At 37.3% G+C, this 69,685-nt stretch overlaps 3 protein-coding genes across 4 annotated transcripts; all 3 read right to left on the reverse strand.

The window, feature by feature from the left end:
• Positions 1-1,262: 1,262 nt before the first annotated feature.
• farsa (phenylalanyl-tRNA synthetase subunit alpha) lies at positions 1,263-9,648 on the reverse strand. The gene is made up of 13 exons (XM_051106708.1): positions 9,460-9,648; positions 8,896-9,033; positions 7,851-7,949; positions 7,657-7,775; positions 7,293-7,385; positions 6,917-7,045; positions 4,704-4,819; positions 4,505-4,589; positions 3,883-3,982; positions 3,632-3,800; positions 3,358-3,435; positions 2,047-2,161; positions 1,263-1,953 (listed from the first exon to the last, which is right to left on the reverse strand). Exons 1-13 carry the CDS (start codon positions 9,604-9,606, stop codon positions 1,848-1,850), a joined length of 1,494 nt encoding a protein of 497 aa, XP_050962665.1. The 5' UTR covers positions 9,607-9,648; the 3' UTR covers positions 1,263-1,847.
• A 1,102-nt stretch (positions 9,649-10,750) lies between these two features.
• Positions 10,751-27,365, reverse strand: ilf3b (interleukin enhancer binding factor 3b). 2 transcript variants are annotated; one of them, XM_051103234.1, is made up of 19 exons: positions 27,262-27,365; positions 25,403-25,478; positions 24,422-24,651; positions 24,148-24,328; positions 23,925-24,072; positions 21,437-21,528; positions 19,567-19,662; positions 18,663-18,774; positions 18,371-18,468; positions 18,160-18,271; positions 17,954-18,067; positions 17,659-17,864; positions 17,412-17,564; positions 16,384-16,521; positions 16,072-16,215; positions 15,863-15,986; positions 14,540-14,587; positions 12,028-12,411; positions 10,751-10,996 (listed from the first exon to the last, which is right to left on the reverse strand). In XM_051103234.1, the coding sequence occupies exons 2-19, from the start codon at positions 25,403-25,405 to the stop codon at positions 10,863-10,865; spliced, it is 2,517 nt and encodes an 838-aa protein (XP_050959191.1). In that variant the 5' UTR covers positions 25,406-25,478; positions 27,262-27,365; the 3' UTR covers positions 10,751-10,862. The 2 variants fall into 2 exon arrangements, with proteins under 2 accessions (XP_050959191.1, XP_050959198.1); XM_051103241.1 differs by lacking the exons at positions 10,751-10,996; positions 12,028-12,411 and adding an exon at positions 13,279-13,972.
• Positions 27,366-30,337: 2,972 nt separating this feature from the next.
• On the reverse strand, positions 30,338-35,089 carry ptger1b (prostaglandin E receptor 1b (subtype EP1)). The gene is made up of 3 exons (XM_051098927.1): positions 34,736-35,089; positions 32,781-33,670; positions 30,338-31,494 (listed from the first exon to the last, which is right to left on the reverse strand). The coding sequence occupies exons 2-3, from the start codon at positions 33,624-33,626 to the stop codon at positions 31,225-31,227; spliced, it is 1,116 nt and encodes a 371-aa protein (XP_050954884.1). The 5' UTR covers positions 33,627-33,670; positions 34,736-35,089; the 3' UTR covers positions 30,338-31,224.
• Between the last annotated feature and the right edge of the window lie 34,596 nt (positions 35,090-69,685).

Genomic DNA, 69,685 nt, shown 5'->3' on the forward strand with positions numbered 1-69,685 from the left:
CATTTTTCTGAGGCTCATATGCTGTAGATGCCTAGACATGAAAAGATGAGGGAAGCAGCTTTAACTCATTTCCAGCCATGAGTTTTGCTGAAAGAAATGGAATTAGTGCCACTAATCTTATTTAGTTTGTTCATGGAACTCGGCTGCAATGTACAAGTTTCCCCTTGAGACACAAACATACTGCTTAACATTTACGTCAGTTTCAGTGAAAACAGAATCAATGCCGGCAGGAAATAATATTACTTTGAAAGGACAGAGAACATCCAAAGAACAGAAAAAGGACGTCGACTGATGGCAGAAACATTAGTCCAATTTGACTGGAGTAGTACAGCTCTCAACTAGGGGACCGGGGCCCACTAGGGGGCCTCAGCAAACTTTAAATTATTTAAATTAATTAAAATAAATATATTTAAATATATACTTTAAAAAAAAAAAAAAAAACTTAAAAGCTTAATTTAAATGCCAAAACCACATGAAATAATTTTTGTTATATTTGTTTTCCCTTAATTATAAATAATATATATATATATATATATATATATATATATATAATTTTATGATTTTTTTTAAATATTGGGGGGAAAAAGAACCTACTGTTCTGGAACGTTCCGGAATCAAAAAAAAAAATTCTGGATACCAACACAGTTACTAAAAAACAAATTGAAAATTAGCATTTATGTCCGGAAGAAACACCTTCAGCGTCTCCGAATATTTTGTTATACAGGACAATGGGTGGCTTTTGAGTCAAAAAGGTTGACAATCACATGTTGCTTTGCATTGTGAAGCCCCGCCCCAAAGACACAGTGAAATCTAATTGGTCCCTACTTAAGCCTTTTTGTTTTTAGCATGGACAAAAAAAAATTACGTGTTCCAATAAAAAATGCAACAACTCCTGGTAAAAATGCTGTGGTCAAACATAGAAACAATAAGATCAAACGGATTTTCCCATTTAACAAGACAGAGATTTACTCTGCCTGAAGAAAGCTTAGCCCCCTTCACTGGATTTATACAAATGACTCAAGACCCTTATCCTAACCTTCTGAGTGCTACATTTACAACAGTACACATGCACAATGAAGATAAGTGTACGCAGTACAACAATTTTTGTAAATTAAAAAAAAAAAAGATTACTGGAGATATGTTTTACAATAAAGTCTATTTCAATCCAATTAAAATTTCAATATTTAATTAAATAATATATATTTAATCATTTCTTGGTATCTTTTTGTGAAATTTAGCTATTTGGAAAATGACAAGTGTAACTCTAACACCGAATGTTTCTAAGTGTACTGGAATATGATAATGCAGCCATGGAAAACGTCCAGCAAAAAGACACTGCTTTAACTGCATACCCTAAATTAACACCGGTTTCATAATAAACAACCATAAGTAGGTCATTCTGGAGATTTGAAATATTTTTAATTTACCATTTCTACATTATGAGGACTTCAATTATTTCCATTGCATTCTGGGTTGTGAGAACAGAGTGGGTGGCTGTTTTTACAGAGCTGTCATGAAAAAAAAGGCAGTGCAAAAACTATCTATATATATGGAGCAGAAATTAAAGAATTAACCTATTGAAAAACGTAAGTAATGTCTTGATTGAAGTTGGAGGCCAATAGGGATTTCTATATTGGGTGTTGACTTGCAGGGTCAATGTCACACTTCTCATGCAAAAGACGTGACTTGTTTCCACTTTGACGTCATCCTGTTCAACACGGCCTTTGTAACTAATGCCCGAGCAGCAAAGTGTAGTTCAGGGTGTGTATTATGGCTTAAATAAACAAAAATGCAGACGAGTCATTAGAGCACAAATGAATTCATATGCTGGGCCTTCTGATGGTCATTTAAGAGTCCAGTCGACATATTGGGCTGTCGTACACCATCTGTAGGTTCACTTTGTGGCCCACGAGTTCTCGGATGTTGTTGATTCCGTATTTGATCATGGTGGGTCTGAAGATGGACGAAAAGAAAAAGAGAAACAATCAAACAACTCTGAAATTTTATATGCTACTGATGCTATTTTATACGTGTGTGTTGGCGTACCTTTCCAAGGACAGACCCCAGGCTATGACCGACACCCCTTCGGGTAAACCCATGGGAAGCAGCATTTCAGGCCTGAAGGCCCCAGAATTACCCACCTCCACCCACTTCTTCAGACCTGAGAGAGATTCAGAAAGATGGGAGATTTATGATGCTACACTGGTTGAAAGAGTTAATTTTCCGTCTATAGAGTGTACAAGAAAGCTTTTTCAGCGGCCTTTGTTATGAAAGTGTTGTTTTCGAGTGGAAACAGAAATTTCGTGTTTACGAGTTGAATGCACATAAAAGCCAGCACAAAGTGGAAAACATTGAATTGTCTTGTCAGTGCCAGTGAGAAAATGTTGCACTTAAACCAGTCAAGCTGCATACACAAAATATAATTATATCAAACAATTACGTTAAAATATATAGCGATTCAATTTACAGTACTTTCACATATTGAACAAAAATGTAAAAATATGTATTGATTATTTTGTAAAGGTTGTGTTTTCTATTATTTGTAGAAAAGTTAAATTGCCATCTTAAGTAAAATTTGACTTGATTTGAACACAGCTGAGATGGTAATTATGACTTTCCAATACAAAATACAAACTTCAATGAGGACATAAATGCACCAATATTTTTCCCCTTCTTTTTTTTTTTTTTTTTTTTTTTCCGCATAGTGATTTTTGAAGTCCTTTTTAAGGCGAATCAAAACATTACCAACTTTGATTTGAATCACAAAAGTATTTTGTGTATTTAATGTTGGCTGAGCGTCTATAACTGCAAGGCTATGAAGAATTTATTTCTTGACCACGTTAAAGTTTTATCTCACTTCTGCAAAGTGTTTTTGTTATTTCAAAGAGCTTTACAGACCACCAGAGCAAGATAAAAAGACAAAGGCAAACTAATCAGATAAATATGACAACTTTTATATTTTTCATACAGTTCTTTTAAGTCACTATGAAACCAAAACTGACAAATCTTATTATTTGTAAATGGAATATTGCAGTGTTTCTAACTAATGATTTATCTGGGCACATCATTTTTTTAAAATTCAGGTCCCATCCTATAATTTTTCTTGCGTGAAAAGCTGTTTTACTCAGATGCGCACCACAGTGTGAAAGAAAAGACTATTGCACTTTTCCTTTCATGTTGATTTCAATATCAATGCCATTTCGCTACTTAAACATTTTGCTTCAAAACTTTTTTTAGATTCACTTTTTAATCATTTCACAATCCATTTGAACTTATTCTATACTTACAGAATAGCAGGCTATAAAAGACATAGCACATTACATACATGCATGCATGACTTTATATGGAGAGTTTTACCTTCGTGATAGCTGAAGACCTCCATGCTTGGCTCGGTGTAGGGGTTGTACGCAGGCTTGAAGCGCAATTTAGTGATTCCTGAAATAAAACATCATCAAAATCATGATCAAAGTCGTCTGGGATGTCTTTAAATCCAACACTGAGCTATTTACCATGTTTATTAAAAACTTAACTGAACATTCCTCTTTCACTGTAAATACATTATGCTGATTAAAAAGTAGAGTCTTTTTACACACACTCATATCTTATTCTTAAAAAGCGAGGAGTGTAGTACCTAGTTTGGTGAAGAACTGGTGTAGGATGCCCATGAGGTTTCCCAGCGTAAGGCCGTAGTCGGCCACCACACCCTCGATCTGGTGAAACTCCGCCAGGTGAGTAGCATCCAGAGTTTCATTACGGAAAACTCTATCGATGGAAAAGTACTTCACGGGTGTGAACTTCTCCTGAAAGACACCACACAGACAAGTCAGATCTGAACTAAACTGCGGTGACACTGTGAGAGAATGTGTATGTATGTTTTTTCACCTGCTGAGCAACTTTATACAGCATGCGAGCGCTGACCGCTGTGGTGTGTGTTCGCAGGAGGTTCTTCTGAGCTTCTTCAATCTTCCAGTCATATTTGTATCTTAAAATTGATTTGAGATGTTAAAATGACATTGATCTACATATATAAATTATTGTTCAAAACTTTGGGGTTGAAAAGATTTTTAGGCTGCATTTATTTGATAAAAATATAGTAAATTCAGTAATATTGTGAAATATTATTGCAGTTGTTTATAATTTGGATATTATAATTATAATTATAATTGGATATTTTAAATGTAATTTATTCCTGTGATCAAAGCTGAATTTTCAGCATCATGACTCCAGTCTTCAGTGTCACACGATCCTTTAGAAATCATTTTAATATGCTGATTTGCATATTATTATTTATGGAATATTATTTTTGTGGAAACTGTTATGGATTTAATTTTTTCCAGGATTGTTTGATGAATAGAACATTCAAAAGATCAGCATTCATTTGAAATAGAAATCTTTTATAACATTATAAATGTCTTTACTGTCACTTTTGATCATTTTAATGCAACCTTTCTAAATAAAATAAAAGTGTGTTTATGTATAGAATATAATACACGTCTTGACTTACCCCTGTGATCCGTAACCTCCTTCAGAATGGACCTTCTTCACTCTCTCCAAATAGTCCTGAGGAAACTCATGAGCCAGTGCTGGGTCTGCAAAACACACAAAATATAATTTGAAAAATATGCTTTGAAAATAAATGGTACAAACGGTACAAACAGGAGGATTAACAGGTCAGTGAAAGCACAGAGGTGGATATTCCTCACCTGAGATGAAGAAGGTGTCGTGTTGGTCTCTAGCTGGGTGCTGCTGGGGCTGAAACAGAGAATCGAAGTTCCAGAAGGAGCTCTCGACGAAATTATTGGTGGGCATTTCTGTGAATCTGTGAATGAGAGACATAACACTTAGGAATATGCTTGTAAAGTAATGATCTAAGAGTAAAACACTTATGGAGTTAAATGGTTTGTATGAAGGCATAACTGATTCAACTATGGTACTCCAACTCACTTCAAATCAGTATCATTGCAACTGTCGTATTGATTTTATGAAATATTAAGTATTAGATTTCAGACACAATACTGTCACACTGTTCTGTTTCAGGTTTATTTTATCAGTGAAAAGTTCCAAATGAAACAACAGGAGAACAGTTTTGTATCTTTGAACAACACAACACAGTTCTTCATTACTGAATGAATCTGTGTTTTGAACGAATTACTGTAATGAATGATTCAACAGCCGAATGAATCATCCAGCTGAACAAATCGTTTGAACGAGTAACTCAATCACTGACAGTGACTTTCTGCCACATACTGGATGTTTTATATTCACTTTTAAAGTGTCTTTCCATTAAAAAAAAATCTAATATTTATTAAAAATAATAACTGATTAAAAAGTATTTTTAAAAAAATTGACGTGACCCACCTATATCTCTCTCTCTCTCTCTCTCTCTCTCTCTATATATATATATATATATATATATTTTTTTAAGGATGCAACGATACACTTAGTCCACGGTTCGATACGTACCTCAGTTTTTAACCATGGTTTTCGGTTTGGTTCTGATAGCTTGCCACATCATTTTTTGTTTTTTTTTTTGCATCTAATTAACAACAAAATACTCCTGTACACCTCTGTACACTGAAAAAAGCGTGGATTATTATAGGTCTGCTTAACATTTCTTTTGAGAGAGGTATTATTTTTCTGATTTTTACGCAAAATAGGATGGGTTTCATTTATACTGGCCCGGGTATTTTCATAATGATTAAGTATATTTGTTAGCCATTGCTAATCGACATACAGTATAGAATATATTGTCTGCCTCATTCTATGATTAGAAGCCACATCAGATCACAAAAGCAAGTTATTTCAAACACTCGACTGATGCTGTGAAGTAAAAAGAAGTTACAATGTTCTCTTTTGTTGGACGACAGGTTTAGAAAGGCTTATCATTGCATTTCATTAGAAGGGAAGATGCTCTGCAAGTGTTGCTTTTTCAGATATAAACGGGGAGGTGCTTCCTAAATCACAGGCACACACACAGCAAATTTCAAGAGAAATAAAACAAGGAAATTATTTAAATGCAAAACCCGAAAAAAACGCAATTCACAAGCACGTCTTGAACCGTGGATGTTGTACCGAACGGTTCGTCCCTGATATATATATATATATATATATATACACACACTGCCCTCCAAAAGTTTGTAAACACCCCTGGCAAAGTGTGGTTTTGGACGATATCAGGATATATGCAGATGTCACTCCTAAAACTTGCAGCATGTACGCCACTTTGCCCCTCTCAGCAGCATCAAAAACAACTTTTATTCAAATTATATAGACAAGAAAGTGCGCAAAGAGCGCTTTATAACGAAAGGATTCACGAGATTCCAGAACGCAGGACTGAACTTGGCGAGTGGACACGAAACGTCTCTGATTGGCCACTGCATTCCAGAAATGAACACATATGTCTGTGATTGGCTACAAGGTTCAACACTTCAAAAACAGAGCGCAAACAGGTGGCTGCTGCTTACTTTCGTTTTGCTTATTTAGTTATTCAAGTTTGCTGGTTCCCACTTCCTTCCTCCCTGAATCTTGAAATTTGTAACATAAATATATACAATTTCCTCAAATAATCCTGGCGACCCATTTTTTAAGTCTCGCAACCCACCTACTGTGAACTAACCAACACATACAGAACATGAATACAAAAGCTTCGGGAATCATCTGTCCATGATAGGCCGCAACCAGAAAAAAGGTACCAGCACCAAAACACACTTAGCACAATTTTGCCTAAGTATCATTTTGGACAAAATGTATAGGTTAAGGGCATGCTTTATTTTTAGTCTTTATTTAAAATTATTTACTGCTCCAAAAAAAACACCAACTAAGCATGTGTGAAATTCTTTTGTCCAAACAATAAATCTGATAACTGATCTTTTACCAGCTGAGGCAGAAGAGTATTCTGTAAAGATAAAGGACTGACCCCATCTCCAGGAAGATCTGCCTGAATTGCGTCCGGACCTTCATGAGCGGGTGCAGGTGACCACTGTCTGGAGCGACACCCATTGCCTCGAAATTATACGGCTTGAACTTCTTCTCCTTCCAGCTTCCACTGAGAGAAACAAGATTTAAAAAATAAATAAATAAAAACCAAACACTTACAAAGCATTTCATGAAACCCAGTTGAAAACAAAGAACAAAAAATGCTATCAAAATGTGGTGCTTTTTAGTTTTAATAAGAACAGAAGTGGGACAGTCTTGTATTTTAAAATTGCATCACTGCAACATGACGTTGTATAAAATTTTTAGGACCCCTTTGCAAAATTTTTAGCCCTTTTCCTGACACTGATTGGTCTCACCTGGCGATCATCTCTGGAGTGAGTTCTGTCTCTTGTTTAGTGATGGTGGTACTAAAGCTGCTGCCTTTAGTGATCCAGTATGACTTCACCGTCCTGAAATCATTCATTCATTCATTCAAATTATATACAGACAGATAGATAGATAGATAGATAGATAGATAGACAGATAGATAGAATACATTATATAATTTGTTAGATGAGACCGTTATTGAGCTGTAGCACCACCTAGTGCTCATGTGTCAACATAATAAATATTAACCTGAGTAACACCAAAATATATTATTTTCAGACCAAACAAACACTGAATAAATCAAATTGAACAACTTCAGAAAGTTAAAGCCAAACACACAACACTCTCTCTTACACTTCAGATAGCAGTTTGCGTTTCTTCAGTTCATTCTTTTCTTTGTCTTCCAGTTTTGCGGACTGTCCCTTTTGCACCAGCTGTAGTTTTCCCCTTACTGCATCCTCAATAGTTTCCACCTGAAACACACACACACTACATTAATACCACATTAATTTGGGCTTAATTCATAATCAGTGCAGCACGTAACTTACAGTTTTGAACACTCTTGGTCCACCCTCATGAGCTTTATCCAGACGGATCCATTTGTTAGACATGGCTTTGCTGAAACCAACCTTTCCGCTTGGCATTTTCTAAAAGAATCATAAGATACATGGGATATCAGCTGCAAAACATATACAGTTGAAGTAAAAAATGTACATACACCTTGCAGAATCTGCAAAATGTTAATTTTACCAAAATAAAAGGGATCAAACAAAATGCATGTTATTTTGTTATTTAGTACTGATCTGAATAAGATATTTCACATAAAAGACGTTTACATGTAGTCCACAAGAGAAAATAATAGTTGAATGTATAAAAATGACCCTGTTCAAAAGTTTACATATGTTTGATTCTTAATACTGTGTTATTACCTGAATGATCCACAGCTGTGTTTTTTTGTTTAGTGATAGTTGTTCATGAGTCCCTTGTTTGTCCTCAACAGTTAAACTACTGCTGTTCTTCAAAAAGATCCTTCAGGTCCCACAAATAATTTGGGGTTTCCAGAATTTTTGTGTATTTGAACCCTTTCCAACAATGACTGTATGATTTTGAGATCCATCTTTTCACACTGAGGACATCTGAGGGACTCATATGCAACTATTACAGAAGGTTCAAACGCTCAGGCTCAAACAAGGGACTCAAGAACAGCTATCACTAAACAAAAAAACACAGCTGTGGATCATTCAGGTAACAACACAGTATTAAGAATCAAGCATATGTAAACTTTTGAACAGGGTCATTATACATTCAACTATTATTTTCTCTCGTGGACTACATGTAAATGTCTTACGTGAAATATCTCATTCAGGTCAGTGCTAAATAAAAAAAATAGCATGCATTTTGTATGATCCCTCTTATTTTGGTAATATTTTCACATAATAAAAACAGGTTTTCGCATTGTAAGCTACTGAGAATGTTTAAATATGAGAAAGCTAAAATAAACTTCATGAGATTTGTCCAAATGACACTCATTATAGTCAAAATACATCATGTTTACTCCAGTACGAGACTACAGAAGACTCTTTCATCTCTCACCATGAGCTCATTCTGTGGCAGGCCCTCATCAGGGATGGCTTTAAACACTCGGGCTTCATGACTGCCCTGCTCTGCGATCTCACAGCCCTCTCCTGTGAGCTCCCAGCGTTTGGAGGACTTCTGCTCTGCCGAGATCACCTGAGAACAGGATTCAAACAGGTTAAGACAGAAAAACAGTTGAATATTTACATATACTCATAGCCTCAGAGAACTAAACAGGGGTCCAAAAAAAAAATAAAGGAAAGCTATTGCCATGTAAAATAATACGCTACAAAACAGGTGGAGATTAATAGAAAGATATGACAAAACACAGACAGACAGATAGATAGACAGATAGATAGACAGATAGATAGATAGATAGACAGGCAGACAGATAGATATCATAATTGTGAATCGCAGTATTAAGAGACATTTCGGCAGTATGATAGTCTGTACGATGATTTCTTTATAACGCGCTGGTCCGCACGATTTCAGCAATGTACACACATCATCCGGATTGAATGGGTCTGGTTTACGCCGCTGTTGCATCAGTCGGAGCGTGTCGGTGCTGCGATATTTCCTCACCTCTCCAAGCGCCTGCAGGCTCTTCACCGCCCCGACGATCACCTGATGATCCACCCCGAGATCCGCGGCCACATCCTGGCTGTCAATGCCGTCGTCTACCTTCTCCAACAGCCGTAGGAGTGATTCCAAAAGCCCGGTGTCAGCCATGCTGGAGTCGCCTTGCGTTCTGATGGGGAAACGGACATGACGTCACATCAGCCGTAAGCTCACTAACAGAAACGCACGGCGATTATTTTACCGTAAACCTTGAAGAGCGGTTCTGTATTTATTATTTAGAAACATTACGATTTTCATTAAGGGGTCCCCAATCCTTTATTAAAAATATGTAGTACATTTACAGCGGCTCTGTGTTTATTACTACACTGAGAAACAAAGATTTGCATTTACATTATTATTAATTTGTTGTTATCGGAGCTTTCAATCATGGGGTCTACAAACCTTCATTAAAAATTACTATTATAACTACTATTATTGTTACCAGAGCTTTCAGTCGCAACATCCATAAACCTTTTTTGTTTTTGAATATTTATTACACCTTCAATCATGTATTTGCATTATTTTTACCAGCATTTTCAATCATAGCATTTGTTAAAATAAAGATTATATCCATTATAAAATTATATTCTAAAACTTTATTTTCAGGTTTCAAATGACATCATTACAATTTAAGACCAGATTCCAATGTGACGTTTGGACCAAACTGTAGTAAAGACAAGTATAAGCAAAATACCTGGAGAAGTGCATTCAAAAACACAGCAGATATCAGATATCCTCCAAAATAAAATCCTTTATTACAAACACCACACATTCTTTAAACATTGTTCGGAAAAAAATAAAGGTCCCCCACCCAAAACGGCCAATGCTACAACGACCTGACACATCACAACTTTCACAATCACATAACCATTTAAAACAATGTCACATGTGCATTCATAATTTAAAAGAAAAGCCTACAATTACAGTGAAAATCATGAAATGTTGCTGGTCAAATAGAGGAAAAAAAAAAAAGAGAAAGAAAAATCATTAATGATTTACAGCTGGAGATGCATCTTATATTTATACAAGTCAGAATGGTTAAAATCACTCAAGGACTGAACGTCCTGTCACTGCATATTAACAAATTATCAGGTCCTCACATGCGACGCTTTGGGTATATTTCACTTCTCTCTTCTGAGAGCAGTAGTTTGGGGGAGTTCACAGATTTTAAGTAACTATAAAATAAAAAATCCACAAACTGCAAAAGAAACGTGAAAGTACACTATTTCGCACAAAGTTTAGAGACTGCTAGAACTTTAGCTCAGCTGATGGTGATAGAAACCAAAAATCAAGAACGACAATCAAAACAGATGATGCTCCTTGTTTGGAAATGATAATGATGCAGGACTGCGCACAGGAAGGCAGGTTTATCGATACTGGTAGTTCATATTGGGATCGCCCCGGCCGTACCCTGCTGGTCCGCTGTTGTAGGAGGCGGAGTTACCACCAAAATTCTGGTTGGCTCCGCCCTGTGAGCTGTAGTTTGACTGGCTGTTGTAACCTAAGAGACAGACCAATCAGAATTAGTCTAAATAAATAAATAAATACATACAGAGTTAATGCCCATTCACAACAAGGATGAAAACTAAAGTTTTTCATTCAGATCCACTTGAAATGTTGACTAATGTAGTTGTTATAGTTTTTGGTGTGAACAGGCCTTAAAGAAACAGATCACCCAAAAATGAAAATCTGCTGAACATGCATTCATCCTCAGGCCATCCAAAATGTAGATGATTTTATGTCTTCATTAGAACAGATTTAGAGGAATTTAGTATTACATCACTTGCTCACCAACAGATACTCTGCAGTGAATGGGTGCCGTCAGAAGTCCAAACAGCTGATAAAAACCATCACAATAATCCACAAGTAATCCTGACTCTATTAAACATGACTCCAATGAATGTCTTTTAATGCAAAAAGCGTTATGTTTGTAAATAAATTAAGATTTAAAAAAAAAAAAAAAAAAAAATCTTTAAACTATGACTTTTGGCCAAATTCATCATAATTCCATAATTCATCAATGCTTCCTCCAGTGAAAAAGTGCATCCCCTGTTGTCCTCTCACATCAAAATCCATCAACATGTTTGTTTAGAACAGTTTCTGCTTGTAAACGGTGCTTGATCGGTGCTCATTTCTCTCCTGATTCAGACGAGATAACTTTATAACTGGGGAAAGCAATATTATGGACTCGTATTTTAGCCAGAAGTAGCAGTTTAAAGTTAAAAACGTGTTTATGGTGGATTTGTTTCTTACAAACACAGCCTTTCATGTCATAAGATGTTAACTGATACACTTAAATCATTTGGAATATTTGTGGACTGTGATTCATCAGCTGTTTGAACTCTCATTCTGACGGCACCCATTCACTGCAATGGACCCACTGGTGAGCAAGTGATGTAATGCTAAATTTCCACAAATAAGTTCTAATACAAACAAACTCCTCTACATCTTTAATGACCTGAGGAAGAATACATTTTCAGCTAATTTTTCCTTTAAAACTCCTAGATTTGTAACTCAGAGTGTTTTCGTCACCTTCATAGTTGTATTCTTGTCCTCCGGTCACCTGTGAAGGATAAGCAGTGCTGTAGTTGAAGTTTCCACCTCCTGCTCCTCCACCACCACCTTGAGCCTGGCCGAAGTTCTTCTTTTGTCCGAAGCCCTGGCCGTATTGACCAAAGGAACCCCCTTGGCCCACTCCGGGTCCTGGAGGTTTGGTGTTTTGGTGCATGGGTGGCTTCTTACCAGCCGGTTTGGGGGTTCCGGTAGGGGACGAGTAGCCACCGTCACCCTGATAATATGAACCGAAACCGCCCGCCCCTGCTGCTCCACCCCCAGATGATGTGTTTGTGCCTGGACCTGATGATCCAGGACCTGAGGCCACCGGTCCACCATTAGAGCCTCCATTATTATAGAAATCTAAAGAGGAATATACAGTAAATGTTAACAGATTAGCACATACTTCTAATTCAATTCACACTATAAAACTAAGATACTTATACATCAACATATTACCGGCTTTAAGTACTGAATTCAAGAAGTTTCTGCTGTTCATTGAAACCTGATACAAAAATATACATCCACACTGGGTAATATTTAATTTTATACCAACAAAATTTAAACACTATGGGTTATGATACCTTGAAGTTCATCCATGTAGACACAAGTTACTGACCCAAGCTTCAATAAAACCACTATTTTTTTTACTTTGAAATGGTAAAATGTATCACACTACACTTTTCTCTCCATTCACTTTCATTTAAAGACATTCACACAAGAGCAGAAATGCAAGCTTTTGTTAAAATGTTTTGCATTTCTCTGTTCTACAAAGTTCAAGTTTAGACCTGAAAATTTGTATTAAGTCAAAATGTGACCAATAGAAAATCAATATGGTTGAATTAAAAGAAAAGAGACTGTTTTTTGCATTTTGGATTTATGTTGAGTTTATCTTTAATGTTTGTCATATCATGACCTCTGCACTGTCCGAAACAATTTTGCATGCTTAAAATTTAGTGACCTCAGCTTATTAGCAATTTAGTTTCCTAAAACATGGTACAAATGGTGCGAAAGCAACTGCAGTAATAAATACCGACTTTGCATATCTGTATACAAATATTTTTTGGATTAAATAGAGACCAAAAGCTCCTGACAAAATACCAGAGTGAAAATGGTTTCAATCATAATACTAGCCAAATTTCCCATAAAAAGAGACATTTACAAATAAATCCCTAAACCTAATTTGTTAATAATTAATAAATAAATAAATAATAAAATACAAATTTACATAGATAATCACAGGTTTGTAAATTAACTTGAATTTATTGCAAAATAAGACGTAGTCCACAAACATCATTTTAAAAACAACAACAAAAAAAAAATGCCGCAAATATACCCCATTTAATCAATAGTTCACAGAATTGATAATATTCTGATATTAAAAATCTGTGCCTACTCCTTACAAGCCCAGTTTCCTCACGATCAATGGCATTCACCACATTTAAAAAAAGAAAATAAATAAACTTTAAAACATTAAAGACATGGCAATGTATGGAAGTGACAATTAAAAATTCTTTTTGAACATTATTCCAGGAAAAACAACTAAACTGTTGGCAAAAAATGGCTTATACAGTGACTTGAGAGCTGTAGTGAAGATACAGCCATTATGAAATATCAGTCTGCTACAGCTACTATCAGTCCGACTGCACTGATCACAGCACAAATAATACGTCTTGCTTTTCTTGATTTCCGTAGGCAGAAACTCCCGTTCACATCCACAGTGTTAGTTGATCGTTGGTGCAGGTTTTTTGAGGTGAGATTGTGGGCGGTACATCACAAGGAAACGAGTTTATAATGTGGGTAACCAGTGTTTTTTTTCCCCCTCGGTCTGAATTTTTCGTTTCACATTTGCGTGCTTATTGAAAACATTGGGCGGTTTATGTCGCAAACTCGTGGTAGCCATAGGAGTCTGAGACAAAGTCACCTAAAGGGTGAGACAGAGCAGAGAAGCACAGAATTAGACGTCTTCTGTGTTGGGCATGCCATGACAAATGTCACCGGGCATGAGTCAAGGATGTCAATCAGTTATCATCAAGGTCAAAGATAGTTTGTGTGTTTTTTTGTTTTTCTTTTTAGATTTCTCTGCTCCGGTCACCCTCAAGAAGGTCTTTCCTCAGAAAGTGGCGTTGGCATGTTGGGAACATTTCTCGTTTTTCGCCGAGGAAAGTTTGCGTCCCATGGCACAACAAAGCAGAGAAATGTAAAATCAAAAAGGAAAATACAATAGCGGACACTTACACATTAAAATGTCCCCAAAACTATCAGAGTAGAAGTTTAAATAGATCCAGAGCAAAGTGCACAGACTACTTAACTTGAGATGAACTCAAAAACAATTAACGAAACTTAAAATGGCAACAACTTATGCCATGAAGACAAGTCTTGCAGTTAAAAAAAAAAAAAAAAAAAAAAAAAAAAACTAGCCAAAAATGCTAAAAGGTATTAAGAAAAGAGTAGAATCAATGGCACCAGTGAGAAATAGGAAAATACTCACTGTAGCCAGAGTTGTTATTGCCACCATATCCATAAGTCCCGTATCCACCTATAAAGAGAATATAGAGAAGAATATGTACATGTTCATATGCAAGATTACATGAGTTTTGTTTTATCAGATCTGAGGTATAATTCATGATCATAGCACAAGGGAGCCTAAAAATAGAAGAATGTGCACTATTCATGTGTCTATGCGGAGTGTGGAAGCGGAAATGTAGCATGCTCGCTGCATGAGATGGAGGCTCTGGTGCACTCACTTGCACTTAAAATACTCCGCCATTTTTGCTCAGAGATAAAAGTAATGCATCTTTCGAATCTGTAAAGAAAATTGCGTGCACTCACAATAAAACGTTGAACTTTTGTAAAAAAAAAAAAAAAAAAAAAAAAAAAAAAAAAAAGAATACAGGATGCTCTTTCTGCTGTCTCTGTCTCTATGAACAAGCGTGAAATGTTGAAACTGTGTACTCTTGCCTTACAGACATGACAAATATCTACAGAGTGAAGGGTCTACTTTTAAATGAACCGATTCAAATAGAAAACAAATATTCTAAAATAATGTAATCCATGTGAAACTTGCATACAGGTAGACCACTAATAGTCGACTAATGCTTAAAATGAACAACTACTAGTCAACCAGAAAAGTCTTTAGTCAAGGGCATCCCTAACAATGTGTCATTTGTTAACATTAATGTATTAACTAACATGAATACATTACAGTATTTCATAATCTTTGGCAATGTTAGTTAATAAAAACACAGTTGTTCATGTTAGTTCACAGTGCATTAATTTTAAAACAAGTTGTGATGTGCAACCAAATTGTAAAGAGTTACCATTATATCAATGAAGGCGGCAAAGCAGCACTGAAAAATTGCTGAAAATGATATATATTGCTGGTACCATTCATTAAATATGCTTAAATGTGTAAGAATAATTGAAAAGCTTGAGCCCTAAAAGCCATCTCACATTTATGGTCTTAAATTTGTGCATTCATAATTTCAGGACATTTCAAGCCTTTTCCCCCCCCAATCACTACACAATACAGTTTTTTTACACAATACTTTCCTTGCAAATAAATAAATTTGTTCTGACTGTTAAGAATTGCTGCAGTTAATAATCAAACAGTTTTTTCCCCCCACCAAAACTGATGACAGAAACTTCAGTGTCAGCTACTGTTGTGTAGTTTTTTTTCCCCCTCCATACTTAGTGAAACTTGGGTATTAAAATGGCTTATTCAAACACTGCAATTCAGGTAGATCTCTGAGTGTTAAGGTTTGTTCAAATGTCTAATGCAAACTGATTCTTTCAGAGAGCACTGGAACTGTACCTTGATTGAATCCTCCTCCATTGTTAAATCCCCGGCCTCTGCCCCTGCCACGTCCTCTTCCTCTGCCCCTGGGATTGACTGCCATGTCAGCAGGTGGCCCAGCCACCATCCCAAATCCGGGGTGCTGAAATGAGCAAATCAGACAATTACACACTGAATACATAAGTGGAGACCAAAATGACACCAAAAACAAAAAGAGCCAGGCGTACCATTGGAGGCATTTTCTTTTTCTTGTTTGCATCGGAGTTGGAGCCTTCTGGGAAGAGCTTCTCCAGGGCTGCAAGTGCTGCGTAGGCCTTCGCCACCTTTTTATTGGATCCGGTACCCTGGAACTTCTGTCCGTCGATCTCCACCTGAAGGCAGGAAGGGAGAAAGGAAAAAGAAAAAGAAAAAAAAAAAAAAAAAAAAAAAAAAAAAAAAAGGGAAAGAAAAGCAGCAGCTATTATTATCTGATCTGCTTACAATAAGATAAATTTTACCAAATAAACAACTAGATTGTGTCTCTGAAATGGTGTCCTTACCTCCATGACAAAGCGTTTGTCATGGCTTCCACCGGTCTCAGAGATGAGCTCGTACTTCAGTCCTCTGCGTTTTTCGTTAAGCTCCATAACAGGGTTCTTTCCATGTTTGGTTAGGATAGGTCCCTGCTGTCGAGCGCTCTGAAAGACCAAAAAAAAAAAAAAAAAAAAAAAAAAAAAAAAAAAGGGGAGCAAGCTCTTAAAAGACTGAATAACATACATTAGAGGTTTGGTGAGACTAACCAGTCAAAATTAAAACATTTTTTGCAGGTTTCTGCATGTATAACAGTACGTGCTGTTCTAGTCATTCTAACATGCTAACTGGCGGCTTAAAACAGTCTATTAATGTTAAACAGTTGTGCTGCGTAATATTTTTGTAACATTATACAAGTTTTTTTCTATCACTTTTGATCAATTTAACACACACAAAATAAGTCTTACAGACCACAAACTGGTGCAACACAATGTCCTTGTGATGTTATTTACTTGTTTTATTTCTTAAGAACTATTTGTGACCCTGGACCACAAAGATTTTCTACATCATCTTGAAGCTGAATAAATAAGCTTTCCAATGACAATATTTGACAGAGACACAACTACTTGAAAATTTGGAATTTGAGGGTGTAAAAAAAAAAAAAAAAAAAAAAAAAAAAAAAAAAAAGAAAATCACCTTTAAAGTTCTTAGCAAATCAATGAAGTTGATACGTTTACGGTAGGAAATCTACAAAATATCTTCACTGAACATTATCTTTACTTAATATCCTAATCACTTATGGCATAAAAGAAATCAATAATTGTGACAAAGTATTTTTGGCTACTGCTACAATTATAGCCATGCTATACAAGGTTTTGTGGTCCAGGGTCACATTTGATATTCATTTATTTATTTATTTATTTTTTTTAATAAAACATTTTTATTTGCATCATAAAATCACCCACAAAGTTGTTAATCTATTACAGTCTGTAATATTATATTTTTATCTTCATATGCCACTATATGGATACATGTTGTAAAGAAACATCTTTGGTACCTCATCAGTGGGGCTGTCTGAGGTTGGAGCTGGTTCGGGCTCCATTTGGGTCACAGCAGGCAAAGTCTCCTGTGTGGCCACCGGCTCCTCTAGTTTGACCAGTTCAGCTACCTTTTGGTCCAATCCTGTTGGCAGACCCATATCTTGCAAGACCTGGAAAAGAATTTCAGAAAGAAAATTCAGTTTCTGCCATTTCAGACTAAATCAGTAAGCCAAATAACTCATCGTCTGCATCACAGCCTCTTACTTTGACAGCTACGTGTAGTTTCGCAGTGCGTTTGGATGGACCAGAAGCTTCAAAGTTCTTTCCGTCCACCTCTACAGCCATAGTAAACACGGGCACATGGACGGGTCCGGTCTGAGAGATGAGTTTGTACTGTAGACCCGGCTTCAGCTGGTTCAGACGCATCAGGGCATTCATGGCCTGCGGTGGCTCTGCCTTCTCCTCTGGAGCTGAAGGCCAGAAAACAAGGTATGTTTTATGCGCACTGCTATGCATAACTCCACTATAAGCAGATTAAGAACATCTGAACAGCATTTACATTTCTTCTGCAATTTCTTCTTTTTCTTGTTTGGGTTCTTCTCATCAGTAGCCTCCTCCTCCTCCATGGGGCGTTTCATCGGGGGCACGTAGGTTGTGCTGGGTGGGATTTGAACTATGGCGATGAAAGACATTAAAAGTCAAGTTTCTACCTACAACATAACATCCTTTAAGCAATTAAAAACATCCACCTCTACTCAATTTTACCTGTGTAGTCAATAGGTGTCTCACTTCGTGGTTTTCTGGGCATTTTTGAAGGAAGCGGGTCCATGCCAAGTACTTTGTGCAGCTGTCCAAAAGCTGAAAGCCTCAAGGCATGCTGTTAATCAAAAACATAACAGCAACCATAATGCTGAAATGAGATACACAAGCAAATCAAGCGCAAACCTGTAATAAAAACAGCAAATTGTGGACAAACCTGAGCACTCTGGGTGATGTCCTCCCGCTGCTGGCGATCCACGTGACTGATAGCATCTGTTGGCTCCTTTTCGCAAGGGTCACAAATGCCTGAACCATCTAAAGCAGATGGAGTCACATTCAAATTTGAAAGAAATTTGAAACCATCTTTCTGGACTTCTCAGCCCTACATAATGCTGATTTGTCAATAATTTGTCAAATACAGTGCACTCAAAATGGTATCTCACTGTATTTTGATATACTGACAGGCAGTCATTTTGTAATTTTAGATATAAAATTTGGAAATGACTTACCAGCCATTAGGATTCCAGATGCGAGACACTCGAGAACTCTACGAAGAGCTTCTCCTGCTCCCATTGGCCGATTCCCAGTGCCAATCGCCTTCTCGCACAGCAGTTCTAAGGGCTACAAGAAACGAGATACATCACATGCATGCCAACATATAAAACATCTGCTTATCGTATTATTTGTATCTAAAAAGTAATAAAAGTGGGGAAAAAGAACCAAGTTTTTAAATCATTCTCAAACTGCCATTAGGAACCAACATTTTAGATGGAAAAATAAAATCAAAACCTAACATTTTCCTCCTTGAATATTCATGTGAATTGTAATTAAAAAAAAAAAAAAAAAAAATTCATCAAAAAGTAAAATCAGAATATTTTCAGAACTATATAGCAGGGCCGTTATTTGATTAATTTTTCAAATAATTGCATGACAACTTGCATAATGTATCTGGAATTACACAAGCACTCTTGCTTGATACATCTTAGGATAAATATTAGGGATGTAACGTTATCAATATCGTGGTATCGCAATAGCAAAAGTGTCTTGATGTTATTGTGGTCACGCGAAGCTGGAGCTTTCCTTCAAAATAAAAGCTCTACTGCCATTTGCATCAAAATAAAAGGTTAAAAGTGTTGTATGAATTGCTGACAGCTAGCAGTTTAAACTGGTAATGTTATTGCAGTCCAAATTCAAAATATATTTTTCAAGTGTAGAAATTGGGAAAGTAGTATAGTAATATATCTGTGTAAAGCAAATATAATATACCTATTAAAAAAAAAAAACAACACTCATTTTCATTTTACAGTGCAACAGTTTTAAAATACAATACAATGACAGTCTATAAGCAATCTTTTGTTGCAATTTCAATATCAGCCACCCCTATATTCTCTACTTTTTATTTTTGGTACATACCCAACCTCGCAGAGGGGCCCAGGTGGGAACACGAGCACAGAGGTCCCTCAGGATACGGATGACAATCACACAGGAGCGTAGTCCATTAGCCCTGGCCTAGAGACAAAAGCAGGAGGGATACAACCCAGCGGTTTATCTCATGCACTCATAATGTGGCACACCACCAATAAACAAACAGAAGGGGTGAGATTTGCCGATTACTGAATAATGTGTCGATAAGCATTAGCAATGTAGAAAGGGTGGCAAATGGTTAAGAGTTACCAAAAAAAAATAAATAAAAAAGCAATTACTCAGTTGAGAAGCTACATATGAGACAGATAATAGAGCAGATTAAAAAACGTCAAGCTCAAGAGATGAGGAACACAACAGGGCCTGTGTTGGTAGGTGGCCTTCTGATTAAACATTAAAAATCAGTTGATAAGGGAGAATGTGCTAGAAGATACTAGATGTGGATTAAATCTGGGAAATGCAGCTGCATTTTTAAAGCACTGCAGGGTTTCAATGAAAACCATGAATAGATTAATATGGCGGAAAAGGTGCAATATTCCTTTTTGGCATGAACCTGACAAACATTTTTTTGCAGGGACCTGCATTAAACACCTTATAATAATGTTCTGTGTTCAGCACAAGCTTTAGATGCAGCATTTATAAAATACATGTATTTTTAAAGCAAAAACAGCAATATTGTAAAATTTTACAACCCTTTTTGTATATTATGCAAGTTAATTTATATAATGTATTTGTATATACAATTACCATTTAGTAATTATGAAAAACAATTGTGCTGCTTAACATTTTTGTGGAAACAGTGATACTTTTTTTTTTTTCTCTCTTTTTCAAGATTCTAAAAAGTTCAAAAGAACAGCATTTATTTTAAAAATCTTAATCACTTCTGATTATTTTGTTTCCTTGCTGAATAAAGTAGTTATTTATCATTTTTAAGATGCATTCTAAATATTTCTATTTTTTTTTTTCTATAGGGGAGAGAGAGGGAAGGAAAAAAAAAAAAAAAAAAAAAAAAAAAAAAAAAAAAAAAAAAAAAAAAAAAAGGCAAGTTACTATGATTTTATGCTGTCATTTTTTCCTTACTAGCAGCCAAACAAAAACCCCTCTCTGGTTTCCTTCCACACCTCATACAAAATCTACAAGGTTTGTTGGCATTAAATTAAAAAGACAAGAACGTAAATACTAGATATAACTGTGTGTCATGGCTACGCTTTTTTTTTTTTTTCCCTTTTTCTTTTATAAAAGTGGGTGTATCTAACTGTTGGTTTTCTGCCAAATATAGTGTCAATTATAACACTATAAGTCATAAAAATTAATTGGCAATCAATATTATGTCAAAAGGCTGATGATTGAAATTAAACTGCACTGAACCCAGAACATTTGCAAAAGAACAAATCGGATGATATCGGAAAATATTCTATAGCAAAGTGTGTCAAACTGTATGGCTGGCTGTAGAAATATTGCACCTGCCATTTGCATTGAAATATTTAAAATTTTAAATGAAAGCACTCAAAAATGTCAAATATTAAGCGAGACTGTAAAAGCAGCAGTTGGTACTGGCAATGACGTCTCAAAAAGGTAATAAAAAGGTTATCGATGCGATAATACGCTTAAATTAGCCAGGCAGAGGTCAGACAGCATTGACAAAGATGTCCTTGGCAACGCAATTCAAAACCATCCAGCAAGAATATGACATTCTACCGGAGGCAAATACACTCCCACAAATAAAGTCTACACAGAAAAAAAACATCCACACAAACAACTGAAAAAATAAAATAAAATAAAACAGCATGAAATAAGGTTAACACAGAAACAAAAAAAACAAACTCAACTACTAGAAGACAAATAAAGACAAGATGCAAACCTGGAACCACTTGGCGTGGCGGAGGGACGCCAAGGCAGTCAGGCATTTCTGCCTGTCCAGTACATCCGGGGGATCGTTGACTGATAGCGTTTCTATTGGCAGGTGGAATAAGAAGACAAGGTACAGTTTGACCAAGGGGTTTTTCTGTCTCACGGCCAGGGGGGGAGGAGGCAGATGACCCCTACCAAAGGCAGTGGAGGGGAGAGGAGGGGGAACCCCCCCCCAAACCAGAGCAACCCTTCCTGTGCTAGTACACAACAGCAGGACAGAAATCTACAAGTGGGCGGAGCATCAGCCTCTGTTCCAAACCCAAGTGAGGCTACACTTTCACAATAAAATGGGTCAATTTAGTCGTTTCCTAAGTACTATTTTCTACACTAATACACTCTACTTGACTTTGAGTCAGCCTTTTGCATAATTAAAATTGCTTTGAAACATTATTAGAAAAGAGATCATTTAAATTAAACTTAAATTTTACATTTAAAGTAAAACAATGCATATAAATGCACACGGTTCATTTTAGCGTGACCCTGGACCACAAAACCAGTTGTAAGTATATTTGTAGCAATAGCCAAAAATGTTATATAGGTCAAAAGTATAAATTTTTCTTAGGATATTAAGCAGGATATTAATGCTCCATGAAGATATTTTGTAAATTTCCTACAGTAAACATCAAAATTTGGATTAAGTGTCGACTGTTTAAAAAAAAAAAAAAAAATCTGTGAAAGAGTTTTCATAACGCTTTGGACAAAAGTATCTGCTAAAATGCATAAATGTAAATTACACGCAATGCATTCTAGGCTAACTACAAAGAATTTTCTGTCACAGTCTTCATCTATGATGCCTCAAGACAGCGTCTAGGTAGGCAGCTCACTATGATTTGGAACAGAGCCCTTGTGGCTGTATTTTGTGGCATTAGGGTGTACAGTGAGTGAGTGTTTAGGAGAGGTTTTTCTATGGTGTAAAAATGTGTGCATCAGTGAGATCCTAGTACATTTGTGCATTCATGTGACATGGGGGAACCCCTCCCCCTCGCCCCCTTGTTTTTTTTTTTTTTTTTCTGGGTGCACTGCCTTGCCCCTTCCGAGACAGAGAGCGTCCAGTTGGTCAAAGGTCCAGCGTCCCTAAAATTGACAAACTAGAAGGCTTGACAGAGAGAATCAGATTTTGAACCACAGGCAGCAGTAGTCAGATACACAAGAGGTATGATCAAAACGAGTCCACACTGCAGCAAAACTGATGGCTCGTGATGGTCTAAGGCAGGCGTCACTAACCGAGGGGGTCACAGATAGGGCTAGGCTTCGAGTTCGGCCTCAAGTTTGCTCTCGATTGACCCTTCGCTAAGCCCCCGCCACCCTGCGGTTACTGTTGCTTCACTTAGACAAGTAGAAACCAACCAGAAATTTGCATTAAGTGTTATTTGAGTAAAATATGCTCAAATATGGGTAGAACTTGATTGCATATTATTTCACATGAATTGGATTCAATTGTGACAATGCATCATAATCAGCCATTTTTACAACAGAAGTTCACATTAAAATAACTAAAAACTGTAAGATGGTTCAAATGGTTCTAAAATGTTTCTATAATCAAGATGTAAAAAAACATGGCATACCATTATTAACGTTAATTAGGAACAAATGTAGATATTACTCATGTTTTACGTTTTCGATTGGGGAAAAAGTCCACTGTATCTGCACATTTTTAAAGATTTAGCAGCAGCATTTTACCATATTTCAGGTAAAAAATTTCACAGACCAAAATGGAGAATGGCAAAATCTGCCAAGACTGTAAAAACAGGGTTTAGCCAAAGGTCAATTGCTTTATCTCACCGAAACTAGTTTTAATTTCGGCATTTTCTCTATCCAATACTCCAGCCCTGAAAAGTTATTTACTCAACTTAAAAAGTTGCCCACAATGCTCTAAACTACAGATCCATTAGTTTACTGTGACCATGTATTATAATGCCAGGTCTAATCTATTCTTTACACAGTGTCCTAATGTCTAGCATTATCTATAACCCTCCTGCCCTCCGTCTAGCCTTTTTTGTGAAAGGCTGCCAACAAGTCCTGGCAAACAAACCAGAACTCGACAATACTTCTGCTTCTCATTTTTGCTGCAATGCAAACCGTTCCATTATACGAACACATGCAAACAACAAGGTTTGTGATTTTGTTTCTTAATTCTCAGTAAGCCTTCAGTAAACTCTCCTTTTAAATACCTTAAAGGGAACTGGGTCTTATTTACAGCTTTACCCATCACTTAAGTTACTGTATATTGGGCCATCAACACTCTAACATCAGGCTGCATGGAACTGTGAGACTTCAGGTGGCAGTAAACATAATCTGTTACATGACTAGTCTGTATACAATATCCCCAAGCTCCATTGAAGGCCCAATAAACAATATCCCTGCCTGAGTCCATCCCATCTGCATCTGGGGTTGTGGGGTGGTTAGAGGTACCACAAGGCACGTGATTTCAAACCTACCTCCGGCAGCCTGCTTCTCAACCTCCTCCCTCACGAGAGGTGAAGTCAGGTGAATGGTAAGGGTCAGCGGGGGCTCCTTGGAGTTCTTGATGACAATGGTGGCATCGCGGATGCTCGATTTAACGTCATATTTTTCTTCCGTGATGAGCTGTAGAACAGATCATTGAGGTTCGTGCATGTTTTTTTAGTCTGCCAATATGTAACATCAGAGATGCTGACATACCTTAAGCTGCACCGCGAGATTGTCAGACACTTTCTTCAGCAGGGTGATGGTGGGTTTGTCTTTGCACAACAGCACGAGCTCCAGATCAAGATCTCCCTTCAGCAGGAGACCTTTAGCTACTAGCCCCACGCGCATGACTCCACGCAGTGAACGAGTGGGCTGCTCCATTGACTTTGGTTCACTGGAGGACAAAATATGAGGGGCAGTTACATAACCCACACCAATAGCTAATCAGTAAAGTTACATAGCGAACAGAGCAGAATTAAATTCTTACGTCTCTTTCTCGCCATCTCCATCAGAGTCCAAGGCATTCGGTTTGGCATTGCCTTTCTCCTGCTCGTCCAGCCAATCAGAGACAGCCTTGAGAGCACGTTCGGTGTGGGACACCATGTTCTGCACCCCTTCCAGCTCCTCCTGGGTGGGATAGATTGCAGAGTGTTTGGCCATCACATGGCGGTCGTCGTTCACAAAGATGCGCATGGAGCGATGACGAATTGGAGGCGGCTTCATGGAAACAACAGAGAAAAATATTACTATACATGACAAGTTAATCCAAAAGGTTATGCACAGCCTACAGTTAGTAAAACTTATACTTTAAGAAATTAATACTTCTATTGCACAAGGATGCATTCAACTGATCAAATTGTAAATACATGTATAATGTTACAATATATTTCTATTCCAAACAAACGCTGTTCTTTGGAAATTTCTATTCTACAAAAAAAAAAAAAAAAAAAAATCCTAAATAATTTTTAAAAAGGGGGAAAAGAAAAGGGGAAAAAAAAAAAAAAAAAAAAAAAAAGTTTACACTGCTAATAAATGTTTGAGCAGCAAAACAGCATTAGTAAAACTTCTAAATGACCATGTGAAACTGAAAATAGAGCAATGATGCTATAACCTCAGCTTTGCATCACAGGAAAAAAAACATTTTAAAACATAAAAATATTGCAATACTTAAATCACTGATACGCATTTATCAAATAAATGCAATCTAAAGTCATACTGATCCCAAGTTTTTTTTTTTTTAACACTGGTGTCTTTGCAAAACTCAGCCTGAACAGCTGGATTTCATTTTCCTAATCAGTATAGTTGCACAGTGTAATTACTGGCATATTAGTACAATTAATTAGTACTTTATGGTGCATAATTAGCACTAGTTAACAGATTTAGTGCAATTGGATATTACGATTTTTTTCTAGGGGAGGGAAAAAAAATAAAATCAAACAGCAGATGTTTAGAAGTATGTATACTTTACCATAATGGCTACAAAGTGGTTCTTCAGTTTGGCAGTGTTAGTCTATATGTGGCAGAGGAATGCTGCTCCAGTTGGTCTGAAATGAAAAATCAGTTTTAAAGAAAATGTAGTGCAATATATAGTTATGGCCATAATTATTAATTCAGCAGACAAACAGAAGTTTCATGATACAAAACAGTAAAAATCCAATTAGAGCAATTCTGATTGAGTTTCAGATTCCACAAGGCTTAATCCATATAATCCCCCTACATGCACCCAGGGAAATGTTCACAGATCAGGAGCATCACATATTCAGATCTCCATGGAAACAGTGACTCAATACAACCCATAATACCAACCAAGCCTAAGAGATGCTACACAAACAGCTCAGAACATACATAACCTCCTTTACACAAACCTGTTTAGATTGCAAGGGCCTTTTATTTACCAAACTGAAATTGTAAATGGATGTAAATTTAAAAACACAACAGACATTAAATTTGAATTTCCTGAACTCTCAAACTCATTTCCTGCTATTGTCTCCATTATTGCCGTGCAAGTGCGAAACATGCTGTTCACCAGTGCCGTTCTCACCTCTTAATCTGGGCAAAACGTGTTTTCCATTCATAGCAAACCTTCTACAGTTGCCAGGAAATGTTTGTTGATCTCAATTCACAACTGAACCGTCTCACGTCTGCCACTTCTGCATCACAGCTGTGAGGCTTGTCTTTCTACCATTACTATCGTCATTAAAAAAAAAAAAAAAAAAAACCTACAAACAAAGCAGTACTGACCTGAGGCAAGAATAATTGAAAAAAACTCAAATGGAATAAAACAAAAGAGGCGGGACAGACAGGCTATATTGTATTACAGCAGAGTTTTTAAAATTTAAGATGCTTTTTAGACCTTAAGTATTAAAAACAAGCACAGTATGTGTGTATAAAGCCAATTTATACATTAAAAACTAATGTGTAAAATATTTATTGTTATATTATATAACATTTGTCTGTTCTCCTCAAATATTACCATGCATAAGCATGTGAGCATTTATGCAAACACAATTTGAAAAAACAAATGTGTGATTATTCAACTTAAATAATCTTTCGCTGTGCAACTTTACATCGTTGCGTTATATAATCTGTGCACATTTAACCCGCAGGACTCGCACTTGTTGACGCCGAAACCGCCCACGTAACTCTAAAATCTGTAAAATAACGACAATAAGTATTTTTCTTTTACATAATCAACAACATAACATGGTTTGGCATCGAAAGTAACGTAATACTCGAAGTAAACATGGGAAACGCAGTATACATCACAGCTGCGCGGCCATTTTAACGCAGCCAAACAATGGGGACAGCAATCCACCGGTTTGCACAAACATCTACCCTTAAAAAACCCACTTGGTCTTTAAAATTTCACTAATCTTGCTCAAACTACGTTTGTACACGTAAATCTAGCTAATTGTGCCAAAAAATGCTTCCCGGCCAAGCTACGCATTTGGTTTCGAGACACGGCCAGACACCGAATGAAATAAAATGGTCGTGACCCTCCCCCAAAACAACAAAAAAACAATGTCGGAGTGTTTATTTAACTAAAAATGAGACAGAAAATAAGTTTATATAATACATCTAGTCGAAAACGTAAGAGAAAGTCATCTTGTAATGTTCAATTCTCGGTTTTTTGTGAAATGCATAAGAAGCTAGCGTGCTAACCGCTAGCCATAGCCGTTTGCTATTCAAATATTTACAGTTTAACTGCCGTTAAGTGTTGGAACGACACATTTAGAGTGAATTAAAATATATTCATTCGATACATTTGCAACATAAAATCATTTTAAACCACATAATGCTTAAGAATTTTGTTTTTTATCTACTCACCAGCGCAGCGACAAAGATGCACCCGTCCACCGTTCTGCCGCTGTAAAGAATCAGCGTGCGCTGGACTGGAACGGTACCATGTGGTATCAGTTGACCAATAGGATCATTGTTGCGTCAGAGACAGGCGGCAATGAATGGAGAGGGCGTGGCTTTGTCGTTCAGAATGGCGACTGCAAAATCAAACACATGTTTCTTTCTTTTTCTTTCTTTCTTTCATTCTTTCCTTCTCTCGGCAAGGCGTCAGCTGAGAAAATGTGACAGTGTCAATTTTTCTATGCATAAAAATAATGCAGTGTGTAACGCAAATTAAGACACCGAATTTAAATAAGACAAATTAATTATTCAAATATATATATATATATATATATATATATATATATATATATATATATATATATATATATATATATATATATATATATATTAATATGTCAAAATGAGTCATAGACAGCAGTAGGACCAGTGGCGGCTACTGGTCTGTCAAATAGGGGAAGCTCATTTTCGGCCTACATCATAAAATTGTCTATTTATTTATTCACAAGAATGTGCCTTATTGTCATAAGTAAGTCACAATGCAAACAATCGTAAAAAAAAAGCTTTAGTTTTATTATGCAAAATATGATGTATTTTTTCTTTTAGTCAGATGCTACTATATAGTATAAATATTTTGCAATTTAAATAAGGTTATTATGGAGATTTATTTATTTATTTATTTATTTATTTATTTATAAAGTATTTTAATAGAAATATAAGGTTTCATTATGTTATGTTAAAATTTTTCAAGATTACTATTTATATATATATATATATATATATTTATATTTATATTAATTTATAGTCATCCTCCATGTTAATATTTAATGTAGTAATCTATATATATATATATATATTGATTACTACATTAAATATTAACATGAATGAATGAATGAACGATCTAAAAAAATATTAAACTCTGTAAAAGTGAAACAAGGAATGTGGTGTATAATTGTGTGAAATGTATGATGAAAATCAAGCAATTTCGCCAAGCAAATATAAAGAAATAGGTTGCAGCAGTTTTATTTCGACTGAACTTGAGAAATCCGCGATGGGACTGAGCGCGAATAGCTCCAGCGATTCCGTATAGTACAAAATCGCTGTCAGTCAAAAGGAGATGCAATCTTTCGACAGACCCTCCAATCATCACGCAGAAGCTCGGAGTCCAGGCCAGCCCACTCCTCATTTGCTCCTCATTCACCCCCAGAGACGCTGAGCGTCCGTGGGCGGGACATAATCGCAGCGTTTATCCAATGACCGTCTAGTTTCAAAGCACTGAAAAAAAACGTTCAAAGCAGCCCCATTGAAGTCAATGGACGCTGGGCTTCAACGGGGAAATGCACTGTGACGCTACGGGAATGTATGAGAAGAAAATCAAGTCAGCCGACCTGCTATATCTAACTGATTCTGAACGAACTCGTCTTTGAGATGAACGTTTTCTAACGCATTTTTAGTCAATAAAATGTTAATACAATAGTACATAATTTGACCATTAATTTTGTGACATTATAGGGGAAGCTGAGCTTCCCTTGCAGTCTTAAAGAAATCGCCACTGAGTAGGACGTCTATGAGTAGGACACAGACACGGTCGGTCGTATGGGGGCGATGCAACACAAAGAAAAAAGTGGCCTCTGGCAACGGAAATAGATCTATTACAGAAAGAACAGTGTTGTGTTACCATGTGGCTTTCTCTTTTTTCTTTTTTTTTCTTGATAACACTTACTTGTATTAGGCTATTAAGATGGCTTCCCTGGTGAAAAAAGCAGCATATGCTGGTTAGGTAGGTTTTGATGCTGGTTTAAGCTGGTCCTTTGCTGGTTTTTGCTGGTCATGTTGCTGGTCAAGGACCAGCATGAGCCAGCAAAGGACCAGCTTAAACCAGCATCAAAACCTACCTAACCAGCATATGCTGGTTTTTTCCACCAGGGATCATTTTGCATTTGTAACCAAAAAGGTAAAAGCAATGCTACAGGCAAGAAAGATGTGGCCACTTATCCACCTTTTTTCAATACTGAAGTATGCCGTTTTCAGTGAATGTGTGAGACTTATGGTAAGTGTGAGACATTGTAAGGTAATACACACCAGTTTGCAACATCAAGTAGCAAAACGAGCTGTTATGTACAGCTAAAAAAAATACTGGAAGCGAATGACACCGGAAGCCATACACATTAAATTTATAAATGGCTGCGTTTTCATGACGCATCATCAATCGGGCATATTAAACCAACAATGCCACTAAAACAAATTAAACTTGAATATTTAGTTGATTATTGCTGCTGAAAATGGTCAGTTGTTGTCATGTTTCGGGCTGGACTGATCGGTAGGAACGGGAAAAAGATTTGGAGTACTATAGACTGGCAAAGGTTATAACAAATCAAGGAGAAGAGTGCAAAACTGTCTGAGGAATAAAAGGTGTTTGTGGTTGGCCAAACTGAACCAGGATCTTCAAGGCAAGAATCTTTACAACATTCGTGTTTGTTCTTATCATTTCCAGCCAGGAAGGTGAAATATTAGGCTGATATTTTGTCCTTCTCGATATGATTTAGCAGCCTCTTTGTGTTTAATCCATGGTATGGATAGCATAAATGAGCAGAAAAACATATTCAGTAGTACATTAACCATGCAGTCCATGCTGTTACATCCGAGTATCTCCAATATGGCCATGCATATGGGTAACTGACCAAATTGTGACGAAAGTGCAACCCCTCTATTTTGAGAAATGATCGGTCTACTTACCAAACTGCTCTCCAGAAAAAGGTTTAAAATTGTGTTTGAGGCAGAACCTTTTCAAAATGTACTAATCAGAACAATTTAGGTCCTAATATTTACACTTTAGGAACTAATATGCACATTTAAAAAACTAATAAAACTAAACTTTTGGGGCTTATAAGGTACAAAGATGTGGCTTTTGTACACTAGTGACAGCTTTGTATTTTTTTCTAAGAGTGCTGGTTTTGAAAAGAAAGCTAGGCCTCATAGCAGAAATGTAACATCTTGACGAAGATAGAGAGAAACAGACATTCTTTCAGAAGTGAACCTTTATTTGTCAAAATAATATTCAATAGCTTTAACATTCCATAGCTTTTCAAGATCACAAATAGTAGGACAAGAGACAAATATACAGATACGAGAACACTGAAACAGTCATGCACACTTAAAAGTTCAGCCTTAAGGTTGCCATGTTATTTACACTATTTCTTCATCATTTGACTGTTTGTAATACTGTATGTGGACTTTACAGAATCCTGTGCAATAGCTCTAAAGCCAAACAATGCTTCATGTTCAAAGACATTTGTCATGAATTCACTAGAAGCATCATTTTACAATGAATCACATAATGAATCACCAAAAGAGAAGGTTAATCCAGAACAGTTGCAAACTAGCTTATTAAATCCAAGGCCCAAACAAACATTTATTTTCTTTGCTACTGTGAGTCCTCTTTTTTCTGTTTCCTTTTCCTTGGGTTCCCTTGGGTTTACATGGGAGGGCATGTTTGCAGTCCATTTCACATTGTCATTAATCAGACTCACTCTACAGAGTGCAACAGTGAATGCCAACTTTTTCAGCAGCCTTGGTTCAGAACTATCTTCCCATTCATTTACTCCATAGGCATTCTACACAATTCTTAAATAGAGTTTTAGGATTTCTATCAACAATACAATTATTTGGCAATTAAATGTCAAAAAAATGGAAGGTCTGTCTGTAAACATTCATACATAGTTGCTTAAGTCAGTTTTTATTTATGGAGAAAATGAATGGGATTTTTACTTACAGAACCCACTGTTCCAGTACACTACGTCTTCATCCACCATTTAAAAAATTCTGCCTTCAGTAATGCCACACTGCAACAATTTTGGCTAATAACATTCTATTTTTTCCCCTTTCCCAGTCTCTTCCATGTGGTATAACTCATACCCTGGAATTCCTCCATCAGTTCCGATTAAGTGCTCTTTTAATTGAGTTCTGGAAGGAGCTGATCTCCCACCTCCGGAATGTGCTCCCTCTAAGGTCACTGCGGCCGGTGGTTATGCGGTAGATCTTTCTGAGGACGGCCCGGCGTAGAAGGATATAAACCCAGGGGTCCAGAATCTGGTTCCAGGAGGCCAGACGCACTCCCGTTACCATTAAAGTCCTGTAGGTGTCCAGATCATCCTCCATAGAGCCGCTGTAAGAGCGGATGACTGACATTAGACCGAAGATCTGTTAGAGAAACAGAGAAAGTTAGTTGCAGTCAGTGGATGAAGCAGTATGAAGTCATGATATAACAGCAAAAGAATAGTTAGGACTAGTATTTTTTATTGTTCAGAGGTTGCCCATTCATAGCTCGAGGTATAATAAATCCTCAGTCGTGTTTGATCCTCATAATATATAATATATGTGATCCTGGACCACAAAACCTTAAGACACAAAAGTCTTAAGTAGCATGGGTATATTTGTAGCAATAGCCAGAAAAACATATGGCTCAAAACGATTGATTTTTCTTTTTATGGCGAAAAGCATTAGGATATTAAGTAAAGATCATGTTCCATGAAGATACTTTGTACATTTCCTACCATAAATATATCAAAACTTAAGTTTTGATTAAGTATGCATTGCTAACAACTTAATTTGGACAACTTTTCTCAAAAACCTTTCTCAGTATTTAGATTTTTTTTGCACCCTCAGATTCCAGATTTTCAAATAGCTGTATCTTGGCCAAATATTGTCCTATATATCAATGGAAAGCTTATTTATTCAGCTACTTATTCATGTATAAATCTCAAAAATTGACCATTAGGACTGGTTTTGTGACAGGGTCACATATATAAAACTACTGAAAAATACAAACATGTAAAATGTGTCAAAACTATCAAAGTTCACATAATGCAATTTTAATAGATTTTTAAAAGGGTTTTTTTTAAAGTACCAACTTTATTTTGGGTGGTATGGCTCATCTAGATTTTTATTTTTTTTTTTTATTTTTTTTTTTTTTTTTTTTTGCAGACATTGGTATCTTGGCTAATCTACACACAGTTTGAGATAGTTGATATATAATTTTTTTTTTCTTGGAGAAAAATCTGAGAAGGAATCTTTGTTTTCTATTTAATCTTATTGCTTTCTTTAAGAAACAATTAAAACAATACAGAGATCTCTTTTGTAATTTGTCTTTCCTGCAGGATTCCTACACAGACAAACTACTTTAAAAGTCTTTAAAGGAATAAAATAGTTGTATAACGCATAACCAATTAGACCTAATGTCTATTTATAGAAATTTCAAGCATATAAAACAGTATTATTTAAACAAAATAGTACGTTGTCACTTCTAATATTAATATCTAATCCAAATAACAATAATAAATAATAAAATATCATATAAACAGTATTTTTCTTACTAATTTATATCGATATTTTTGTACTCATTTATAACTTTATTACAGTTATGAGATATAGATAGATGGACAGACAGATGCGTAGATAGATAGTTTAGTTGTAATGGCCATACTCACCAGCAGAGGGCTCCAGCAGATGCAAGAAGTGACCATGATGCCCACCAGCTGTACCACCATCTCAATGTCATGCGATTTAGCTGATCTGCGCTGGCACTTCTTCTTGCGCAGACGGGCGATGACCAGTGTCACCCCACTGATGGTATTGCAGACCAATGCCACGGCCAGTGCGGCCAGTCCCAGTCCAGAAAACAGCAGCACAAATATCAAGTCTGTGATACTGGTATTGTCTAACACCTTAATGAAGCACCAGGTCCATGGGAACTGGTAGGTGTATGTGCCCAGGTGAAAGAAGGGCAGCAGTGCTACAGATAAAGCCAAAAGCCATATCATCACCACCACCATCTTGGTGTGGGCCGTGCAAACCATGCGGGCATGCAGGAGAGGTTGCGTCACTCCCATGCACCGCTCCACCGCCATGACGCACCCGAGAAACAGCGGGCACAGGCCGAAGAACACCATGCTGCCACCCAGGAAATGGCAGGTGCCGTCAGGTTGGTTACAAAGTCCTCCGGCGTTGCCAGGCGTGTAGAGTCGCAGAACCAGAGTGCCTGGAATAACATGGCCGGCAAGGTCCGTAGTCACCAGAGAACTGGCAAACAGCAGGAATGTGGCTTTTGAGCGCCTCCGCATACGAGCGTATGCTTTAGCCAGGATGATCAGTGCTATTATGTTGGACACAATACCCAGGGTCATGGACAGGCCCGCTGCTGTGGGGCTGGTAGTGGTGGTGTTTAGGTTTTCCATGCAGGGCACCGGTGCCATTCCAGGCATCCGCAGGGTCTGATTGCTGGGTGCTTTATCCGCATCCAGGGCTGAACTGTTGCAGCAATGGCTGACTAACATCTTCAGGCTATGGGACGAGCACCACTGAGCTTAGAGATACATATCTATAGAGAAAAGAGAATAGACATGCGCTTATAAATACTGAGATTAAGAATCTTTAATGAGCAAACAACCTGTAATCAAATATGTCACACTGTACTACAAAACCAGTCTTAAGTAGCACAGGTTTTATTTTAAGCAATAGCCAAAAATACATTGTATGGGTCAAAATGATCGATTTTTCTTTGCCAAAAATAATTAGGATACTAAGTTAAGATCATGTTCCAGTGAAAATATTTTGTACATTTTTCTACCGTTAATATATCAAAACTTAATTTTTGATTAGTAATATGCGTTAATGTGGACAACTTTCAAGGCGATTTTCTCATTATTTAGATTTTTTTGCATCCTCATTTTTCAGATTTTTAAATAGTTGTATCTCGGCCAAATATTGACCTATCCTAATAAACCATACACCAATGGAAAGATTTTTTATTCAGCAAAAATGACTTTTTTTTTTTTTTTTTGTGGTCTAGGGTCACATATGTAACAGAAAATGCACTGCTTATTTTTGAGTTCATCCATTTGGGACAATCAGTTAACAAGAAAGTGATAACACCCCTTCCTGTTTTTTCCTTGTTTATATACAAACACTGACACTGATACACTGACGCACCTTTCAAAAACTTTAGTGAATAGGAACATTGTTTTTGCACAACTTCTGCTCTAGGGCAAATGAGAAAGCAAAAAAAGTGCAGTAGAAATTTCAACACTTCTGACCATTCACCACTGCAAGAAGAAGAACTAAACAACTGTTTGGAGATACCAAGACAGAAAAAACTGATAAAAAGAAATAAGCGAAAGTACAAGTAATGTTTAACAAATGTAAAACACTTTTCCAGGAAACGTAAAAATGTCTAAATGAACTAATTACCAACCTGATCACATTAATGGATCAGACTGAGTAGATTATTACAACACACATACATTATATGTTTGTATTCATACATTTATATAGATATAGATATATTTCAAATTTCATAGCCATTTGAATAACTGTCCACTTTATCTTTGACTTTTTTCTGCTACGCCTATTTCAATGCAAAATGAGAAAATAAAGCAATATTTACCATATGGGACGCGTTTTGGATTATCCAATGCTGGTTTACCTCCCCTATAAATCTTCATTATATATTTTTTTTCCAAACAAACAAAACAAAACAACAACAAAAAAAACAGTCCTTGAAACAGTTCTTTGAGAATCGAAAGGCGATATCAGACTCCCATCATCGTCCGTTTAGAGTCTTATTACTTCTTCCTGAAAAGAAAAAAAAACTTATTCCAATAAGAATAAAGTTGTCCTTGTATTCTAAATATCAGCAGTATTATTGCTATTGTGGTCTTCATTGAATGAGAAAACGTTATATAAACGTGTATAAACTAGGTAAAACACGCAGAGCGCACAACGGAGTTCGTGGCGGACTGTGGAGTGACCCGCGCGCCGCTGTATTTATAGCGCTCAGTGCGCGAGACTCACAGCCGCTACTTCTGCACTGTAAATAATGACGCGTCACTGCGTCGCACAGCAAAGTGAGCGCGTCTACCCACGCCTGTAGTTGTTGGGGCGTCATGGACGCGTGTAACATTTTAAGCATCATGAGTGCGTACAGTAGCTTATATGTGACCATGGACCACAAAACCAGTCAATAAGGGTCGATTTTTTTAAACTGAAATTTATACATAATCTGAAAGCTGAATAAATAAGCTTTCCATTGATGTATGGTTTCTTAGGATAGGACAATGTTTGAAAATCTGGAATCTGAGGGTGCTGAAGTTCTTAGCAATGCATATTACTACTCAAAAAATAAGTTTTGATATATCTACGGTAGAAAATGTACACAGCATTTTCATGGAACATGATCTTTACTTAATATCCTAATGATTTTTGGCATAAAAGAAAAATCTATCATTTTGACCCATGCAGTGTATTGTTGGCTATTGCTACAAATATACCTGTGCCACTGATGACTTGTTTTGTGGTCCAGGGTCACATATGTTTCCACATAGATGATTCCCAGGTAGACAGCAGACTGCTTTTTATCATAACTGGCGCTGTAGCAGTTATGGACATCATGGATTTCACTACATATGCATGATATTTTATGGCAATCTGCACACACCTGTGATGCCTGGAAATGATGCTATCTAGATAAGCAGCACTTGAGACACATTATGCTTGGCAAGTGAATTACAGGGCGCCATGGACCTGTCAGCTGAAAATATAGTTGCAAATGTGAAATCAATAAGCAGCATTTCAATTACTCATTATAATTTACAGCTCAGTCCTTCAGTTTAACGTCATAGGATTTACGGCCTCACTCAAGGTGACGTAAGTCATATATGCAGAGCAGAAATAACAGCATTTGCGTAGTTTTTCATGAACTGGATCAAGGCTGTAATTGTGAGCAGATAAAGTCCAATATTGCCAAATGGATGGAAGTTTGAGAGGCCTTGGATATGAGACATGGGATTTACAAAACATTCTTAAGAATGTTTTCTTGTTATTTTTTAACTTAGGAAAAAATGTATGAATATTCAGTAACACTTTACTGTAAGGTTCCATTAGTTAATGTTAGTGAATATATTAACTTACATGAATGAACACTGAACAGTACATTTATTACAGTATTTATTCATCTTTGTTAATGTTAGTTAATGAAAATAAAGTTGTTCATTATTTGTTCATGTTAATTCAAAGTGCATTAAGTAATGTTAACAAGCACAAATTTAGATTTTTATAATGCATTTGTAAATGTTGAAAAATTAACATTAAGATTAATAAATGCTGTAGAAGTATTGTTCATTCTTAGTTAATGTTAACTAAAGTAGTAGTAACTAATGAAACATTGTAAAGTGAATATTTTGTATAAAACCTTAATGTTTTTTTTCTGAAGATTGTTAAGACAAAACTTTAAAAGAATATAATCTCCTTTAAACACTGAAACAATTTTTTTTTTTAATTCACTCAGAAATTGCTAGTAAATTTTTTTTAACACTGAATTAAAGATTACATTTTTATTTAGAAAGCTAAAAAAAATAAATAAATAAATAAATTCACAATGTAGGATAATTTCATGAATTTATGAAGTTGTTTTAAAGGGGTCATCGGATGCAAAGTTCACTTTTACATGTGTTTTGAACATTAATGTGTGTTGGCAGTGTATGTACAAATCTACCCTATAATGATAAAAATCCATGCGGTGGTTTTTAATTAATCTGTAAAAATAATATTCCCTTTTCCAAATCAAGCCATTCTCAGATGGCTGTCGTTGTTGCGTCACACCCACAGAGGCCGCTCCCACGATAGTTGATTGACGTCAGCGTCTTACCTCAGATCAGCTGTAACAGTCTAAGTGCCATTGTTTCAATGTTGGAGCAGGGATGTAAGTTAGACAAGAATATCTCAGATTGAGCGATTGAGGTGCTGTGTTGCTGAATGTAATAATGAACATAGTAGTCGTCATTTACTCCCGACATCTGAGCCGCTGAAGATGCAGTGGATTACGTTTGTTTGTGAAGGGAATGCGTCTCCCGATCTACATATATCCATCTATGTTCACGTGAATCAGTCGTGATCCAGCTTCACCTACAGCAGAAGTGAGTATAAGGGTTTTTTTATGAATCTCTGCAATCACCTTTCCTAATAACATGCTAGTTAGCAAGTTTTGTGGCTAAACACAGCTAAAAGCGGCTAAAGTAAACAGGCTCGTCACTCCACAGAGAGAAGAGAGGGGATGGGCGAGCAGAGCTCATTTGCATTTAAAGGAACAATCTCCCAGAATGGGATTATTTTTGCAGAACTCATTTAGGTAAAAAGGGTGTTGTTTTACACAACCATTGAGAATTTTTAACCAAAGTACATTATAGACTTTTCATTAAGACCCTAAAGAATCATATCAAGTTGTGGAAAATGGGCATCCGATGACCCCTTTAATTTGTCCATCAGCTGCACCTTTTAAAAATAAAGGTTCTTTATTGGCATCAATGGTTTCAAAGACATGGGGAGGGGAGATGAAGAGAGAACATGTCAGAGGTACTTGAACATTTCTTTCATGACCATAAAAGAACAATTCCTAACAGATTTAAAGAGTACCAGTGACTGTATACAAAACTTCTTGCAGACATGAAGCCAAAAACTCTCTAATGATTGAAAAGTGCAGCAGCTTTAACTATAACTGCTATAACTGGATGAGGGCAATCAAGTGCACTTAACAACAGACCTTTTCATGTTACTCCTCGTGGTACTGACCTTTTTTTCCAACCAACCTAATTGGTCACTAAACGGAAAGGCACAACAAATACCAGCCCATCACGACTGGGTTGGCTGGCCTTGCGTCACATCCTTTAACAGTTCTGGGGAAGAAATGATCATATGGTGTCTCTGTTCAATACCTTTTTATATATATTGGCACAACGTGAAACATCTTATATCTATCGATTTTAATTGTGGCTGTGTTTCCACATTCATAAGCTTCGCCATTTCTTCCAGTGTCGCTTCCACAAGGTTTGTGTTTGCTGGACATGAAAAATAGCCAGCTCTACAGTGGAGTTTATAAAGAACGTGACCCAAAGAGGCGGTTTCAAAGTTTCAAATGCATGCAAAAAATGTTCATCTGGTCATATTTTTTATTTTTTTATTCATTATAAGTGTCAGCTCGACACTTATTTTTTCAACTCGAGTTCTAAGTCATCTGGCGCACATCAGGCAATCTTGGGGGTTTTTTTTCACCATAGGCTATTGTGGTCTCATGGAAAGAATTGCAGGAACACCTTGGACTGTGATAATGGAACATGCACCATAATTGGATTTCCCACCATTCTCGGGGGCTTTCTGCAGCGAGAAATGCATAAAGACATAGTTTAAATAGGAATATAGGTTTAATTCTCTCTTGTAGCCTTATTACAAAACATTTAACAGACCCTTTTAATCAAAGCAACAGTGGATTCAAGCTATGCATTTCATCACTTCGTGTATTCTCAGAACTGAACCAATGACTGCTAGTACAAAAAATAAATAATTAAATAAATTAATAAAATTCATTAACGCAGTAATGCAATTCATTACAGTAATGCAAGTTATGTAATCAGATTACTAGTTAAGTAATGCATTACTTTAATTTATAAGAAAATATCTGAGTTTAAGGACTTTTACATTTGTCAAAAATAGAAGGTAAATAAATAAAAATGACCCCGTTCATAAGTTTACATACACTTGATTCTTAATACTGTGTTGTTACCTGAATGATCCACAGCTGTTTCTTTTTTTTTTTTTCATTTAGTGTTAGTTGTTCATGAGTCTCTTGTTTGTCCTGAACAGTTAAACTGCTCGCTGTTCTTCAGAAAAATCCTTCAGGTCCCACTTTGGTTTTTCAGCATTTTTGTGTATTTGAACCCTTTCCGACGATGACTGTATGATTTTGAGATCTTTTCACACTGAATGCAACTATTACAGAAGGTTCAAACACTCACTGATGTTCCAAAAAGGAAAAATAATGCATTAAGAGCTGTGGGTTGAAAACTTTTATTTTTATTATTTTGCTTAAATATCATATTTTTTATCATTTAGTACTGCCCTTCAGATGCTACAGAAGATACCTACATGTTTCCCAGAAGACAAAATAAGTTAAATTTACCCTGATCTTCAAATTCAAAAAGTTGAATTAAATCAGCGCTATAAATAAATAATCTCTTAACCAGAACTGAAATTCTCGTGAATACAAAACGTGATAAAATGTATGCCTTCAATGCAATGTAAGATGCTTTGAATAAACGAATCTGGCAAATGCATAAAGGATATTTTGGCCACATCTGCTGCTTGTCAGATGGTGTTCTCAAGAAAATATCTCCTCTACTGTTTCCAAAGAAATCCTGCATTATACTAATATGAACAACTGACTCATTTGCTTTTATTTCCTAACTGCATTTTGTGAGACAAAATTTTCTAGATACAAAGTCAATACTTTATATAAACATAACTGAGAACTCCTATAAAAGAACAACTTAGCAAGAACACTTACATTTCTAAACATCTTTCTACAGTTTGCTGACATCAGGCATTTGCTGAGGCTTTGGTTGTCCTGATTGACTGCACCACATCTTCATACATTACCACAAAATTGCAGGCCGTCACCCAAGCACTTTCCTCGGGTCATTAAGCGTTGTGAGATCTATCTGAAAGTCGACTTTATCTAAAGTGGATCTTGAGAGGAAATGAAAGTGGATGAACAGGATAAATGTGCTGGAATTAAGTGCTTCGCAACCTAAAGCTAGAATCAAGCACGGTCAATTACATGTTTCACACATACACGATCATTCAGCACACGCTTGTGTCACAAGTGTCACAGCATTTACTACAGGAGGAAAATCCCAATGGAGCAGCATGAGGTGAGGCTGACAGCACTCTGTGGAGGTCGAACCGGCAATCTTCTGACTACCATCAGCTCCAGGCTTTAACCAATATGCCACATCTTCAGGTTTTTCTTTTGTTTTTCGCTAAAAGCTGTAAATGGACTAAGTACTGCAGTGACTAATGATTTCATTGGACTCTAGCGAGAAGAGGTCTGGCAAAGATAAACGGCCAGCTATAACGATGTCATCTGCTTTTAGGCCCACAAAATACGCCATGGGGGAAATTTGGCTCTTCCATTTGTCTTATGAGATGAAATAGTCAGGTATTAAAGGGAAACACACATGCTTCTGAAATTGCGTAGAACATTTAAAAAGCAAACCAGACTTTAAGATTTTCTAATCAAAATGTGAGAGCTACTCAACCACGCAGAAAGTGTTGTGGATGGTTGGCAGGGTGTTGCTAGGGTGGTTTGGAGTATTAAAGTGATAGTTCACCCAAAAATGAAAATTCTGTCATTAATTATTCACCCTCACGTCATTCCAAACACGTAAGACCTTCATTTGTCTTCAGAACATAAATGAAAATATTTTAGATGAAATCTGAGCACTTTCTGACCCTGCATAGACAGCAACGTAACTGATGTCACATGGACTATTTTAACAATATCCTTACTACCTTTCTGGGCACTGAACGTGTCAGTTGCATTGCTCAGAAAGGTCAGAAAGCTCTTGGATTTAATCAAAAATACCTTAATTTGTGTTCTGAAGATGATTTAAAGTCTTACGGGTTTGGAACGACATGAGGGTGAGCAATTAATAACAGAATTTTCATTTTTGGATGAACTATCACTTTAATCATAAGCTTGGAGAACAGCTTTAGAGAACTTGAGGTTTCCCCATTCACAGAGATGGAGCTGTACTTGCATGACTGAACTAGCTGCCCAAGAAGTGATTCAAAGGAATGAAATTACTCACCTTAAATGGACTTCATTTAGAGAAAACAACTCTGAACAATGTAAGCATTAGTCAGTTTTTTTTCTCTCTTTACTTTCGTTTTAGAAGACTTATCTCATAAGATATCCAATAATTTACAGTACCTTGCAAAGGTATTCATACCTCTTCATTTTTTCCCCCCACATTTTGTTATGTTGCAACCTTATGTTAAACTGCTTTAAAGGACTTTTTCTCACATCAATCTACACTCTATACACCATAATGACAAATCACAAAACAGGTTTGTAACAGAATGGTACCTGCTGTATGAAGGATTGCAAGTTTTTTTTTTTTTTTTGTTATTTATTTATTTATTATGATTATTTAGTAATTTATTTATTTATTTTTGAAAAATATATTCTGCTGTATTTGTTCACTGCCACATATTTAAGTGTGCTTTTGTTGTTGTTATCCTGTGGTTTTGGATCTTTTTGTATTCTTTTGTATTGTAATAAAAATGTATAAATAAAACTTAAAAAAAAAACAGGTTTGTAACAACTTTGCAAATTTTTTACAAATAAAAAATGTATGATTCCATTGCTGGGACACTTGAAATTTAGCTCAGAAGCATTCATATCACTTGTAGATGTTACTACACTTGGAGTGGAGTCAACCTGTGGCAAACTCAATTGAATGGGTATGATTTGGAAAGGCACACACCTCTTAAAGGATTAGTTCAGTTCCAGAACAAAAATTTACAGGTTGCTCACCCCGCTTGTCATCCAAGATGTTCATGTCTTTCTTTCTTCAGTCGTAAAGAAATTATGTTTTTTGAGGAAAACATTTCAGGAATTATCTTCATATGCTGGACTTCAATGGTGCCCCCAAGTTTGACCTTCCAAAATGTAGATTTAAATGCAGCTTCAAATTGCTCTAAATGATCCCAGTCAAGGAAGAAGGGTCTTATCTAGCGAAACGATTGGTCATTTTCGAAACAAATTGACAATTTATATACTTTTTAACCCCAAATGCTTGTCTTGTGTCGTCTCTGTGTCTCTTCAACTTCAAATTGAATCATCATATATTGCTGCTTTACCTTTTTTTGTAAAGGGCATTTGATCTTCTTAGCATGTTCACTTTGTAAACACTGGGTTGGTACTTCTGCAGCAATGTAGGATGATTTTGAAGTTAAGGAAGAAAATGAGATGGGAGTTTTTCGACCTACCCTAACTGTCTTAAACCGGAAGAGAGGTTAAAAAGTATATAAATTGTCAATTTGTTTTGAAAATGACCAATCGTTTTGCTAGATAAGACCCTCCTTCCTTGGCTGGGTTTAGAGCCCTTTGAAGCTGCATTTAAACTACATTTTGGAAGTTCAAACTCTGCTATATGGAGAAATATCCTTAAATGTTTTCCTCAAGAAACATAATTTCTTATCATTTGAAGAAAGAAAGACATGAACATTTTGGATGACAAGGGAGTGAGTAAATTATCTGTACATTTTTGTTTTGGAAGTGAACTACTCTTTTAATAAAAAGTCTAACAGTTGAAAATGCATATCAGACCAAAAAACCAAGCCCTGAGGTTAAAAGAACTGCCTGTAGAGCTCAGAGACAAGATTATGTCATGGCACAGATCTGTGGACGAGTTCAGAAAAAAACTGCTGCATTGAAGGTTCACAGAAGCATGTAGCCTCCATTGTCCATAATGGAGGATGTTTGGAACAGCTAGGACTCTTTCTAGAGCTGGCTTATTGGCCAAACTGAGCAATTGATGGAGAAGGGCTATGGTTAGACTGGTGAGCAAGAAGCTGATTGTCACTCTAGTTGAACTTCACGATCATATGTGCAGATGCGAGAAACTTACAGAAGGACAAACATAACTGCAACACCTCACCAGTCTGGGCTTTATGGCGTTGTGGCCAAACTCAATCCTCCTCAGCGAAGACACATGAAAACACACTTGGAATTTGAACAAAGCACTCTAAGAACTCTCAGACCGTGAGAAACAAGATTTTCTGGTCTGATGATTCTCAATTCCAAGCATCATGTTTGAAGAAAACCAGGCACTGCTTATCACTTGCACAGCAGCATCCCAACAGTAAAGTGCGCTGGTAGCAGCCTCGTGCTGTGGGTCTGTTTTAGGCAGCAGGAACTGAGATACTCGTTAAAGTAAAAGCAAAGTTCAACACAGCCAAATATTGAGATAGCCTTAATGAAAACCCAGCCCAGAGCATTCAGAACCTCAGACTGGGCAGAAGGTTCACCTTCCAACAGGGCAATGATCCTAAGCACACAGCAAGAGTGGCTTATAGACAACCCTGTGAATGCCAGATCCTTGGCTTTGTCACGTGTCTTTTGTGTTTTGAGTTGTCTTCATTATGTTTTTCCCTTGACCTAGTTTCTGTGTTTCCTGATTCTCATTCCATTCATCCGTCCCTTGTTAATAAGTACTTATAGCCCTGCCCTTCCATAGTGTCTTTGTCCTGTCTCTGTTATGATTAAGCGGTTGTTTTCCCTGGTTTTTCTCTGGATTTATTAAATATTCTGTTTGCAGAAATTTTCTTTCTGCTTCTTAGTGTTTCTCAACCAGAAAACGCGTTACAGAATACAGGACCCTCAAAAAAATAAAGTGGGCTGAGGACTTTATATTAAACATCCAGCAAGGTGGACGGCCTTTGGAGCATCATGTGGAGGAGTTCCTGAGTGTTTTCCATCTGGTGAGCTGTAGTGATCATATGATTAATGCATGCTTCCGGATAGGCATGGATGATAATGTATTCAGATTCCTGTCTCCTAATGACTGTTATAGTTGTTATATAACAGTTATTGTGGTTTGTAATTATGGTTTATGGAGTGTAGACTGATGAGGGAAAAAAAGTTTTTTTAAAGCAGTCGAACATAAGGCTACCGAATAACAAAACGAAAAAAAATGAAGGGGTATGAATACTTTTGCAAAGCACTGTATAATGGTGTTACACCTTATGATCTCCCGTGGGCACCCTTCCTAGCTCTCCTTCTAGCTTTTCCAAGTACTATGTTTCCCAGAATCCATTGCATGAACTCTTTATGGGCTGATTACTTCCACCTGTGGCAGCTTTGCTTGTTAAGGTTTGCCTATATAAGTTCTGGGCCTCCTCTCACACTTTATGAAGTCTTGATAGTGACTTTGTAAGTAGGCTACTTGTATTTTGGTATCTGTGGGTTCTGATCACTTCCCTGATCCTGGATAATCTTTTTTTACTGTTTACCAGACTCTCATGGATTACTTTTAATAAAGGCTGCATTTGGATCTTGTAAGTCTTGGACCAGTGAATCATAACTGGACATAAAATGACAAAGAATACAAAAGTGATCCCTTGAAACTGACGCATGATTGGAGATACACACACGAAATTAACTGCAACAAATGAAAGGAAAATGGCTTCGTGAAACTATTACAAATGCAGAAAATGATCTCATACCCTCAAAGAATATTACAGATGCTAGTATTTCCCAAGGGAAAGTTTTCGCTTTGTGAAAGAAAAGTAAACATTTGAGAATTGAGACTGTTTAGTGTTAAACAATGGTTTTATGTGCAGTGACACTGGCTGGACTTGTCCGGGAAATAAACAATACAACTGACAGGAATAAAAAAACACAGACTGAATCCATTTTTATGCAGGCTAGTTCATGCTGCTTTGGTGCTGCTATAGTCATAGTCATCCTTGGACTGCACAATCAGAATATGCCACTGTATGGTTCAGTTCAGGCAGGCAATTTGTATGATAAATGGCATATTTTCACTAACGTTGCATGATTACTCAGTGGAAGCAAATGCTTTCTCAGTCTGACTGATGGCGCATGGGTGTGCAATTAAGTGCAATTTCCTTATAAAGAACTACATTTTGTTGTTTAATCAATAAACTCAAGCGGAAATTCCATGTCTGGCAGCAAAACTGCATAAAGCGAAAGTCATGGTAAAAAACTGACGTAAAAAGGAAAAAATGACAGAGCTGACCATGTAATGATATAAAAACATAAAGTATTTAATAAATAAATAAAAACATAGGCATAAAACAAAATTATATGGATGTTATAAAAATAAATGAATAAATTATATATATATGCAGACAGCCTCTAAGTGCCATCTGAAATTTTCATGTAAAATTAGCATTTTTTACCAGGCTCCTATGTTTAGGTTCAGTAATATCACTCTAATGGCAATGTATAGGTCCTTTTCTATGCAATAAAAGTGAAATTACTGAACATAAATATAGGAGCCCAATGAAAATGCTAATTTTAGATGAAAATATCTGATGGCACTTAGAGGCTTTTGCATCTGAACTTTTCACACTGCCCTCCAAAAGTTTGGAAACACCCTAGAAAAGTGGGGTTTTGGACAATATTGGCATGAATCCTTTTTAATTTGTGATAATTTTGCACTGATAAGGGACAACACAAACTATGAGAACATATTTTATTACATACACAGTTTATACATAGAGAAAAACATACATTTTCGATTCATCAAAATATCCATTATTAGCAGCTATTACAGCTCTGCATAATCTGGGCCTAAATTCATTACCCAAAAATCTTTTAAAAACCTGGGCCAAGTTTAAACCAGTAACCAGGCATCACAGCTGGCAAATGGGCATGTCTGACTTTGATATGTATATATTGCCATTATTATGTTATCAAATAGAAAATTATTATTGCTGGTCTTCAATGATAATGTCAAGTTACTTTAATGTATTTGCACCAAAAAATGGTAAGGATTTATGCTGATATGGTACAAAACCACACTTTGCCAGGGGTGTTTCCAAACTTTTGGAGGGCAGTGTATGTGTGTATATATATATATATATATATGCATATAATATGCTCAAAAGTATTTATAAAAAACAATAAATATTTAAAAACAAATAGAAATCATAGCGTTTATTACACTCGAAATGCTTAATTCACAAACAATTCCTGTATTTATTATATATATATATATATATAAATTGCATATAAATATAAAATACATTTATGGATATTCATATAAAAAATATATATTTAAAATAATATAAATTATAGCATTTGATACATATTTAAAATACTTATTTGCAAATGATTTGCAAAAGTATTCTTACGGCTTCATAACATTACGCTTGAACCACTGATGTCACATGGACTATTTTAACAATGTCCTTTCTACCTTTTTGGGCCTTGAACATGTTATTTGCATTGCTGTCTATGCTGGGTCAGAAAGCTCTTGGATTTTATCCAAAATATCTTAATTTGTCTTCTGAAGATGAACGAAGGCCTTACAGGCTTGGATGACATGGGTGAGTAATTAATGACAAAATTTTCATTTTAGGGTGAACTATCCCTTTAAATTTATAAGCATTTATAAAATGTACACTGACATCAAGATTGTTCTCTTTGCTATATGCATTGTCTTTTCCTATATACTACGTACGATTAAGACCGTAAAACACAGCATGTAGCTTATTTCACAGTCCACTATCAGTCAAATGCACATACTGCACGTAAAAGGAAGTACTGCAATTGTGAAACAAAACCACTCTTCATGTCTCTCTTTGTTTGGTTTGCAGAAATGTAGAAATCATTCACCCAGAGGCACTGCTAACCAATATATAGACAATTCAGTTTGTAATGTGTGACCGGCATGCATTTTGTGCTAGACGTCCTTGAGTATCAGCAAAAAGACAATCACAAAGTGAGACCCTTAAGGCATCAATATCTGTAAAATCCCCTTTAGCAACCTGAACGATAAACTCCTCCGGCTCGCAGGTTAATCAGCTGTGCCACACTGCGAGCTCCTGATAAACAGCCCATCCTCGAAATAAAGTCATGCCTCTTCCAGCTCCAAGTGCCTTTGCTGACAGCTACCAGAAATAACCCCAGATTTATGACTATGAGGATTAATAAAGCGACGTCTGAGAAGAGCTATGGCCTCCTGAAGCTTCCAGCGAGGGCCTCTGCTGGTTTAGTCACTATAACTCTTGCTGTAATGTCCTGTTAAATGTTTAATTAGCCTCTTAGATCAGTCACAAGCTGGCTGAATTGTTAATGCGGGTATTGGCGCATGGTATTAGTCTTGATGGAATGTCTGTCCTATAAAAACAAATTGCATGGAAGTCTATGGTGCAAGAGTGCTTAGAAGCAGCAATGCACAAAGTATTTTTGTTAAATGTGTGTTATATGAGCGTATAAGCCTAAATCATTCTTTAAGTGGTGGAACAACTGTTTAGATCTTGTGCTTCTGGGTTTGCAATAATTTTGTGGCCGGATTTCCCTTTAAAGTAAGTAATCAGTCTCTTTTGTTATTGTTGAGCAGATCACATGAAGTTTACTGGCTTTACAGGAGTTGACAATTGGATGTAATTCTACACAAACTAGGTCAGTAAACAGTTTCAAGTCCTGTGGTTATACTTTAAAAAATCTGTTTTCTAACATTTGTTCCAGTGCAGTGGTTTGCTCCTTAGATTTTTATTATATTACTGTAAACCATGTGTTATTGTTGACATAATTATATAAGGGTTCACTGAAATAAAGCTGTAATGAAGCGGAAAAAATAAAATGATAATGATAAACGATAAATGATGCTGTCAAAACATTTTAGATTTGGATTTAGATGGGGAGAGGCGTATGAGAAACCAAATTAATATTGATATTGAAAGTGATATAAAAAACATTTTCTCCGAAATCATTTTTCCAATCCCTCATAACAAATGAAATACGCAGAAAGTATTTGTTTAAGGACTTCTAAAATAAATAAAATATAAGATAATAGATGAAATACAGTTGTAGTCAAAAGTTTACATACACCTTGCAGAATATGCAAAATGTTTACCAAAATATAAGGGATCATACAAAACGCATGTTATTTTTTTATTTAGTACTGTTTACATGTAGTCCACAAGAGAAAATAACAGTTGAACTTATAAAAATTACCTCGTTTAAAAGTTTACATATGCTTGATTCTTAATACTGTGTTGTTACCTGAATGATCCACATCTGTGTTTTATTTTTTGTTTAGTTATAGCTGTTCATGAGTCACTTGTTTGTCCTGAACAGTTAAACTGCCCACATTTTTTCAGAAAAATCCTTCAGGTCCTACAAATTCTTTGGTTTTTCAGCATTTTTGTGTATTTGAACCCTTTCCAACAATGACCATATGATTTTGAGATCCATCTTTTCACACTGAGGACAACTGAGGGGCTCATATGCAACTATTACAGAAGGTTTAAATGCTTACCGATGCTTCAGAAGGAAAAATTATGCATTTATAGCCAGGGGTGAAAACTTTTGAACAGAAGGTGTACATTTTTCTTATTTTGCCTAAATATCTTTTTTTATTATTATTATTTAGTACTGCCCTTCAAAAGCTGCAGACCATACTTTCAAGACAAAATAAGATAAATTTACCCTGATCTTCAAATTCAAAAAGTTTTCACCCCCTTGCTCTTCCTTCTGAAGCATTAGTGAGTGTTTGAACCTTCTGTAAGAGTTGCATATGAGTTCCCTTATGAGTTTATATATTATTATAAATACTATAATAGTATATAAACAGCATATTTTTGCTGTATCATTTAAAAATTATTTTCTTTTGTTACCAACAGCATGCCATGCTTAACTTGCACTGAACCCTGAACATTGGTTTTATTGGTCATAATGGCGAGGGCAAATATTTAGTATTAGTAGAAATCCCACAAGCCCTGCCACATGAAACATCTTTAAAAAAAAAAGGCAATTAAATGCCCATGTCCCTTTTTTAAAAATCCACAGTGTGGGATCAGACAGAAAATCATTAGCAGTACGTTTTGTGAGAGATCAGCCTCCCAAAAAGGCATCCTGACCCTTAGGCCTTAATATATTAAAGCGTAAAGAACTAAATGAATTGTTTCTAGTTTCCCTTACACACACACAGAGAGACGTGCTGATTCACTCGCACACATTCAAACAGGTCTCTTCTCATGCAGAAAAACCTTTTTCAGACTGACAGATTAATAAACAGTCTCATAATGCGGTTGACAGATGATACCTCATTTACATCATTAGCTAATACCAGAAATCTCATCTGCAGTCTCAATGGATTCCCTTATTCTTAACAATCATAGCACAAAAAGTTCTCTATTCTTACCCATAATAACCTCCCGCTGTGAGATAATGCAATTATTGATTCTTTCTGACTTTATTTCTGGCACAGTGCACTTTTCCATGATCTCTGATATGAACATCAACCTTCTCAAATGATGAACTATCTATCAGAGGCGGAATACTGATACTTATCTCACCAATTACACTGATGATTTGGCATCATCGTGACCTGTGGATATATAATTGCTAAACAAATCTTTCGTTCAAGTGGAAAAAAACAGCAAATTTCCATGGAAAAGTACTGGCAGCTGCTTTTCCTTCTCCATGACTCAAATCCGTCTGCCCCACAACCATTTGGGACATTAAAAATGAGTAATAGTTGAAGCGTGGATCAGTACAATAGAATTATGATTAAATAAGTAAATGCAGCGAAACTCTGTACAGCGAAAATTTGTATTTCTATTTACAGAATAGACACATTGTTAGTTTATTTTATACATTAATCAATATCTTTTAGGTTTCAGTGTGCATACCTAGGTGTATATATCTTTCTTCTTTCAGACGAACACAATCAGAGCTTTACAATGCCAGTGAATGGCTGTTGAGATTTTGTTTAGAGTGCATTCCAGATTATGGTTTAAAATGTTTTAAATATGGATATTTTCTTTTTTTTTTTTTTTACATAAACGCATCGATTCAGAAGGCTTTTATAAACCCCCCGGAGCTGTGTGGAGTAGTTTTTATGATGGATGGATGCATTTTATTGGACTTCAAAATCTCAACACCCATTCACTGCCATTATAAAGCTTGGGCTTTATATATCATATGGGGCATTCCACCGAATGGGTGCCATTTGCTTCCAAAACTCTTCCTCTTCCTCTTTTTATTAGATGGAATCTAGTAATACACATATTTAACTATTGAAAATCTGTATTGGTCCATCTCAGGTAACTTTATTTTATTTTTTACAGAATTTTAAAGTAGAAAATGGATGGATTTTTTTCAGTCCTGTTACCAAAACTTATGTCTTTTGAAAAGCATGTTTAAAAATATGTCAACAAATTCCTTAATTTCATATCATAATTACTATTTATCTACACAAGTGTATTTTTTTCTGAAATACACAACCCCCTTTTTTTTCTTTTTAAAGGTGACTCAAACCTCAAGCTTATAATTTTTTTGTGATGCAATTTATTAAACAATGGGACAAATGATGGACCAAACTTAATTTTAAAAATAGTGGTTTAACTTTATTTTTTTAAGAAAAAACTATTTAGTAACAGGAATGAAACTGGGTAATAGGAATTAACTTAACAAATAATGCCTTTTCAGTTTTTCTGTGGATATTGTTTTCTTACAGCACAGGTCACACTCAAACTCTATTCCATGTTTGGGTCTAACACTTAATTGCCACAGGACAGAAATTGCAAGTACATTTTCTGTCAAAATATAAAACAACAATGCCAGAGCAACCATAAGTTTTCTCTGGGCAAAAACATTAAGATAAAACATTGAGGAAAAAGATGCATTTTCAAATGTATCTAGATTAATATGGATGTAGCCTAATATTTACATTAATAAATTACTCATTCTTGTTACTATTACTCAGTTACTATAGCGATTTTAGGATAAAATTAGCAAATACATAAAATATAGGCACATGGAGTACATACTAATATTATGAGGATACTCAGCAAATTATAGTGATTCATCAAAGATTTGTATTTTAAAAATAAACAAGTAATATCTAAGAAATAATTTAGGTAACACAACAGTATATTTATAATGATGCTCCCTGCCACAGATACAATATCATAAAATATGCAGAAAAGAAAATAAGACTACATGCGCTTTTGGTCATTTCATTGCCTTTAGAAGATCCAGATGTTGCAATATTACATTGAAAATGTGTCTGGTGTAATTTTCCCAGTTTTTTAGAGGGGGGAATGTGTTAGGGTAACAGGGCTGAGTGAAAACCTGGGGACACAACTAAAATGTGTATTTTATCTAAACTATTATAAATTTATTTTGAAATAAATGTATTTAAAAGGTTGTTTTTAATTTTTTTTTTTATTAAATATTCTAAATTTGCCGTTAGATTAATGTGCAGGACACTTTGCTTAAAGAAGAAGTCCACTTCCAAAACAAAGATTCACATATAATGTACTCACCCCGTTGTCATCCAAGATGTTCATGTCTTTCTTTCTTCAGTCGTAAAGAAATTGTTTTTTGACCGACCCAGTCTTTGCAAAGTGAACATGCAAAGAAGATCAAACACCCTTAACAAAAAAGGTAAAACAGTGATATAGGATGTGTCAGACCTTTTGGACTGTTTTTGTGTGTTTTTCCCGTGTTGCCCTTATTTGGACTTTCTGTTCCGTTTGTAATTATGTCGTCACTGTTTCATTGTTCACCTGTCTCCCCCTGATTGGTTCGTCTGTGAATTTAAGGTTGGTTGTGTTCTCATTAGGTTGTCGGTGATTATATTGTCTTTACGTCTAGTTTCTCCATGAGTTTACGTTTATGTTTACGTAAGTGTTGCTGGTTCCCTGCTGTTTCCTGTCCGTTCCTGCTTCTATGTGGATTATTCTAATAAACTCAGTGATTTGCACCTCCTCGCTCCTCCGGCTCATTCCCCGCACACAACAGCGTGACAGGATGATTTTGAAGTTGAGGGAGAACATGAGATGGGAGTTAACTGTCATGAACTGGAAAAAAAACAGAGTTCAGGCAGAGTAAAACAAGACAAGCGTTTGACATTAAAAAGTATATAATTGTATTATTTTTTTAAATGAAAATAACAGATCGTTTCACTAGATAAGACCCTTCTTTCTTGGCTGGGATCATTTACAGCTGCATTTGGGATCATTTGAAGCTGCATTTAAACTGCATTTTGGAAGTTTAAAACTGGGGCACCATATCAGTCCATTATATGGAGAAAAATCCTGAAATGTTTTCCTCAAAAAACATAATTTCTTTATGACTGAAGAAAGAAAGACATGAACATCTTGGATGGCAAGGGTGTGAGAACATTATATGTGAATCTTTGTTTTGGAAGTGGACTTCTCCTTTGATAATAAAATAGTTATGTCCTGGGGACAGAAATGGCACCCATTCAGAGGAGTGGCCCATATACACCTTGGATGGCTTGAGGGTCAATCATGAGGTAATTTTTTATTTTTGGTTGAACTATCACTTTAATTATGGCTGGTGAACCTCATCTCAATCATAGAGCAGGCAATCATTCCTCCAGCAGAAACGATACAACAGTTTATATAGAAAAGGTGGGTACATAGCAAATGTAATATCAAGTCACATTACATAATTCTGCTCTAATATGATTAGTTCATATATATAGAAAATCAGCAACCCTCTTCGGTTACCGGCAAGGCAAATTTGGGTTTAAATTACGTCAGATTTCTACTAAAGTCATGAGTTCTTCTGGTTATTATTATTTTTTAGATAGACATCTAGCTGTCTTATCTTGTTTATATGCATTTGTGATTGCCAACACACTAAGTAAAGTGTTGGAATATTTTGTCCTCAGAAGGCATACAAATGTTAAACTGCAAAGATGGGAAATGTTAGTTAGGATTAATATAAAAATTTCCTTTATAGATCCAAGTGTTACGGGTTGTTGGGGAGAGAAACGCTAAAGAGCACAAAGGAGCTAGGAAGTCCAAACAAACAGAGTATTTAATAAATCCACTTGGAAAAACAAGCAGAAAACAACCACAAAATAAAACTGAGACAGGACAAACTGGAGAAGAAAGAACAGGAAAATGGCCATATAAGGAAAACAAGATACTAAACAGGAACATACACGTAACTAGTGTTGTCATGATACCAAAATTTCAACTTCAATACGATACCTGACGAAAATATCACAATACTACTACTGAACCAATACTATTTTAATGGTTACATTAAAGGGGTCATCGGATGCTAAGTTCACTTTTTCATGTTGTTTCAACATTAATGTGTGTTGGCAGTGTATGTACAAATCTACCCTATAATGATACAAATCCATGGTTTTTAATTAATCTGTAAAAATAATATCCCCTTTTTCAAATCGAGCCGTTCTCAGATGCCTGTCGATGTTACGTCACACCGACAGAGGCCGCTCCCACGATAGTTGATTGACATGAGCGTTTTACCTCAGACCAGCTGTAACAGTCCAGTAACTTTCCTTCTTTCTATGCCCGAGCAGGGATGTAAGTTAGACAAGAATATCTCCGATTGAGCGATGGAGGTGTTGTGTTGCTGGATGTAATAATGAACATACTGGTCATCATTTACTCCAGACATCTGAGCCGTTGTTTGTGAAGGGAATGCGCCTCCTGATCTACATATATCAGTCTATGTTTACGCGAATCATTCATGATCCAGCTTCACTTACAGCAGAAGTGAGTATAAGCGTTTTTTTATGAATCTTTGCGATCGCCTTTCCTTATAACCTGGTTGTGACGCGGTTATGGACGAATCGTGAGACGTTGGATCCATATGCAACAGCTTTATTAAATCCAGCAGAGTAAACAGGCGTAAGTCAACAATGGCAGACAGTTGTGGTGAAGGCAAGTCCAAAGGGATAGTGATAGTCCATGCACAAGGTCGGGGCCGGCAGCGAGCAAACACAATAATCCAAGAGAATAGCGCGGGTCGACAAAAGGCAGGCAGCAAAGGTTCACACACAACGTAAACAGTCCGGTTGGCAACGGTAAGGCAGTCCGATAAGAAAACGCTCAGGATTGAAGGCATAACCAAACGAAACTTCGCGACAAGCGCCGAAGCGGCACGCTGAAATGGCCGCCAGAGGGGAAGTGAACTGAGAGACCCGGAACCGGAAGTGGTGAGCCCCAGGCACGGGATGATGGGAAATGTAGTTAAAATTCCGGTGAAAGCTCCCGCTGGTGCGGGACAGGGGGAGCCACAGAGACCGCGTTGGTGACAGAGCCCCCCCCCTGCGAGCACCTCCTGGCGCGAGGAGGCAACCGACGCCGGGGCCTTCCCCTTCCACGGGGGCCTGGCCGATCTGGGTGAGTAGAGTGGAAATCAGCAGTGAGAGACGGATCCAAGATGTCCTCTGCGGGCACCCAGGACCGCTCCTCGGGGCCGTAGTCCTCCCAGTCGACCAGGTACTGTAGGCGACCGTTCCGGTGTCGGGAGTCCAGGATGGTATTGACTCGGTAGGCCTCCTCGCCATCGATGATCAGGGGGACAGGTCTCTGTGCGGCGGTCTCGTCTAGGATCTCCGCCCCTCCTGGGCGACCAGCGGGCTTTAACAGAGAGACATGGAATGTGGGTGAGATTCAGTATTCTGCGGGTAAAACTAGTCTGAATGACACAGGAGTAATTTGACGGATTATCTTGAATGGACCCACGTACCTGGGGCTTAGCTTTTCGCAGGGCAGACGAAGGCGCAGATCCAGGGTCGAGAGCCAGACCCATTGCCCGGGCTCGTAGGGTGGATTGCGACGGCGATCAGCCTGGGTCTGATTGCGACGAACCGCCCTCTGAAGGTGAACGTGGGCCCGGTTCCAGGTCGCCTCGCTCTGTTGGAACCAGGAGTTGACCACGGGTAGATCTGAGGGTTCCCCTGACCAAGGGAACAGGGAGGGTTGAAAGCCTAGAATGCACTGAAAGGGAGTCAGGTTAGTAGAGGGTTTAAGAATAGAGTTCTGGGCGTATTCGGCCCAGAGAAGGAAACGGCTCCAGTCCTCTTGATGTTCTTGACAGTAGGAGCATAAGAAGCGGGTCAACTCCTGGTTCAGCCTCTCCACCTGTCCGTTAGCCTCCGGGTGGTATCCTGACGTGAGGCTGACGTTGACACCCAGGAGGTGGAAGAAACTGGACCACAAACGTGAGGTAAACTGAGGGCCGCGGTCAGACACGATGTCCTCCGGGAGACCATAAAACCTGAATACAGAGTTACAAAGTGCTTCGGCTGTCTCCAGGGCGGTGGGAAGCTTCGGGAGGGGGATGAAGCAGCAGCCTTTAGAGAATCTGTCCACCACTGACAGGATGGTAGTGTGGCCCTGGGACGGAGGTAGGTCCGTGACAAAGTCCACCGCTATGTGCGACCAGGGGCGCTTGGGAACCGGTAGAGGTTGTAGTAAGCCGGCGGACAGTTGACGGGGAGTCTTGGAAGTGCTGCAGATGACACAGTTCCTTACGAAAGCGGCGGTATCCGAGCGTAGAGTGGGCCACCAGAAACGATTGCGAAGGAGGTGAATGGTAGCCTCTATCCCGGGGTGACCGGAGCTTGGGGTGGAGTGGACCTCGGAGAGAATTCGTGGGCGGAGGATCGCGGGAACATAGGTGAGATTACGGGGACATTCATTGGGAGGAGGATCCTGTACCTGAGCCTCTGTGATCTCGGTCATGATATCCCAGTTGACGGGTGCAACGATCACTGAAGCGGGTAGGACGGTTTCTGGAGGATGGGAGGTGTGGTCGGGCTTGTGAATACGGGAGAGAGCGTCGGCCTTGAGGTTTTGAGAACCCGGGCGGTAGGTTATTTCGAAACGGAACCGGGTGAAGAAGAGCGCCCATCTAGCCTGTCGGTGGTTGAGGACCTTGGCAGTACGGAGATACTCCAGGTTCTTGTGGTCAGTTAGAATGACGAAAGGGTGCCACGCTCCCTCCAACCAGTGCCGCCACTCCTCCAGGGCGAGCTTGATGGCGAGCAGCTCCCAATTGCCCACATCATAATTCCTCTCGGCCGGACTGAGCTTATGAGAGAAGAAAGCGCAGGGGAAGGTCTTGGGAGGCTGGCCCTGTCGTTGCGATAGCATGGCGCCCACTCCGGTGCTGGAGGCGTCGACTTCAACGAGGAAGGGTAATTGGGGATCCGGGTGCCGTAACACTGGAGCTGTAGTGAATCTGTGACGGAGCTCGTGGAAGGCGTGTATGGCGTCAGGCGACCAGGTGAGACGAGTGTCGCCCTTCTTGACCATGGATGTGAGTGGGGCGGCTACGGATGAATCGGCGGTAAAAGTTGGAGAATCCCAAGAATCGCTGGAGTTCTTTGAGAGTCTTGGGACGGGGCCAGTCGCGCACAGCCTTAACCTTGGCATCGTCCATTGCCACGCCCTCGGGGCTGATCACATAACCCAGGAAGGCGACACTTTCTTGATGGAATTGGCACTTCTCCTCCTTAGCGTACAGTTTGTGCTGGATGAGACGCTGGAGCACTGCCCTGACGTGTTGAACGTGTTCGGCGTAGGAGTTCGAGAAGATGAGGATGTCGTCGATGTACACGATAACCCATCGATTAAGCATGTCTCGGAACACATCATTGACGAACGCCTGGAAATAGGACGGACTGTTGGCCAGGCCAAAGGGCATAACCCGGTACTCATAGTGACCAGAGGTGGTTGAGAAGGCCGTCTTCCACTCGTCCCCCTCACGGATGCGTATTAGGTTGTAAGCTGAGCGGAGGTCCAGTTTGGTGTAGAATGTGGCTGATCGTAACTGTTCCAGGGCCGGAGGAACGAGCGGGAGAGAGTACCGGTATTTGATAGTTATTTCATTGAGTGAGCGATAGTCTATACAAGGTCGTAAACCTCCATCCTTCTTTTTGACGAAAAAGAACCCCGCCAATGTGGGAGAGGTGGAGGGTTGGATGAAACCTTTAGCGAGTTCTTCTTTGATGTACTTCTCCATGGCCTCTGATTCCGGCTGTGAGAGAGGGAAGACGCGGCCACGTGGTGGTACAGCCCCTGGTACGAGGTCGATGGCGCAGGCTCCAGGTCTGTGGGGTGGTAGTTCCGTGGCTTTGACTGTGCTGAAGGCCTCAAGCAGGTCATGGTACTCGGTGGGTATGGTGCTGTTGAGAGGAGGTGCAGAAGCCCTGGGCGGAGTCTTCGGAGCTGGATGAATGCAGTGCTGCTGGCAGTATGGTGACCAGTGAGTGATTATACCTCCCACCCAGGAGATGGTTGGTTCATGACGGTTCAGCCAGGGGAAGCCCAGGATGATAGGTGACTGTGGTGAGGGGATAATAAAGAATCAGATGGTCTCTTGATGGTTGGGTTCTAATCGGAGGATGAGATCGCTGGTGGTGTGATCGATGCGGCCGGATCCTAGTGGTCTCCCGTCGAGGGCGGCCACTGACACAGGAGAAACACATGAGAGAGTGGGTAGTTGGTTAGATCTCACAAAATCCTCATCTATGAAGTTGCCGGCAGCACCGGAGTCAATCAAAGCGGTAGTCTTGATAGATATGCCGTCAGAAATGAGTAGCACAGGAATTTCACACCGGTTCAAACAAGATCTGATCTCACTCACCGAGGTAGGAGGTCGCGGTGGTCGTGTGGGACAGGCGGCCCGGATGTGTCCCGCTTGTCCACAGTATAAGCAGAGGTTGTTTCGGATCCGGCGCTCCCTCTCCTCGATGGTGAGCTTGGTGGTTCCCAGCTGCATGGGCTCGGGGGTTGAAGTGGTAGAAGGTTGAGTTGGTAATGGGGTGGTGAAAGGCCGGTTGGGTTTGCGAGAGCGCATCACGTTGTCGATCCGGATGGACAGATCAATATACTGATTGAGTGTGAGGCCCTCGTCCCGGCAGGCCAGCTCCACCTGCAGGTCGGAATTTAGCCCCCGGCGGTAATGGAGCTTGAGGGGACCATCGTTCCATCCACTTTGCGCCGCCAGCGTGCGAAAATCCAGGGCGTAGTCAGCGGCGGTGCAACGGCCCTGCCGCAGTGCAACGATCTGCTCTCCAGCCTCGCTGCTCTCTGGACTTGGCTGAAACACCTCCTTAAAGCTCTGGAGGAAAGTGGTGAACGTGGTGAGCCCCAGGCACGGGATGATGGGAAATGTAGTTAAAATTCCAGTGAAAGCTCCCGCTGGTGCGGGACAGGGGGAGCCACAGAGACCGCATTGGTGACACTGGTAGTTAGGAAGTTTAGCGCCTAAACGCAGCTAAATGCCGCTAAATGCAGATAAAGTAAACAAGATCGTCTTTCCACAGAGAGAAGAGAGGGGCGGGGTGAGCAGAGCTCATTTGCATGTAAAGGAACAACCCCTTAGAATGAGATGATTTTTGCAGAGCTGATTTTAAAAAGGGTGAGGTAAAAAGGGTGTTGTTTTACAAAACCATTGAGAATTTTTAATCAAAGTATATTAGAGACTTTTCATTAAGACCCTAAAGAATCATATCAACTTGTGGAAAATGGGCATCCGATGACCCCTTTAAAAAAATTTTTATGAAAAGCATGTCTAATTAATTGAAATCATGAAACTTGCAGAATTTAACAACAATTTATTACAAGTTTAACAGAAATGTTTTTAAGGCACTATAATTTTTTTTTTTTCTCAAATTCAGTTTTGTTTGTGAATCTGTTTTTCATTAATTTTCTGGATTCTATTTTAATCATTTCATTACATTTTAATAATCAAAAATGCATGTATAATTAATTTATAAAGGATAATTAGATTCGACAAAGAATTAATTTATTATATGAAATACTGTGTTGTGTATTTACAATTTTCTAGTAAATAAATTCTGGTAAATACTTTTTCTGGTAAATATTTCTTAAACATTGTTTTTAAAACACGGGTTGCTGTGAAGACCTTTACGGGCTTCATTCATATGATGATAGTTTTCCACAAAAGAAATGGTAAAATGCTTATGAAGTGATTTTTTCAGAGCAGTTCTGGAGATTATGTTCATGTGTTCATGTACTCACATATTGAGGCGGCAGAGGTTGAAAACACTGCAAGCGGCACGCGTATGTGTGTAATAAACAAAACTGCGACATTCACTAACACAGTCACGCAGAAATACGGCTCTTATTAAAATGTATTCTTAAAGTACCGGTACTAGTAAAATGCAGAATCGTACCATTTTTAAAAGCAGGGTATCATGATACTTTTTAAGTACCTGTATATCGTGCAACACTACACGTTACACCAAACCTTTTTATGAGTATTTTCAATTTTAAGCATACTTTGGTATATTTCTGACGAAGCACAACATTTATGTTGTCAGATTTCATTGATTTCAAATATGAAATTTAATCATGAGCTTGGTGAACAGCTTTAAAGCATTTGATGTTTTCCCCATTAAAAGAGATGGAGCTGCACTTGCATGACTGAAATAGCTGCCAGAGAGGTCTTTTGTTCAGTGACTGTTGGAGGAAGTGGAGCGCTGAATGAGTTGGCAAAAACCAGCATCACAAGATCATATATGCTGGTATATTAACTAATTTAGAGTTGGAGTGACTATGATGCACGACCAAAAGTGAGTTTTGATTCAATGATTCATTCACGAACGGACTATAGTTCGGACCATATGCTTGAGGGTCTGCATTACGGGTAATAATGTTGTGAATCATGTTCAGTTTCTTGCACAGCGTGATCGTTTCACTTCATAAGACCTCAATATATTGTCAGGAGGCATGGATATTAATTTTGTGCTCCTTAATATGCTTTTCTGTCTCATATTCTTTCCTCGCTTTTTTGTTCTCAAAACCTCAGTAACCACTGACTTGCAAAAAAAAAAGTCACCTTCATCTCGGATGGCCTGAAAGCAAATTTTTATTTTTGGCTTAACTTACACTTTAAGCCACCAAAATTGGTGGTACCCAAAGACATGTTTCTTAAAGCACAAACTGCATGGCAGAACAGAGACATAAATGTTAAGAGGGCTGCAGGGGCAGAACGGGCCTTAAACTAAAACAACATTTTATCTGTGTAGCAGTGAAAGCTGTTTTTCCCTGCACTTATTTTAAAAATGACAGAATTAGAATTCCAGAACACACATTCCGCCCTTTATTCACAACTGTGTTCTTTGACTTCCCTGGTTTGGATCACAAAGATAAAACACACTGCAAATATACATCTATGTAAGACACCATTGTGCTCAAATGATAAATACTCTAGCTTTTTCGAAAGCAGTTAACAGTATAGGCTTTGATATATGTTTTTAAGAAAGGTTATGTATGAAATACATAAACAGTATTTATTTACATAAAGGTTATAAGTTATTTTTTAGTTATAATTTATAATATAGACACACAAAATGTGACATTATAACGTCAGTAAAACATAATTTTTTTTATGTCAGGTTTAATATTTTGTTTTTTTGCAACTCACTTTAAATTACATCAAAGAAACAACACCCCTCTTTGATTATACACTGAGTTATGAGTCTCAGGGAATGAAAAAGTTGATTTGTTCATGTCTTTAAATGATTTACTATTTAAAAACATAATAAAAAACTAAGTTTAAAAACAAAAACAAATATGAAAAATGTTGCCGTTTTTTGAACAGTTGGATTTTCCTTTACCGTAAGTAATCAGTCTCTTTTGTTATTGTTGAGCAGATCACATGAAGTTTACTGGCTTTACAGTTGTTGAAAATTGCATGTAATTCTACACAAACTAGGTCAGTAAACAGTTTAAAGTGTTGTGGTTTTACTTAAAATAAGGTTTTAAATCAATCATGAACATATGAATGATAAATGATGCTGTCAAAACATTTTAAATTTGGATTTAGACTGGGAGAGACAAATGGGAAACTGACTTATTGAACTGAAAATAGTTGAAAAACAAAAACATTTTCTCCAAAATCAATTTTTTATCCCTTATAACAAATGACATGCACAGAAAGTACTTTTGTCTAAAGACTTAAATACCATAAAAGAAAATAATAAAATATTAATGAAAAACCTAAACTTAAAAACCTTAAAAATTTAAATATTGCCTGAAACATAAATATTTCAGCTAACTGAAATAAAATAAGTTTTGAAGTACTTTTGATTGAGTAACTTGTAGATATGTAGACCCACAAACTGCTTCATCCAGTTCACTAAAAAGAACCAGTGCAAAAAAATGTTCAAGCATCACTTCAGACTATTTGTCTGAGGTTGTGGATTACAGTAATGCTGTAAATAATGTTTTATTGCACAGACCACTTGTTTCGCTTCGTAAGGCATCAATATATCCTCAGGGGCCACGGCTTTTTAATTTTGTATTCCTTAGGCCCAGTTCCACAGACAGGGCTTAGACTAAGCCAGGATTAGGCCATAGTTCAATTAGGACATTTAAAGTCACCGAATGCCCATTTTGTTTGTCAAGTTGATATGATTCTTTAGCATCTTAATAAAAAGTCTACAGTATACATGGGTTAAAAATTCTCAATGGTTGTGCAAAACAACACCCTTTTTACCTTGCTGTAGATGAAGCTGGATCACTAATGAGTTGTGTGAACATAGACGCATTTATGTAGATCGGGAGGCGCATTCCCTTCGCAAACAAACGTAATCTACTGCATCTTCAGCGGCTCAGATGTCGGGAGTAAATGACGACCACTATGTTCATTATTACATCCAGCAACACAACACCTCAATCGGAGATATTCTTGTCTAACTTACATCCCTGCTTCGCCATCAAAACATGGAGGCTGGACTGTTACAGCTGATCTGAGGTAAGACGCTCATGTCAGTCAACTATCGTGGGAGCGCCCTCTGTTGGTGTGATGCCACAACGACAGGCATCTGAGAATGGCTCGATTTGAAAAATGGGATATTATTTTTACAGATTAATTAAAAACCACTGCATTTATCATTATAGGGTTGATGTGTACATACACTGCCAACACACATTAATGTTCAAACAGCATGTACAAGTGGACTTTGCATCCGATGACCCCTTTAAGTCATTTTTCTAAGCGTGCTTAGTAGTGTTGCACAATATACCAGTACTTAAAAAGTATCGCAATACCCTGCTTTTAACAGTGGTATGATTCCACATTTTACTAGTACCGGTACTTTAAGAATGCATTTTATTAAGAGTCGTATTTCTGCATGTCTGTGTTAGTGAATGTCACAGACGCGCAGTTTTGTTTACTACACACATACGCGTGACGCTTGCTGTGTTTTCAGCCTCTGCCGCCTCAGTATATGAATATATGAACACATGAACATAATCTCTAGAACTGCTCTACAGTCAGAAATGTGACCCTGGACCACAAAACCAGTCTTAAGTCACTGGGGTATATTTGTAGCAATAGCCAAAAATACATTGTATAGGTCAAAATGATAGATTTTTCTTTTATGCCAAAAATCATTAGGAAATTAAGTAAAGATCATGCTCCATGAAGAAATTGTGTAAATTACCTACTGTAAATATATCAAAACTTAATTTTTGATTAGTAATATGCATTGCAAAGAACTTAAATTGGAAAACTTTAAAGGTGATTTTCTCAATATTTAGAATTTTTTGCACCCTCAGTTTCCATATACTGAAATAGTTGTATCTCGGCCAAATATTGTTCTATCCTAACAAACCATACATCGATGGAAAGCTGATTTATTCAGCTTTCAGATGATGTATAAGGCTCAATTTTGAAAAATTGACTGCTTAGGTCCTGCTTATGCCGGTTTCACACTGAACGCGTAAGCAGGACGTAAGCAGCGCGTGCGCAGCACGTAAGCAGAGCAGAAGCAGCGCGCAGCCATTTTGCTTTCACACCGCAGCGTGTACCTGAACTGCATCTTTTGTACAGACTTCGCTATAATGGGATATGTCTACATATCACATGTCTACGTGATCTATTTCTCAAAAATTAAGATAGAAATGTAAAGTACAGTAACGTACATCATAGATGTCAATATTACGTGCTATATTGTGTTTACCTATCTATAGTCCTATTGATTTGTTCGCTCGTGGGCCAGCGTAAATTTGTAACAAACAAAAAAAAAAAACTTACCATCTACACCAAGAGATACTGCAACTTCCTCCCATGCTTTTTCCTTCGCCTTTAAGTCTTTATACAGCAAATGTTGAGGATCATAAATGACTACGTTTCTCAACTTCTACGATGAGACGAGTGTCGTCCATGATGGCCTTCTTGGCTGTTGCACTCTGAAAACTACCCGCCTGTGACACGTGCGTTTGTTTACAAGTGTCATCATGATGTCAGCATGACACCTGTTCTTATGGCAACATGTAGTTGTAATAATAAATATAGGCTATATATATAGCCTAATATAATAATTACAATTAATAAGTAACTTCAGAAAAAAAAAACTGTATAAATTAATTAAACTTGTTTTGGAAGTTCGGGAAAAAATATTTTTTTATCTTGTTAATTACATAATACTGTGTTTACAACACGGTAGATATCATCAATGTACTTTTTGGGGTAAAACTGCTACTTTTTCCTGTGTATTTTGGCTATAATCAATACATTGCCACTGAAAGCGAGCGTAAGCGGCGCAGCAAAAATAGACTCGGAACCGAAATGATCGCTGCACTGACGCTTCTGCTCTGCTCCTGCTATGCGCTGTCGCGCCGCCACTGCGGGCGGTGTGAACGCTCTCATTCGTTAACATGGGCGCCGAAAAATATACGCGCTGCTTACGTCCTGCTTACGCCGTATTTCCACTACAGCGTCAAATCCACGCTCAGTGCCGCCGGCAACGCTACAACGCCACTGCTTTGGGGCGTGTGAACTTTAGGGCAGAGCACGCCTCTGTTTACACCCTATTTGCGTTTTATCTTCGACTTTTAAGGCCTGTTCGCAAACTAAACACTAGCATATAACGAAAGCATGCAAAGTGCATTTACTTTTGCATGACTTGTTCAATGATATGTGATTTCATCTTAGTAATCCACCAGTTCCGCAAACACTCGGAAACATACGTCAGAATCTACTTTTCAAAGCGATTGGTTGACGCCCGGCGTTTCCGCTCGAGATCTGCATAAAGTTCAGGAATGCCCCATCTTTTTGACACTCTCAGCCGCTCTAAACGCTTTCTCCGTGCCGCTTTCAATCCCATAATGCACCTTAAGAGCGTTTACGCTCAGCTTCCACAGGAATGAATGGAAAACGCTCCACTCCACTCAGCTTGCTACGCTGTAGTGGAAATACGGCGTTAGCGTGCAGTGTGAAACCGGCGTTATTCCAGTGTATTAATCAAGTAATTTTGCTGCCGTACCATGGGTGCAGCAGGCGTAATGACACAGCGCCTCAAAATGACCGGCACTAAGTTTATGTAAATGCAGAATTGCAGCCGGCGGAGTTGACGACTGCGTAATATCATTGTGCCTGCTGCACCCATGGTACGGCAGCAAAGTTCCTTGATTATTACGCCGAAATGAGAGTATAGTATAGGAACCATATCAGTTTTCGTCCGTCTTTGTACACAATGTAACTACAGAAGAGTCAAGTTTTAAATAGGAAAAATATTGAAACTCTTTGGTCATTTTTGAGAGAGATGCTAACGATCTAATTGGATTCAATGATCTATGCTAAGCTATGCTAAGCTATGCTAAAAGTGCTACCGCCATAAGCCTTGTCTGCGAAACCGGGGTATATATCCTTATTTTTTTAATTCCCAAAAACAAGCAGCTGCTGACTTGCATTTTATGAATCACCTAGGACCAAGGTTTCAGCTAAAAATCTTCTTCACTCTTCTACTGAAGAAAAAAAAAATCACCGACTACATCTTGGGTGGCCTGACGGTGAGTAAATTAACAGCAAATTTTAATTTTTGGCTGAACTTTCACTTGAAGCCACCAAACCAGGTGATATTGGCACCCAAACACATGTTTCTCATAGCACAAACTGCATGGCAGAACAGAAACACAAATAAAGAGGACTGCAGTGGCAGGACGGGTCTAAACTAAAACAACATTTTATCTGTAGAGCAGTGAAATCTCTTTTTCCCAGCACTTATTTTTTTTTAAAAAATTACAGAATTAGAATTCAAGAACACATTCCACCCTTTATTCACAACTGTGTTCTTTGACTTCCCTTTTTTGGATCCCAAAGAAAAACCACATCTGTGTAAGACACCATTGTGCTCAAATGACAAACTCATAATTACAAGCACTCATGTTTTTAATGTCTCATGTTTTTTGTCTTTGATTTTTCATGAGGCTTGTATATGAAAGAAACCTTATTTAAATACAGACACCCTTCATGTCAATCAGCTCATAGTACAAGCACACAAAATCTGACATTACGTAAGTTTTTACAATGTGAAAGAAATGTATTGCAACATTCAAGACTTGTGTATATTTATTTGGAACTCACTTTAAATTACGTCAGAGAAACAACACTTCTCTTTCATTATTCTCTGAGCTATGACACTTTTAATGAGTGTTTAATGTTCATTTGTGTAACCGCAAAAGAATTTTGTTTTATAATATTAGCTTTCCCAAATGTTAGTAGTTCAGAATCACCTAAACAGCTTCAAATCCTTTATGCATTTCTGATAAAAAAGCTAATTATTTTAGAAGCAACTTTTCCAGTCAGTCACTTTGCTTTCATTTAAAATATATCAATCTTGTTCAGAGCTGTTTAGTGCACTTCGAAGGCTGTGCAGATCATGGTCGGCTGTTACGTAAAAGGGCAGCTCCATTAACCTACTGGAGATTGAGGTGGTGACAGATGCTGCTGACCGCTAACATGTGTGTTTTGGGTCACGTCCAACATATACAGTCTCTCCCACCCTTCCCCGACAACTCACACCCACACATACACACACACATTCTCATGGACAAACATCAGGGTTGAAGGAAAAGCAAGACAGAAGTGTTAGTGGAAAGGCTACTGATTAATACTGTTTCCCAGTGAGCAACTGAACGTGAGAAACATTTCAGCGAGATAAGTGCAATTGTTGAACAGACTTTAGGTACTAATGGGGGGTAAATAAGGTACAAAGATGTTCCTTTCAGCTTTTGACGTTACACCACCGGCAGCTTTGTACTTTTTTTACTTTGTACACCTAAACATCATTTAAAGATGCAGTGCACTTAAAAAGTCTAAAGATGTGGTATTCTTCACATATATATAGGCTATATAGGATGTTTAGACTAGGTATGAATACCGTGGGAGACACACTAGATAAGTGTAATAGCAACAATAGCATCTTGTTTGCGCAAGTGCAAATAGTGCTAAACGATTTTCACACAGAGTGTATACAGAAGTGACATGTTATTTGTATGAATGATAAATTAGAGCAATGAAAGACAAAGTTACTGAAAACAGCCTTCCGGCCTTTTTATTCCCTGATTTCATACACATATGTTTGGAAATCAGTTTTTCCACCATGGAATAAAAAAATTAAAAAGGTAATTGCGGCTTTTTATCTCATAATTCTGACTTTTTTCCTCAGAATTGTCAAAATTGCAAGTTATGAAGTCAGAATTGCGAGATATAAAGTCAGAAGTGAGAGATATAAATTTGCAGTTCTGCCCTTTTTTTTTTGGAATTGTGAGTTTACATCTCGCAATTCTGAGAAAGAATTTTTCTCAGAATTGCATCGTATAAACTTGAAATTCTGACTTTTTTCTAAGAATTGTGAGATATAAACTCACAATTAAGAGTTATAAAGTCAGAATTGCGGGATAAACTCACAATTGCGATAAATAATTGCTTTATTGTATCTCACAATTATGACTTTTTTCTCGCAATTGCGAGTTTATATCACGCAATTGCAACTTCATTTCTCAGAGTTGCAAGATATAAAGTCGCAATTCTGATTTTAATACTCGCATTTGCGTCTTTTTATCTCACAATGACTTTTTTTCTTGCAATTGCGAGTTTATATCACACAACTGTGACTATTTTTTAGAGTTGCGAGATATATTCGCAATTCTGACTATAACTCACAATTGCAACTTTTTATCTCACAATTATGACTTTTGTGCAATTGTGAGTTTATATCATGCAATCCTGTTTTTACTTCTCAAAATTGCAAGTTTATATCTCACAATTCTGACTTTATAACTCGCAATTTCAAGGTAATATCTGATAATTCTGAGAAAAAAGTCAGAATTGCGAATTTGTATCACGCAATTAAAATTAAAATTCTGTCAGTATTTACTCACCCTCAAGTTCTTCCAAACCTGTGTGAGTTTTTTTAAACAGTTAAACACAAAAGAAAATATTTTAAGAATGCTGGTAACCAAACAGTTGACGGTAGCCATTGATTTCCATAATATGGAAACAATTCCTATGGAAGTCAATGGCTACCAGCAACTCGTTGGTTACCAACATTTTTTTAAATATCATCTTTTGCATTAAACAGAACAAAAAACAAAAAGTTTAGAAGAATGTGAGGGTGAGTAAATGTGTACAATTTTTGGATGAATTATCCCTTTAAACCATCTTTTTCATGTTAAGCCTAATTAAGTTTCAAACTCTGTTTGAACTTTCTAGAGTGCAATATGTTTATAAAATTCTCATTTTCTCATGACATATAATACGTAGATGGAGATATTTGTGTTTTATGTTTCCTAGATTGAATATTTTCTACTTTTTTAAAGCTTTTTAAAGGGATAGTTCATCCAAAAATGAAAATTCTGTCTTTAATTACTCACCCTCATGACGTCCCAAAATGTATGACCTTCGTTCATCTTCGGAACACAAAATAAGATATTTTTGATGAAATCCAAGAGCTTTCTGAGTAAGGACTCAGAAATTAAGGATATCATCAGGGTACTCTTGTGACCACGCTTCGAAGACTGTCATTGACTAAAACAGAAACAGAAAGTTCGTGGATTTCACCAAAAATCCAAACTTTGGGTTCTGACAATGAATGAAGCTCTTACGGGTTTGGAACGACATGAGGGTGAGTAATTAATGACAGAATTTAAATTTTTGGGCGAAATATCCCTTTAAGCTTTCCTTGTATATATGTTGGTGTTCACTAAGGTGTTAAAAGCCTTTAATAATGTTAATATTGAGACAGTTGAGCTGCAAATTATTTCAACCGGGGAATGTTTGCTAGGACATCTGTTCTTGACACCCATCTGCTGCCTCACATTAGTGTAAGAAAATATTGATATGATTTTAAAATTCCATGTTGTGCTGCAGAAACAAAATGGAACAAAAACAACTCAACCTGGAATGCATGGCAATAAAATACTCCAGAGATCTCCAGACTATCCATTTGTAGCAACACAGGCCTTCTGAAAATGTGCCAAAACAACTCCAAAAAGCCTAGCGTTACATACTTTAATACAAGCATGATGTGTATTAGGTTCTAAAATTATTCGAAGACCAACTTGTTCATTGACCCAAATGAAAGGTCATATAATTTCACGCTAATTCACGTAAATTACGTAGAATCAGCAGCTGTTTTTTAAATGCACTGATCCTTGTCTTCCTCCATGACTCTAACTGCCCTTTGGGGGAAAAGAACAAGGCCAAAGGCAAAGGACTAGTGACCCTGAAATTCTATATTCAGACTGCCTTTACTTGACTTTCTGATACAAGCCATCCATTTGAAATAATATATAATATGAAAAGTTTGGTTCCAAAATGCTATAAATCCATTTGGATTAATTGAAGTAAAAATGTGTTTTCTTTACCAAGAAAGTGGCTAGATGAAAACTACTATTTTCTGTTTTCAACCTTTCACACAGCATCTTTAGGTTATAATAACATTAAAAATTTAAATCCAGATTTTAATTTTCAGAGATTTATTATAAAAATGGATTATTTTTTTCCCCAAACATGCAATAAAACTATCAGGGTTCTATGCTCACTTTTCTTTTTAAGAGCACTTGTGCTTCTAACTTGAAAAGATTTAGGAGCACAGTCAAAATTTTAGGAGCACTTTTTTTTATTAAAAGTGTCATCTTTTATGTCAATTTTCAAAACAATATATATTTTATAAGCTTTTTTAAATTTCTAATTAAAGCAACAGAATAAGAATAAGTTACCAATCAAATTAAATCAATATTAACAAAATAAATTTGTACTACAAAAGTGGCACAGAAGAACACAAAAGTGGCTTGTAGGTGTATTTTCATATGTTTAATGAGGCTCAGAGGTGGCGTGCGTGCAATCAAATTCATAAATTCATGTTGAGATTAATGTTTTAAGTATAAAATTTTGAATATAGAAATATTAAATGAAGATACTTTTAAAATTCCGTTTAAAAACGCACGTTCATAAAGGAAACACCGCTGTGTTTGAATAGAGATGCACAGTAGCTCAGTTGTGACTTTGTTTCGACGAAATAGAGCAAAATCAGGCAATACTGTTATAGTCAGACAATGTTAGTCACTTAATATTAACTTCTTGTTTATTTAACTGTTGTATTAAATCAGTCTCATTTACAAACTCCCTTAAAAATCATTAAAAGCTGTCACTCATCTTAGTTCATCGCGATCTCACAAAGTTCCATTATAATCAACAAAGCTCTCTACACTACACAGTGAATCTCTTTTTTACAGACTGGTGTTTGTCGTGGTTTGGAAAAATAGGGAGAAAACATGACAGAATAACACGGCGGATTTTGCATAAAAATTAAAAACTGCCTTTTCGATACCGACCAGATACAATACTGATTTTGGCAGGAACTCAGTTTTGTAAAAAATAGCGTTTATCGCGTTTTGGAAGCAATCTCTTCATATGATCAAATACATATTTTTTATAATAACTATTTATTTATTGATATTAATTGACTTTAGTTATTCCATGTTAAAGGGAACCCTGGGTATTAAGACTTGTATGGCTTAACACAGTGGTTCTCAACTCCAGTCCTCAGGGCCCACTGCTCTGCACGTTTTGTATGTCTCTCTCATTTAACGCACCTGATTAAGATCATCATCTCGTTAGGTGAAAGATCCATGAACTGAACTGAGTGTGTCAGATTCAGAAACATATTTTGGATTATGGGGG

This window comes from Labeo rohita, chromosome 3, assembly GCF_022985175.1.
Source record: "Labeo rohita strain BAU-BD-2019 chromosome 3, IGBB_LRoh.1.0, whole genome shotgun sequence".
NCBI lineage: Eukaryota > Metazoa > Chordata > Actinopteri > Cypriniformes > Cyprinidae > Labeo > Labeo rohita.

Excerpts from the sequence above, each read along its gene's own strand:
- ilf3b (XM_051103234.1), bottom strand. Across the intron at positions 18,272-18,370 it reads ACATCACCCAGAGTGCTCAG|CATGCCTTGAGGCTTTCAGC; the intron begins GTTTGTCCACAA and ends TTTGATTAACAG. Across the intron at positions 16,522-17,411 it reads CAGACAGCCCCACTGATGAG|AGCGCTCGACAGCAGGGACC; the intron begins GTACCAAAGATG and ends TTGGTCTTTCAG.
- ptger1b (XM_051098927.1), bottom strand. The coding sequence starts at position 33,626 with ATGTTAGTCAGCCATTGCTGCAACAGTTCAGCCCTGGATGCGGATAAA. Across the intron at positions 31,495-32,780 it reads TCTGCTGGAGCCCTCTGCTG|ATCTTCGGTCTAATGTCAGT; the intron begins GTGAGTATGGCC and ends TTTCTCTAACAG.
- farsa (XM_051106708.1), bottom strand. The coding sequence starts at position 9,606 with ATGGCTGACACCGGGCTTTTGGAATCACTCCTACGGCTGTTGGAGAAG. Across the intron at positions 7,046-7,292 it reads ACTCCAGAGATGATCGCCAG|TGGAAGCTGGAAGGAGAAGA; the intron begins GTGAGACCAATC and ends TGTTTCTCTCAG. Across the intron at positions 4,820-6,916 it reads CAGATCTTCCTGGAGATGGG|ATTCACAGAAATGCCCACCA; the intron begins GTCAGTCCTTTA and ends TCTCATTCACAG.